This window comes from Argentina silus, assembly GCF_951799395.1.
Source record: "Argentina silus genome assembly, chromosome: 6".
NCBI classification, from domain to species: domain Eukaryota; kingdom Metazoa; phylum Chordata; class Actinopteri; order Argentiniformes; family Argentinidae; genus Argentina; species Argentina silus.
The window spans coordinates 11,470,891-11,533,014 of NC_139660.1; the positions used below are offsets into that span (position 1 = coordinate 11,470,891).

The 62,124-nt window shown below is 41.0% G+C and overlaps 4 protein-coding genes across 4 annotated transcripts; 1 reads left to right on the plus strand and 3 right to left on the minus strand.

Moving 5' to 3' along the window:
- Positions 1-2,499: 2,499 nt before the first annotated feature.
- LOC310805444 (protein shisa-like-2A) lies at positions 2,500-6,913 on the minus strand (the record flags this gene model as incomplete). The annotated part of the gene is made up of 3 exons (XM_083671141.1): positions 2,500-2,684; positions 4,846-4,982; positions 6,732-6,913. 3 exons carry the CDS (start codon positions 6,911-6,913, stop codon positions 2,500-2,502), a joined length of 504 nt encoding a protein of 167 aa, XP_083527267.1.
- Positions 6,914-15,158: 8,245 nt separating this feature from the next.
- slc1a7b (solute carrier family 1 member 7b) lies at positions 15,159-36,367 on the plus strand (the record flags this gene model as incomplete). Its single annotated transcript, XM_083671732.1, has 11 exons — positions 15,159-15,299; positions 25,040-25,119; positions 29,368-29,583; positions 31,972-32,014; positions 32,148-32,373; positions 32,533-32,632; positions 32,866-33,099; positions 33,656-33,850; positions 35,072-35,206; positions 35,749-35,848; positions 36,101-36,367. The coding sequence occupies 11 exons, from the start codon at positions 15,159-15,161 to the stop codon at positions 36,365-36,367; spliced, it is 1,737 nt and encodes a 578-aa protein (XP_083527858.1).
- Positions 36,368-39,129: 2,762 nt separating this feature from the next.
- On the minus strand, positions 39,130-46,559 carry podn (podocan; the record flags this gene model as incomplete). Its single annotated transcript, XM_083672275.1, has 10 exons — positions 39,130-40,108; positions 41,851-41,999; positions 42,162-42,605; positions 42,749-42,962; positions 43,282-43,397; positions 43,996-44,152; positions 44,365-44,474; positions 45,533-45,597; positions 46,029-46,122; positions 46,275-46,559. The coding sequence occupies 10 exons, from the start codon at positions 46,557-46,559 to the stop codon at positions 39,958-39,960; spliced, it is 1,785 nt and encodes a 594-aa protein (XP_083528401.1). The 3' UTR covers positions 39,130-39,957.
- A 6,140-nt stretch (positions 46,560-52,699) lies between these two features.
- Positions 52,700-59,129, minus strand: scp2b (sterol carrier protein 2b). The gene is made up of 5 exons (XM_083671062.1): positions 59,018-59,129; positions 58,248-58,347; positions 56,842-56,971; positions 56,460-56,539; positions 52,700-53,578 (listed from the first exon to the last, which is right to left on the minus strand). The coding sequence occupies exons 1-5, from the start codon at positions 59,059-59,061 to the stop codon at positions 53,483-53,485; spliced, it is 450 nt and encodes a 149-aa protein (XP_083527188.1). The 5' UTR covers positions 59,062-59,129; the 3' UTR covers positions 52,700-53,482.
- Positions 59,130-62,124: the final 2,995 nt, after the last annotated feature.

Below are 62,124 nucleotides of genomic sequence, written 5' to 3' on the forward strand. Positions count from 1 at the left end.
GAGTTGAGTAGATTCTGCGATAACAACAGATTAATAATGAGTTATTTGATTAGGATAGCAGTCTGTTGTATTGTAGCATACAAGTACCGTACGTGTACTGTGCGTAGTCCTACTTTGAAGTCCCCGAACTCCGTGCGTAAAAATATATCCAAATTACCAGTAGCCTAGGCCAGCGTTTCCCAACCGCTGTGCCGCGGCACACTAGTGTGAGAGATCGTTGGGTGTGCCGTGAGAAATTATCCAATTTCACTTTTTTTTAATTAACATTTATTAATTATTATCTGCAAATAATATGCCATTGTCGAGTGTCTGTGCTGTAATATAGTGACTGGCAGAGTAATGTAATATTCGTCCGGGTGGCAGCAGGTAGCTAATTGCCTCTTTCCTGCATAGAGACAAGAGAATTAGTGACGCATGCGACAGGTCGTGGTTGACAGTGATGGAGAAGTTTTTAAAATGGAAAAATGCAAACTCCGAACTAGGCCCTGGACAAGATTCTGACCCAGGTGAAGGCCCTAGTATGAGTGGTGGTAAAAAGAAAGCAAAGACGGTGAGCTCGAGGCAATACAGCGAAAGCTGTCTTTCGTTCGGATTTACTTTCACCGGGGATGAGACGACCCCGACTCCATTATGCTTGGTGTGTGGCGAGAAGCTGTCCAACAGCGCCATGGTGCCAAGCAAGCTTAAACGCCATCTCCAAACGAAACACCCGTCGCTTCAAAACAAGCCGATGGACTATTTTGTTCGCCTGCGTGAAATCACAGAGAAACAGGCAACTTTTATGAGAAAAACCACAAAGGTAAATGAGAAAGCCCTCAAAGCTAGTTACCTAGTTGCTGAACTCGTAGCTAAATCAAAAAAGTCCCACTCTGTGGCAGAGACATTAATACTACCTGCCTGTAAAGCCATTGTCAACGAGATGCTCGGCCCTGACGCGGTTAAAGACATAGCTAAAGTCCAGCTCTCAGATAACACAATTGCCAGGCGTATTGATGACATGTCTACAGACATCGAAAGTCATGTTTTGGGAAAGATACGCATCAGTAGGAAATTTGCGTTGCAACTTGATGAGTCTACGGATATTAGTGGACATTCTCAGCTCTTGGCCAATGTGCGTTTTGTGGATGGAGATGCCATTAGAGACTAATATTGTAATTATATATACTGTATCAGGCTACAGAGTGTCATTTTGTAAAATTTTTGGTTGGTGGTGTGCCGCAAGATTCTTCCAATGTGAAAAATGTGCCGTGGCTCAAAAAAGGTTGAAAAACACTGGTCTAATGGTTAGACGGAGACCTGGAGAGGCCTACAAGCCACAGTGTCTCGCACCTACTGTGAAATTTGGTGGAGGATCAGTGATGATTTGGGGGTGCTTCAGCAAGGCTGGAATCGGGCAGATTTGTCTTTGTGAAGGACGCATGAATCAAGCCACGTACAAAGTTGTCCTGGAAGAACAATCTCCGGACCTGAACCCCATTGATCACATTCCAGAGGTTTTCAAGAGGAAGATGGATGGTCACAAGCCATCAAACAAAGCTGAGCTGCTTGAATTTTTGCACCAGGAGTGGCATAAAGTCACCCAACAGCAATGTGAAAGACTGGTGGAGAGCATGCCAAGACGCATGAAAGCTGTGATTGTAAATCAGGGTTATTCCACCAAATATTGATTTCTGAACTCTTCCTAAGTTAAAACATTAGTATTGTGTTGTTTAAAAATGAATATGAACTTGTTTTCTTTGCATTATTCGAGATCTGAAAACACTGCATCTTTTGGGATAAATGTTGTCAGTAGTTTATAGAATAAAACAAAAATGTTCATTTAATCAAACACATACCTATAAATAGTAAAACCAGAGAAACTGATGATTTTGCAGTGGTCTCTTAATTTTTTCCAGAGCTGTATATATACTGTATATATACTGTGTGTGTGTGTGTGTATATATATATTACACTATATATAGAGAAATATAGATATATTGATTGATTCATTGTCTTACTAGACAAAAGCACACAACCATACTGTACAAATCCATGAGACATAGAGACATTTTACACATCACCCTCAAAGACCAACCTGCAATAACAGCCCTACTTCTTGTCCCCAAAACAGCTTGAGAATGTGATACCCAACCACAGTACTTGCTAATTTTTCTGGCCCTGCAGTATGACATTAAAGTGTTCGACTATTTACTTTGAAAATAAAGAACTGTCCTTATGCAGCTATGATTGATGGGTCAATTGTGGGGTGAAAAAAAGCAGCTATAAAGGGAACACAACAGTCCGATAAAATACGTGGCATTTGTAGCCAATCGTAGCATGTAAACATTCCTTGATAAAGAATACATTTAAAGTTAAACTTGCACAGTGACCTCTCCTGTAATTACCCCCTGCCAAGAGAGAGAGAGAGAGAGAGAGATAATGAATAAGAGAGCTGGGCATGAGGAAAGAGAGTCCTAGTAGATGCGGGTTGAGGGTTTGAGGGGTCTGTGCTGTGTCAGTCTATGACGGCCCGTCCACGTTGATGGTGGTGACGGTGGCCATGAAGCACTTCTGGAAGAGGCGGTCTGGGTCTGGGGGCTGGTTGTCACAGTCCAGTCTGCCCCTCAGGAAGTGCTTCCTGAGCCCTTGAGGTCCAGGGGGGGCACTCTGTTGACTCGGGCCCTCTTGAGGACAGGGTTCAGGACCTGGAGCACAGGACACTCTGAATTAGCTACACCACTTCCACAAAAACAAATTCTCTGGACGATCAAACAATTTTCACTTAATTTTACCAAACCACTAATGAGAGATGTGATGTGTGAGATTTTTGTTTACTTCACCGTGCTGATATAGGGGATGACACAATAAATTACCATGGCCCACTGAGCTTGGTGCATTCAAGTATTTTGTGAAAGGGTTGTACCAAAGCTTCTTTAAAGGACGTCGGTTCACTCCGCCTCTTTGGGTGCTTATTTTCAATAAGGAGACCAAACACTTTTTTTTTTGTGCCTATGGTCCTTTCAGTCTTTCATATCAAAACGTTTTCATGGCTTAAAAAGTCTGACACACAGCACGAAAAAGACATGATACTAGCAACGCAAACCTAGCAACGACAACTGTCAGTAACGCTAATCTATAACTGCATCGTAATTGGTCAGAAATGTATCCCCACATGGTACTCGCGCCATCATCCCCATCTCTTGCAAAGCCAATAGTAAATCAAGGGAGTGGCATATGTCTAGTTTTCTAAGGCAGTCATTTCAGTCAGACGACTTCAATGTGTGTGAATGATCTAAACCAATACGCTGGTAAAGTGGAACGTCACTGGAGACACCTAAACAAGGACACAGTGCTGTAACGCTAACATGATAATGCAGATATTTGGCTGCCAAACTTGACTCCACCGTAATAAAATTGACTAGTGTTAATTTTTTTTGCTTTCAACAACATCCCAGAAATTGAGATAGTGTGAAAAACTGTGCAGGTTAGAAGATTTATTTAAAAAAAATAGTTTTTCAGCTATATTAGGAACTGGTCACGTTAGCCACATTACTTTTTTGTTTACCTTTTTGTTTTTATAGGGTCTCTGATTTGCATATTAACAAATTACACACTGTGTGGATTAGGCTGTCACTACCAACTCAGAAAGTAAGTCTCCACAGGCCTCAGGGTAGCATTCCTGACCAGTTTTGTCCCTCTCCATTTGCTTAGTTTGTAATGACATCTTGATCCACACAGTGTGTAATTGATTGCAAATCGCAGACCCTATAAAAATCAATATATTCATTCCGAAATCACATGAACTATTATCCTTGCACTCAGATGGACTCAATTCAACTTACTGAGTGACTTGTATAAGACATTTCAGCTAAGTTTAGGAGTGTCATAGCGAAGGGGGTGACTACTTATTGACTCAAGACCTTTCAGATCTTCATTTTGAATTAATTCGTAAAATATATATACACTCACTCAACACTTTATTAGGAACACTATAGTAATACTAGGTATGGCCTCCCTTTGCTCTCAAAACAGCCTCAATTATTCGTGGCATTGATTCCATAAGATGTTGGAAACATTCCTTTGAGATTCTGGTCCATGATGACATGATTGCATCACACAATTCTTACAGATTTTTCAGGTGCACTTTCAAGCTGTGAATCTCCCGTTCTACCACATCCCAAAGGTGTTCTATTGGATTCAGATCCGGTGACTGGGAAGGCCACTGAAGAACACTGAACTCATTGTCATGTTCATGAAACCAGTTTGAGACGGCTTTTGGTTTGTGACATGGTGCATTATCATGCTGGAAGTAGCCATTAGATGATGGGTAAATTGTGGCCTTGAAGGGATGCACATGGTCAGCAACAATACTCAAATAGGCTGTGGCATTCAAGCGATGATTGGTATTATCAGGCCCAAGGTGTGGCAAGAAAACATTCCCCACACCATTATACCACCTCCACCATGACAAGGTGTACAGGTGTTCTTAATAAAAATATAAATATTTTCACTTTGACATTATGGGGTTATTATTTTGTTTAGATAAGTGACACATAAATCTATTAAATCTATTTTAAACTCAGGTTGTAATGCAACAAAATGAGGAAGTCCAGGGGGTGAATAATACCTCTCTCTTTCTCTCTCTATTACAATCATTTACTATATGTTAATGAGTACAGTAACTATATGTTAATGGTAGCTAAGATAACTGAGTCTATACAATGATGGTGAGATATCCAACACTGACTAGCCGATACTATGACAGCCATACTGTACCTTGTGCTGTGAGGGGAAGTCATACTGTACCTGCTGCTCTGAGGGGAAGTCATACTGTACCTGGTGCTCTGAGGGGAAGTCATACTGTACCTGGTGCTCTGAGGGGCAGCCCATTGTCCAAGCCTCTGGGTTTGGTGGCGATGAACAGATAGCAGAGGACACAGATAGTTATAATGAAGGCCAGGAGAACAACTGCTGCTATGGATAGGCCCACCAGTGCTCCCAAACTGTCAAACAGAGAGACAAGAGCATACAGTAAGTGTGGAGTAGAGAGAGAGAGAGAGAGAGAGAGAGAGAGAGAGAGAGAGGTCAAGTGTGAGAGAAGGCCATGGTATAATAATAGAAAGAGAAACAAATGAAAAGAGAGAAACAAATGAAAAGAGAGAGTATAAGAATGAATCATTGCAAAAGTGGACTGAAGTGGAATGCTGACATGCATTCCACTGCAATGAGAAATGCTTTCATAATGAAACCTTTTAAGTCATATCTACAATCACTGCCTCAAAGTATTTCCAATTCCATTAGAAATTATACTGGCTATTTTCCATTACTTTGAGTTCCTACTTTTACTACAAAGAGCCAAAATAACTTAATTCAAACAATTTGACTGTTATATAAATCAATTAATTACCAAAAGGATATAAGAGAGGTCAGAATTGATATCATCTGTATCAGTGTCTGGTAGGGAATCCCAAACATTACAAATGTAATTTATATAAGCGTACATTTAGAAAATATCACAGCAGCTTACATTTTATATCTAGGGAGGATAATTGCATTTCTCAGGTAAATTAAAATTAAAGAGTGAGGACCTGATTAAACATACTTTTACTGAGGCTTTATAGTGAAACTTTCTCCATTCAAGAGGCAGGAAACTGTTATTACTTGTAAATACTGTTGTCTGAGGGCTAAATAGACTTCAGTATAGAAAGACTACAATAAGGGAATTTACTTTGAGATCTTCAAACATGCACCGTAGTGACGTGTCACTTGTGTAATCAGATACAGTATGTTTTCCAGATATATTCTCAACATCATTTCAAATCTGAGTCCCTCTCTCCCATGGGATTAAAATATATTTAAAAAAACCTGGGTCTGTAATGATTACTCTCATTACTCCCTGAAAGTTAACCTAATACTTGACCTATCTAATCTGTGCTGGAAATCTTTCAGTGAACAACAATAAAAGATGTTTGGTCTCAGTTGAGAGTCAGCCTGCAGTTAGGAGTGTTCCAAGGTCACATAACATCTCTGATATGAGAGAAGGAGCAGTCGGTTTTGGTTATTCCTCAGTCACATAATGGAACTCACTAACTCCATTGGAAATCACTAACATGTTGAGCCTGTAATCACTTCAAACAGGAGCCCCCTCACTCAACATAAGTTGAAAGCTTTTTAGATCTCCAACCCTTAAGAGCCTCTTCACTAAGTGAATTTATAAAGCAATTCATCACTGAAAGCATGTTCCCATTTCCCTACATTAATATTGAAATGACTTATCATGAGATTGGAGATAGTCTAGATGCAAACTAAAATGATGTAATAGGCTACATCAGGTTCCCCCTCAATCAACAGGTATTTTTCTTTGTATCATTTCTTCTGCCCAACAGACAGGGCTAGCTTCATCTTCAGTGTGCAAATAAGATAAGGTGATTCTCTGATAAGTTTAGATATTTCCCTGCATATTTCTGAAGACTCTTGGGTTAACCCAAGACAACCCATCTTATTGGTGCATTGACCTGCTTACCTGAAATTGACAAATACTGTACATACACTATGCCTACACTTTACGATGTGACTTTGTTACCGCGGTGGTGACATTGTGAGGACAATTCTCAGGTGTCGTGGGAACGCTACACTACGTTTCTTGGATACACTATGTTGACTTTTGTGTGTTCTTCAAATTCAGTAGAACTTAAAAGCATACGAAAATAAATCATTCGAGGCGATAAAAAGGTCATGCATTTTGCTCTTACCTCAGCCACCACATGTATCCATACTCATAGGGGAAAAAACTATTGGGGTCATCACAGCAGTACTTCATGTCGTTGAAGCCACAGCAAAACATCGCTCTAGCGCCGTTGTCCGGTCTAGGGCACGTGAACCCTTCCACAAACACTCTTTCTGCCTTGTAGTAGCTCTTGCATTCCGCGCTCATACTTACTTCAAAACGCACGCGTGTACACAGACACTACATATACCACAATCAGGTACTAGGCGAAAAATCGCTATGATCAGGTTAACTTTTAATCAATATTTAATTTGTCAAAGCAGGTGGTTGCTACAGTGTCTTCCCGGTTGACCGGTATATTTAAGATCCTATAGCCCACCTCTTATTTAACCCCCCCCCGTCCAGCTTTCCTCTCTTTATGTATGTGCGTGCGTGCGTGCGTGTGTGTGTGTGTGTGTGTGTGTGTGTGTGTGTGTGTGTGCCTGCGTGTGTGCCTGCGTGTGTGCGTGTATGTGCTGATTATACGTCACCAGTGCAGAGTGGCATTGGTGCTGTCTAAGGTATTCATGTGAGCCATACTATTGCAATACTATTGCAAATGCAATTATGAACAAAACTAAATTATGTCACAATGCAGTGAATTGTGATATGTTGGACACATACTGTACAGTAACTGTTGTTACAACTTCAATTATTTTTGTAAGGGTTATCTTGTGAATGCACATGACTACAAATGTCATGGGTGTGATTAGTCAGATGTTTGTTCTCTCTTCCTCCTCTCTCTCGTAATTTGGAAATCCTGATTGCAATCATCATACCTTTTCCTCTTGAACAAGGGACTGTCAATGCGGCCCCCTCATCTTCAACTGACCCCCGATGGGACAAATGGCTGTGATGTCATCAGTATAGAATTGACTAGGATGAAGGTCTGATTGGTTCCCTTGAAAAAGCTCTCTATCTCTCTGTCTCTCTGTCTCTTTATCTATCATTTATTATTGACGGTAGAATGTATCATTTTTCGAAAAGGATTTGCCTTGTAATAGTTGTATACGTTTACAGTATTATTAAAGTATCCTATTTGACCATTCTTGCACTAAATCAGCACAAACTCAATGATTATTTGCATATAGTGTTAATTAAATTAAATGGAGTCAGGTTAATTAATATTATTAATATTATTAATAATCTGATATGCTTTGCTATTAACAGAATATAGCCACATTTCCTTGCCAAACCTTCGCATTGTAACTGCTCCTAATAAGGCGTACAGTTTCAATACATTTTTCAAGAATAAAGTCAACAGTGCTGTCAAATTCTAATGCAATGCTCTAATTCTAATACAATGCTCTAATTCTAATGCAATGCTCTAATTCTAATGCAAAGTCAAATGCTAATTATGGCTTTGTCCCTCCATCCTCTCCATCTACTCTCAAACTATCTTGTCTTTGTGGGTAAGATACAATATTTTGTACAGTTTGCAATCCCAAATTTGAATTGAACCGCATAGCTGTATCACAAAACAAAACAAACAAAATCTAAATTAATAGCTCATAGCTAAATATTTAGAGCCACATGTTGTGTAACATGTTATTCTGAGTCAGTATTGTGCCCCCAAAGACAATGAGGTCACTGGAACCTTGGAGTATTTGGATGCTGTTAGTCACTAGACTGTGGATTGATGAGAGCTCTCTCTCTGCTTAAACTAGACAGTAAGGCTGCTTAAACTAGACAGTAGGGTTATAACCTAGGTTCTCTGAAGGAGATGAGGGAGATCCCTCACTATGGGACTGCACTCATGCACTTTCCAATTTGCTGAAGCACCTTTCAATAACCTTGTGTGCTTTAAAGGCTATCGACTGTGTAGATAGGATCTCGCCATCTCTGATCATATTGCCATCACTTTCAATGTTCAATGTTCAGGTGACCTTGGGTGACCTGAAAGGCGCCTCCAAATAAAATGCATTATAATGTCCCCATCGCCCTTCCCAAGCTCCGTAAATGGCGTGACATTACTTTTAAGAATATAAATAGGTTAACATAGCTGCCCTAGGAGACCTGCTTCATATTCACTTTTTTGGAATGCTCTTCCTGACAATCTAAGGGCTGTTCAGACTGTTGGGGCTTTTAAAGCAGGCCTTAAGATGCATCTTTATCTGCTGGCCTACCCATCCTCCTAGACTTTGATTGCTGCGTTTATGATATAGTCATGTATATTAAAATATACTGTATGTACTTTCATTTTTTCCACTCTTGAAAACCTTATTCGTCAATTGCCCATAAACAGTGGGCAAGGCAACTGTTCTCCACCATCCACAAACTCCACCATCCACAACTTCTGCAGCCCTTGGATACCTCCCTCCAATATGTTCTTGGACTTCTATCAATCAAAAATGTACTCCATTTACCAGAAGCTTCAGCTATCCTGTACTACTCCCTTAGCCCAGAAACAGATGGATTATGGCATGGACTATCGCACCCATGCCTGGTTGCTGCTTCTGCGCTTTCTCACCTGCTGCTTACATCACTGAACTTGTCACAAAATCCAAAAGCTCTCTTTACTCTGCTCCCTCCTGGTTGACCTTGTCAATGCCTCCATCAGGTGCCCTCTGAGCTGAAAATGGCTGCTGTCATGTCCATCCTCATGAAACAGGGACTGGATCTAGATTAACTTAAAAAATACTGGCCCATCTGAAACCTCCCTTTCCTAGCCAAAATCCTGGAGCGAGCAGCTGCTTCCCAACTTCGGTCTCACAATGACCAACTATGACCTCTATGAACCTCTACAATCTGGATTCAGAGCCAAGCACAGCACAGAGACAGCCCTGGTCAAAATCATAAATGACCTTCTTATTGCTGCTTACTCTGGCAATGTGAACATACTGTCATGCCCTCCACTTCCATCTAGCATGTGCCAGCCTCTCTCTCTCCCTTGTCTTTCTCTGTCTGTCTGTCTGTGTGTGTGTGTGTGTGTGTGTGTGTGTGTGTGTGTGTGTGTGTGTGTGTGTGTGTGTGTGTGTGTGTGTGTGTGTGTGTGTGTGTGTGTGTGTGTGTGGGCATGGCCTCAGACTCTAACGATCCAGTTTCGTCATCATCTCCACCTGCTCGGTCTTCATACCTGTGGTTCATCTTCTCATCAACCTGCAGTCTTTAAACCCCGGCTTCCCATCCACTCATCGCCAGAGCGTTTGTTGTTCTCACATATCAGTCTCGCCCTCGGCTTTTGTAGCAATTGTCTATCAGAAGTTTCTTGTGTCTAGTCTTTGTCTAACTGTGCTCTCTCTGTGCTTTAGTATCACTGCTCGGTTTCTGCTTGCCTGCCTACCTGCCCTGTCTGCCTGCCTATCTGTTCTGCCTGCCCTGCCTATCACTCTGGTACATCATCATATTCATCTTATCTGTCCACAAGACCTTTTTACAGACCTCTGGAGGCTTTTTAGGTACTTTTTAGGTACCTGACCATCCTTTTTGAGCTCACCCCTTCTTTTTAATGATGTTCCAAACTGTCTTTAGGTAAGCCTAAGCCTAATGTGTTGACCATGTTTCTGATTTTTCAGCCTAACAATGGCTTCCTTGACTTTCAGTGACACCTCTTTGGTCCTCATGTTGACAGACACCCATAGCAGACTCCAAAGGCAATAATATATGCCATTTAGCTGACGCTTTTATCCAAAGCGACTTACATTACAGTGAGTGCATACACTTTTCAGTACATTAATACAAAACAAGAGCATACAGCAAGTGTGGAGTAGAGAGAGAGAGAGAGTGGAAGAAGGCCATGTTATAATAATAATAATAATAATAATAATGAGAAACAAATGAAAAGAGAGAGTATAAGAATTAATCATTGCAAAAGTGGCTGAAAAAATGCTGACATGCATTCCACTGTAATGAGAAGTGCTTTGATAATAAAACAGTTTAAATCGTATCTACAATCACTGCCTCAAAGTATTTCCATTTCCATTTGAAATTATATAGGCTATTTGCCATTACTTTGAATTCCTGCTTTTGCTTTTTTTCATCCACAATCAGTAAGAGAGTTACTTTAATAATGCCAAAATAACTTAAATCAAACAATTTGACTGTTATATAAAACAATTAATTACCCAAAGAAATGAGAGGAGTCAGAATTGATATCCTCTGTATCAGTGTCTGGTAGGGATCCCTAAAATTAAAATTAAAGAGTGAGGACCTGATTAAACATACTATTACTGAGGCTTTATAGTGAAACTTTCTCCCTTCAAAAGGCAGGAAACTGTTACTACTTGTAAATACTGTTGTATAGGAAGACGAGGATAGGTGAATTTACCTTTTCCCAGACCTCTGGAGGCTTTTTAGGTACTTTTTTTAGCAAACTGTAACCTGACTATCCTTTTTGAGCTCACCAGTGCTTTTTTCTTTTTAATGATGTGATTCCTTGACTTTCAGTGAAGTGACTTTCCTCATGTTGACAGACACCCATAGCAGACTCCAAATGCATACACAAAGCCTACAATTAATACTAAACAGCTCTCCACAAATTATGTGACAGAACACACCTGACGTACCAGAAACACCTGTCAATCCCAATTTCCAATACTACTGGTTCCCTGAAATAGGGGGACTATGTATAAAAATTATACATAGGTTGTAATTTCTAAATGGTGAAACCAATATAAATAAATAAAATAAAACATTCAATTAATCAGTAATTGTTTGATTTCAAATGCAAACTATTGGAGTATAGAGCTAAAAGAAGAAACAATATTAAGTATTGAACTGTATATCTCTATCCTATTCTCTAACTTTAACTCTCCAACACCAATAAACCATTATTCTATTACCACGCTTATCTCCAAGACCTATTCAAAGCTATGGAAGGTGCTGTGGCTTTGTGCACAGCATTGGGAATCTTTAGATTCAGCACCTTTTCCTAATCAATCACAAAGTTTACCAGCAGGTGATAGAAAAGGAAATGTGCCTTGTGTTTAATTCTGTGAGAGCGGATCTACAGTATCTGTGCCAATGATGTGAGTAGGCCTACCAATCCGGATCAGATCAGTGCTAACTCTCTCTTTCACTGTCGTGGAGTATATAGAAGCACAGCACCAATATCGTTGAGTGAAGGTAGTGGATTATCTTTCCATTGTTATTCTGTCTTTCCCCCTCCCTTCCCCTCCCCTCCCTTCCCCACCCTTCACCTTGTGAATTCATTTGGAAACTGGAGCCAGACTTCTCCAAATGAGTCACTGCAAGTCTCAGGCCAGAGAAGCTACATTAATTTAAAATGTTGAAAACATAATTTAGATGTAGTCCTCAGGGAGTAGATAATGAGTCCAAGCTTACCTTGCCCCTTGTGTATGGGGAGAAAAATACATAGTTAAAGAGGTAACTCCCTACTACATCCTCACATTGCATTTGTTTTCCAAACGTGCTTGAGTTATTTGGCCAATTGAGTCATTTCTTAAAGGAAAAATCCACTCTAACGTGCACTGTACCTATCTATCTATCCATCTATCTATCTATCTATCTATCTATCTATCTATCTATCTATCTATCTATCTATCTATCTATCTATCTATCTATCTATATGTATGTATTATGGACATGAACAAGGGATGTCATTATTTCAATTATATGTTTATTAAAAATTCACTAAAGTGAACAAAATAACTGGAAATAATGCAGGGATGACAGAAAGTGATGGATTATTTCAGTGCATCATTTACCGTCATCCCTCCGTGATTTCCAGAGTTATTTTGTTTACTTTAGCGAATGTTGTGCAACGATTTGCCTATTTCACTGACTGACGTCTTAGATGTTAGATTACAGTTCAAAAACACTTTTTTTCTCAACAAACCACATGAATTCACCACGTGTGTGTTTGATACCGTTCTTCATTCAATTCCATGCATTACAATGAGCCCCTCCTCCGATTTCTACCTTCACCAACCTCTCTCCTGGTAGATACTGTATGTGTTATTGGTGTAATTGATACATTGTGAGTGAAGGGTGTATGAAGCAGCCATTCATGTTTTTAATGAATGAATGCATGTCAGCCTCTGGAAGGTTGTCTAATCCAGTGTAATCCCAGCCTGATGAAACCAGATAGAGTGGAAATATTGGCAAAAGAGAGGGATTAGCGTCCATAAAGTCTGGGGATCCATGTGATCTCAGCACGAGCACATCACACACATGTAAACATGCGCTGGCATGCACAGAACACACAGAGGTTCATTCATGATTTGTTTGCATGAAACACAAAAGATTGCCAGGAGAATGCATTTGTTGTCCATAGCTTTGTGTGGTTTCCTATGAGGTTGACATGGATTACTCGGCTGCTGTAAAGTTCTACAACAGTGGCATGCTCATAGGATTATTATTCCACAAGGCACATGACTCCATGCGCAATACATCGTTCCACTATTTTCATTTCATTTTTTTTTCTTCTTTTCACAGGAAACACTTATATCCCAGACTGTAATCTCTCTCCCTCTCTTTCCCTCTAGATTCATCCCAAATGAAATGTTTCCACTGTCACTCCCCTCTCTGACGTACAAAAAAGACACCCCAGGCTAGGTCAATCCCTTATTTACATATTTGGAGTGATATGAAAACATATGCGTGATCATTTAGGTTTTTCTCTCTCCCCAATTGCTTGATATTTCATCATCTAATTTAGCCTAAGACATCCTCCAACCCCTGGTTTTCCCCTAAAAATGTCCTTGGGTTGAAAGCATGGGCCAGGATATACAGCTTACACATCCATTGCCAAGCTAGAATGAGGATGAGAAGAATGAAAACAAGAAGGAAAAAGAAAGGAGAGGCAATGTGAGTCACCTCCCCCAGAATGGCACAGTCATGGTGACAGACTTTGGAGGACAATGCGACCTGAATCATACAAGTTTTGGGTCAGTGAAAGATTAAAGCTCCTAGCTCTCTGTGTAAAAAACAAATACATGCAGACACAACTGTTACGAAGCTTAACTTGAATTAATACACTGCACTGACTATCTTTGACCTGACTGTGCCAGTGCATGGACGGTGGCGTGGTAAACATTTGATCTTAAAGCTCCCTTAGAGACAGGCTGACATGGGAAGTGACTAAATAAAGCATAAAAGGAAGTGTAGAGGGGGATTTTTTAGTACAAAGAAAAGGTCTCACAACACGTACTGGCCAAGAACAGGGGTGCGTTTCACAATTAGTTAAAACCACTGAGCCTGTACTGAGCGCTACTGGGAACTATTGTAGGAGAGCACTGCTCAATGACAAAACTGAAACTAGCTCTGACTTGTTTTTTTTATTTATCTGTTGACAGTTCTGATTGTCCAACCAACTGTATTTCTGCTAATCACCCTGTGTATTCTCATGAGCTGTCAAGGAAATTTAAGCATACATTACTGGGAATGGTTATGAACTGTGAAGCCCAAACTCACACTACAAGCATGTCATATCAGAGTGGCAGGAAATCTCTGATTTTTAGATTATTTTTTTACATGTTACATAGCTGTACATAATGTGTTGTTTTGGATATGTTGCATTTCTCATCTATGGCATTCAAGCACTTGTATCCCTTTACTCCAGTACTAGTATGAGATTATGTGTAACTTTGGGATAAATGTCAAGTCTCATCATAAATCATCTGCAGTGAAAAAAAGTATATTCTGCTCATCTTCAAACTGATTGGATGATGACAGAATTACACAAGGTACAAGACATGCGTTGAAATGAATTACTTCTCGAGAGAAATGTAATCGTCTACATGTGATTTTAGATTCGGGATGATTTTCTAAATGAGCAGAGAGTAAAAATTTTGCGATTTAGCCATAGAGCGAAACCTCATATTATGCTATACATACGTAGATGGGTGCATTAGACGCTCTGTAACCCATACAGCAAATATGAATGAAACATGTAATCTCTGAAATGATAGCATCATGTCACATGAAAGGTTTGTAAACAAAGCAAATTTATGCCATTATGGGTTTTCATCTCAATTAGCCCAATTCAACAGGCTGGACTGCTGCAAGCCCTCTCTGTAAACTTGCTGGTTACCCATGTCCAATTGTTCATGGCTCCTTAATCCAGCCTCAGCCCCCTGTAATACAGTGCCACTCTAACAGGATTGGTGATGTTAACCGTAAGGACCCCACTGCCAGCTGTCACAGCCCCCTGGCGGCTGGGCTGGGTACGGTGGTGATGGAGGGGAGGGTTTGGGCTCTGATGCGTGGAGCAGGGAGGGAGGGGATGCCTGGAAAGTGTGATGATCTTCTTAGTCCAGTGCAGATCGCCACGCAGAGAGAGCCAGTCCACACTCAGTCCAAAAGAGTGTGAAAGGATCTCACATCGCCTCTCATCCATTCCTATTCTTTTCTATTCTCTCTCTTTCTTACTCCCTCTCTTCTCATCCTCCCTCCTGGATTTGAGCTGGACACATTTATGGGTTGCTGATACCACACAGACAGTGGATTCGTGATGGCAGTGGCTTTGGATGCAGTGTGGGTGAGGGTGAAGAATGTGTGCAAACAGAACGGACTCCTCATTCTGTCGGTGCTGGCTGTCGTCATAGGGTGCCTGCTGGGGTTCTTCCTACGGACAAAACGCCTCACAGAGCAGGTCAGTTACCACCCTCCCTGTGATGATGTTGTCTACAACCCCCACCCTACCCTCCCCAAACACCTGTGACCTACCATGGTTTCCCTGATCTAAATAACAGTTTTAAATACTGTACTGTAGGTCCCCATCTCCTAAAACGTTGTGGTCACAAATGTGATCTCTGTCCCAATACATAGTTGTATCTACAACACATGTCTTCTCACCCTGGCCCTCTATGACCAACCATCCATACTGGACAAGGTTGCGCACCACTGATAGTGAGAGTGGCACAATCAACTAAAAATGGAAATCAACCTATCTATCTCTTGACTCTGCTATGTTGGGCTTAAGTTGTTTCTTTTCATCTGTGCACATTTTCATTTCACATATAGGAGTTGCAAGGAGAAAGATTCACTGTAATTTTGTGTTAGTTTTGTTTTTTTAAATTAGATTTTTATCATTTATCCACGTAACGTTTTATGTATAGTATAGGTGTGTTCCGTCACATCATTTGTGTAGGCATATGAGAGCTGTCAATGTCTAGTATTGATTCTAGACTTTGCAACAATTACTATGACATTAAAGTAGATATTCTCAGCTTTTATTTGAGTATTTGTGTACATTGGTTTCAGCATTCAGAAATTACTTTTTTTAAATTACTTTTTATGCATAGTCTCCCTATTTTAGGGTACCCAAACGTAATGGGACAAATGTCCAATGTCCAATGATCAAATGTCCAAATTAAGCACTCATATTTAGTATTTGGTTGACAATCCTTTGCATGCAATAACTGCCTGAAGTCTGCAACCCATTGACCCCACCAGATGCTGGGTATCTTCTCTAGTGATGCTCTGCCAGGTCTGGACTGCAGCCATCTTCAGTTGTTGTTTGTTTTGAGGTCCTTTTGTCTAAAATCATATTATCAGGAAATGAAATGCATGTTCAAGTGGATTTAAATCAGATTGACTTGGCCAGTCAAGACCTTTCCACTTGTTGGCCCTGAAAAACTCCCTAGTTCCTATGGTAGTATGTTTTGGGTCATTGTCTTACTGTATGATGAAGCGCCATCCAATGAATTTGGAGGCATTTGCTTGCACTCGAGCAGACAAGATGTTTCTGTACACTTCAGAATACATTCTGCTGCTGCCGTCAGCACTGTTACAATCATCAATTAAGGCAAGTTAGCTAGTTCTGGTAGCAGCTATACATGCCCAAACCTAACACCCCCTGCACCATGTTTCGCAGATGTAAATCTGTAAATCTTTGGCAGATCCTTTTTTCTCCAAACTTTCCTCTTGCTATCATTCTGGTACATGATAATATTATAATATTAATCTTATCTGTCCACAATACCTTTTTCCAGATCTTTTTCCAGACCTACTTTTTCCTTTTAGGTACTTTTTAGCAAACTGTAACCTGACCATCCTTTTTGAGGATAACTAGTGGTTTGCACCTTACAGTGAAGCATCGGAAGTTTGGCTGGTGACGTATTCTGCTGATAGTGGTAGTCTCTGGCACATTCACACCTACCTCCTGGAGAGTGTTCCTGATCTGTGGGGCAGTTGTTGTTGTTTTTTTTCTTAATTATGCTGAGTATTTTTCGGTCATCCACTGTGGAAGTCTTTCTTGGCCTACCAGCCCGTTTGCGATTGTTGTTGCTGATTTTTCAGCCTTATAATGGCTTCCTTGACATCCATTGATACCTCTTTGGTCCTCATGTTGACACTAAAGGCAGACTCCAAAAGCAAATACAAAGCCTATTCTAATCAATACTAGACATTGACAGCTCTCTTATGCCTGCACAAATGATGTGACGGAACACACCTGACTTACCAGAAACACTTGTTAAGCCAATTGTCCCATTACTTGTGGGTACCATAAAATAGGGGGACTATGCATACAACTTGTTGTAATTTGTGAATGGTGAAACCAATATGTATGTATGGGGTAATTGTTTAATTTAAAATCCAAAACGTTTGAAGAAAAAATCCTTCACTGTCCCATTACTTACGCAGGGCACTGTATATCCTTCAATATTGCTTGCAACCCCCAGTCATAACCATAACTGCCACTTTGGTTTAATCTTACTTCAGTTGCCTTCATTTTGTTTTCCTTCCTGAATGGTTATTAGAACTGTAGGCCTACTTCTAGTCCCTGGCAATAGTGGACAATATTTAACGTAAAAAGAAATGCATAGGAAAGTCAGGACGCGGGATCATTGTTGAGCGTATGAACCTGTTGAGACTGCGATGCGCACAGTTCCAATGATCAGTGGAAGTTATCATGCGTGGGGGTAGCTTTACATAGGCCTATTGTATGCTCGTTTATATTATCTCCCCTCCCAATATTACCATGGATTGAAGAAGTGGAATTTGACAACTTTCAGGATGTCCATTTCTTAGTTTGTGCGTAAAGGCTCTCCAAACATATTTACTATTAAGTAGGTATGCATATTTCTTTTTTTGATTTGATACCTTATCAAAGACATGCACGGTTGCATTATTAATTACTATTATTATTACAGTAATTGGCACAGAGCGTGGAGTCTACGATTTATGTCACATTGGTCATTCGATGTTTTAGGGAATATAGCCTACATAATTTCATAATGTAAGGATATACACTAGGCATACTTCCATATATTTTGTAGAGGATGTATTGGTGGTACGAGGGATTATCCCCAACAACTGCTGTGCCCGTTATGATCAAATAAGTGTCTAATTTCGCCTATTGGTAATTATTGAACATGGAATGGATAATTGTCATACTCCCATTGCCAACCCTCTGAACATTGCCATTTACTGCCCCGCTGTGGCAGACGCAATTTGCAGTGACACCAAATTACGAAAACGGTCTTTGCACATGGTTTTAATGGTGCCCAGCACTCTTTTTGCGGAAGCAAAAGGCAACATATACAAAGTTATACAGACACAAAAGACACAATACAGCATATAACATAAGAGTATATCGATTGATTGGTCAAAACAGTGCAAAGCGCATATAATAGTTGCTCCTAGACTGGGTTGGTTTTGCATTTTTCCATGCAATGGTTAATGCTGGGATTAAAAGGGGGTATACTATCATGGATCCTTGCCTAGAGGCAACTTCACAAATCAGGATGTTGGAGACAGCACAATAGGTCTTCGTAGTTGGAGGGAGATGACATTCAAATCTTCCCCCTCCAAAGGCAGGCTTATAGGGTGAAGAATGGGTTGCCAAATCCTAGTTTTAGAGATGTAGACATGCAGCTTTATTTATTCTTCCCAGATTTAGGAAGCTGCTCTGACACTGGTTAACTAACTGGATCACTGAAACAATCCCTCCCCTAATTTTAGTTGGATTTGGAAAATCTGGTCCAAAGGTTGCAAGAATGTGTCTCCCAAAAGCAAGCAGCAGAATTCAGATACCAGTGTGGCATTTAGCCTCACCATTGTATATTCTCTATGGAGAAGGTCCCATGAGCCTGTTCTTTTACATCATTTCTCTTTGACTAAATCTCTGTCATATTCTCAAATAGGCCTAAAAATAGCCAGCAGGCCTTTACTCTGGCAATGAAGGATTACCATCCATCCAATCAAACAAATGCTCTCAGTAATTGTACATTAACCAAGAGTGCCTCTTAGCCCTCCATATTAAAAGAAACATTGGAGATGGAAGCCTCTGTGTTTTCAAACCAAATTGGAGTGGGCTTTAGGTATTTTAGTTGAGTTGGGGGCTGGAGAGGTAGAGGAAGGATACTGACAGTAACATGACAATGTGAAGGGGTTAAGTAAAAATAAAAAGTATTTATTTTTCAAGGGCGACCTGGCCAAGAGAGCAGCTCATAGTCAGTTGCAGACTGTCCTTAACTCAGACAACACAACAATATAACAAAGGATAGAAGGGAGACAGGTCCCTTCATGTGTCAATCAGCATACAACTCATAAGATAATCAGCATGATTAAAATAAGACATATACATTATTCAATTTTAAGCATTGTCATTTGCTTTGATTTATAAGTGACTTATTTTCATGTGCAACCATTGTATTTTATTACAACAGTGCCTTGTGAATGGTTTATGGCCTGTGGCATTCAGTGAAGATGAAACAGTACACTTCAAATCAAAAATAGAATGTGTGAGGCAGACCTTTGCGGTTATTCTGACTGAGTAAAATTCAGTGCATTCCAGGCTCCCTAAACAGACACAAACTCTTAGGTAAAAAGCAAGATAAGGAAGCTATATGAATATAATTACTAAATTCAGTTCAAGAAAATACACTAGGGATGGTCATACACTGGGGATCTAAGTAATCATTGCTGCCTCATCATAACACCACCTATTCATCCACTTGGCTAATTCACTTGTTAGTACTGAAATTGCACACATCTGTCTCATAAAACTAATGTTCAGGTGAGGGTGGGGGGCAATGGTTGTCACATACAACAAATTCAACTCAAGTCTGAATAAAAGCACATCCAGACTTCTCCTTACTCTGCAGTAAGGACACACTGTGTCTGAACATCATCGAAACTAAGGGAATGTAGAATGGAGGATGGGGTAGGAGATGGATGACAACAGATTTGACCCAACCTCAGTTTGTCTGGAATCTAGATCAGAGAAACCAAGAGGACTGTAGCCTCTCTATCCTATCAGCCAGGCTGGATTGAGGTAGAGTGCAAATAACGAGTGAGTGGAGAAGTGTTCAAGGAAGTTTCTGTGTTGCCTTCTTGTATTAAAGGCACTTTAGAAATGAAAGAGAATTAGAGCTTCCATACTCACTGACAGTTTGCATTAATCTAATTATTATCAGAGTATATCACCACCTGCTTGGACTGCAGTGTGAGGAAAAAAACTGCTTGTGTAACCTACAGTGATGATCAGTCACAACAACTGTTCTGTATTTGCATCCAACAAGCAGTTTAAAATAAACACTCATGCTAAAGTACAGTATGTGGAGATTGCTATACGCTACAGGATGTGGCATGGGAAATGGAAAAATTGTTGGGGAGCCAACATCTGACTTTGGGGATTGTTTAGGAATGGGTTTTAGTTTCTATTTTCAAGTTTGTCCCTATACAGAAGCCACTCTGATTTAAAAGCTGCAATGGGGCCAACCACAACACAATATTTTGTCCTTGAGCATCCACAGCATCCACAGCATCCAGCCCCTCCACTACCACCACCAACACACACTCTTACCCTTGGAGCTGTCTCTGTGGGTTGTTGTTTCCCCTTGAAATATAATTGCTGGAACATGGTTATGTACTGTTGAGGCTAGCAAACTCTCTCACCTTGGTTCAATCGGTTACCAAATTCAACGTTGCACTGATTTAAAACTGACTGAGATGATTTTCCATGAAGTCCATTTATATCAGAAAATAATCTACTTCGGCACATGGGACACATCATTGTTTTGAAGAGTTGAATGCTCTTTCTGAGTAAAAAGACAGGCCCAGATAGTTGATTACTGATTGTATTCAATGTGCACAGCACTGATGTGCCCGTTCGAGATTTGCAGTACAGATTATGTATCCCTTGTCTGGGTGCCAAGAATTCTGCTTTAACCAACTTGTCAATGTCTTGCCAAAAAATATGTAGCATTGTTAAGACAGTCAGGTTCCTAGCTAATGCTGTACATCCTAAATTAAGGCATTTAACACCGTGGACCATATTGTGTTGGTGCAAAGGTTGAAATGTTGTGGAATTACTGGTCATGCTCTTGATTGGTTTATAAATTACCTATCAAATCGTACAATCGTACAGTGTGTAATGGCGGACAAGTCTATAGAGTTGTGCTCAGGTGTGCCGCAAGGTTCTATTTTAGGCCCATTGTTGTTCATTTTGTATGTCAACAACATTGGGAGACATATTGTCTCAGCAGATGTTAATTTTTTGCAGATGATACTATTCTTTATTCAAGTGGTAGCAGCTTGGCTTCAGCTTTTGAAAAAGCACAAAGAGCTTTTAACACCATTCAACAGAATTTGTATGATTTGAAGCTTTGAATTTGGTTAAAACAAAATGCATGGTATTTTCAAATGCCAAACATTTTGATAATCATGTCATTGCTACATTGGACGGACATACAATAGAGCAAGTCAAAGTGTACAAATATCTGGGAGCTTGGGTGGAGGACAAGCTGAGCTTCACTGTGAGAACTTAATAAGGAATCTCAAGCTGAGAATAGGTTTTCATTACCGGCATAAGGCTTGTTGGTAAGGAGCTGGTACGGTGTACATTCCTGTCAGTCTTGGATTTTAGTGATATTGTATATATGCAGGCCTCAACCACTACCCTGAGGGCACTTGATTCAGTATATCATGCGGTCCTCAGGTTCATTACTAACCACAAACGTCTGACACATCATTGTGATATCTATAGTGCTGTTGGCTGGTCGTCATTGACTCTGCGTTGGCTCAAACATTGGTATACTCTTGATTTATAAGGCCATACTGGGTAAAATGCCATTTTAACTCTGTTCCTTTTTGATTAGGTCAGAAAATAAATCAGTTACGGTCTCACTCACACTTGCTTTTAACGGTCCCAAAAATAAGAATAGGTCATGGTAGAAATAATTTTAGCTACTCGGCTCCATGGTCCTGTAATTCTCTCCAGAACAACTTGATCATCTAGTCATTTTGGTGAGTTTAAACACTTGGTCGATGCAAATATCACAGATGTGTGACAGCTGTTTTTAGTTACGTTTGTGTTTTTATATGTAACTGTTGTACTGTATATGTGTCCATAGTTTGTTCAATGTTGTGTCTGTGCATGTAAATTGTTTTGTCTGAAACTTTGTTCCCCCTGCTGCTGTTGAAACAAGTCTCTTAATGATACTAACCTGTATAAATAAAGATTAATTAACTAATTAATTAATTTACATTTATTTAAAAAAAAACATATTTAATGCATCTTGAAACATGGTCCAGTTTGTTTGAGTTGTTGTCCTATTTCTTCTTCTCATTCACATCTTGAAAAAATACACTTTATTCCACACATTACAATGAGAGAGGAGGAGGATGCTTGGTGTGGTAGGACCTGTGCTCCTTCACACTGAGGACTTGTAATGCTACAGTATATTAGTGGCCAGAGATGTTGTTCAGTGTGACTCTGGCTCTCCTTGTTGTGTCACACTTGGCTAAAAACGAGTCCTGTCAAACGCTGGCTGCCAACTTAACTGGTCCTTTTGCAATAGCTGCAGTTGTTCCTCATGCCATAGACACAGACACAGACACAGTCACACATACATGCACACACATGCACGCACACAAACACATCACACATAAACATCCTTCCAAACACACATACGCCGGCCGTACGCAAGTGCTGATCCTGCTCTTAAACTGCGAACTAAGCTCTCTCTGCTTAATGCCATACAGAAAAGCTCTTTAGCTGTCATTATCATGTACCAGCCTCTCTCTTCCCCTCTATGCATTTCTCTCTTACACTCCCCTTTCTCTGTCTCTTTCATTCACTTTCATCCTTTCCGTTTATACACTCTCTTATTATTCCCGTCTTTTATCCCTGCCATTTTTCTTTTGCACAACAGTACCTCTATAATTTCTGTTTATATCACCCTCTTATTCTCCTTTTCCCTCTGTTACACATCCCATCACACCTTTCTGTCTTCAATCATTCACCCTCACCTCAGTTTTAGAATGGGGCTCCAGCAAGCATGTCACACATCAGGCCACGCTTACCTGTTTCCTTGCTTTAGTTTTCTAGTTTGCTGTCTCTGTCTCTCTCTCTCTCACTCTCTCTCTCTCTCACTCACTCTCTCTCTTTTTTGTGCTCAGAAGATAGCTAGCTATAGCTCTGAGCTCTAAAATGGATTACCGCCCATCGACTCCCGTAGCAAACTCCCTTTGCCGTGCCACCAAAGTGATAGCTTAAGGGAAAGAAGCTTTTTCAAAGTTTTTGACAAACTGCCAACTCTGACTGGTAACATGGAGGGGGGAGGGCAGGGGGACAGGAGGAGAGGCACTGGGGTGTTGGGAGTTTTAGGATGTGTGGATACGGTTTTATGTGTTGCGTGTTGCAATTACTCTAGAGTATAGTTAATTAGTTTAGCTTAGTCCACTCTACTAGCCCTCACTGTCAGATCTCTTCTTCAATGTTAATTGCCGGCCTGAATTATCCCTCTGTGGTATCAGCAGTGGAATAATGCTCTGTCTGGCACTTACAGTGTAGCAACTGTTTCATCAGTTAGAAGAAAAACATTAGACAGCTCTGGATGTTAAACAAAATACAACCAGCACATGTACTCCATGTACATGTACTCCACATGTACACACATCCATATATAGTATACATCCATGTAAACCTGACGTAATAGCTGTTGATTATTGACTAGACTGACTCTTTCCATAGTAGGGTATTTCCATAGTCACTGCTAGAAATCATCTACAGTAGGTTATATATTTCCCTGGGATAAAAGAGACGTGGGGGAGGTGGGTTTCGGTTGGTCTTCTAATGAACCCTTCTCACAGAAGGTCAAAAAGGTGCTCTTGGGCAGAATAATCTGAGCTGTGTTTATCTTAAACAAAATGTGACTCCCTACTCACACATAAATTCAAGAATGCTTCATTATCTAAACCTAAAGATTTTCCTCAAACCTTCTTGTTGCTCAATATGCAAATATATGTTTTAAAATGTAGTGCTTGTGTTTTATGATCTAAATGTGTCGGAAACTTTGTGTGCTGCTATTGTCTTGCAAAATAGATTGTTAATCTTAATGAGACTAACCTGGTAAAATAAAAAAATATGTCAGAATGATAAACTCCTACAACGTCCATAGTGCTTTGCGCACGTAGTACTAAGATGCTTACACTCGCTGACATCAGTGAACACAAGTGATAGATGAATGAGCTAGTGCGGTGCTAATGGATGAAAACAAACCAGACAGTAGCTAATTCGGGAACGATAACCTCACTCCTCCCGAAAGCTCCTTGTAGTTTTCAAAAAAACATGTGATTACCCCCAAATACATCACTCAGGGTAAAATCCTCTAACTAGTGCTACGTAATCTTTGATCTACAGAACACATAAGGAAGCTGTTTTCACATGCCCATACGTTCTTATGGTGATGTAGACAACGATTTTGAGGTCAAAAATCGGTGAAATGTCCCTTTAACCACTTGAAGTTAAAGCCTTATACTGTCCAACCGCCGTGCAAGTCATTGCTAACATGCTTCGTGGAAACGGTGAAGATTAACCTGTTACTGTTATCTTCACACAGAGGTAACGCGTAAACATCTGTATGTTTTCTCGGTATGTTATTATACGTAAACATCTTTACGTATACTGATTGCCCACACGTAAATATATTTACGTTTTCTAGGCTCATGACTTTACGTAAAATATCATACGAATGATTGATGAGATCACGCTGGAATAGAGGACAACTGTGTCTTATTTAGCAGTGGAGCTTGCAGTAATAATTGCAGAATTTGTTATTTCATTATTTCACAGTATGTGGCATTAGCATGCTAACAGTTTGGAACAGTCCATATGTAACTGGGTTAAATTTAACTCACTCCTCAAGGTTAACATCGGGTGTTTCAAATGCGGTGTTTGCAATACAGAGGATTCGCGATTGGGACTCAGTGCCCGCAAGTGATTTTATTGAGAAATCCATTTTCCAGTCTCCATTTGGAGTTGTTCCTTCCTGATGACACGATCAAAATGTTGCTCTTCTTCCCTAGCCGTGTGTACACCCAGTTACACATATCCCCCTGTCTCCTGTCAGCGTCAGTAATGCTTGTTTGTTTCCTACACAGGAGGTTAAATATTTCCAGTTCCCTGGAGAGCTGTTGATGAGGATGTTGAAGATGCTCATCCTTCCTCTCGTCGTGTCCAGGTACAGTCAGCTCTCTTTTTGTGTTGTAGAAATGATACTCGTCTTCAAAGGCCATTTATAGAAACCCTAGCATAACCCTAACAATTCTAATGAGTCTCTCCACATCAAAGGCAGGAAAATCAGAGCTGATCCTTACTCTTTGTTGGCCTTCAAGAATTTGAATAAAAACACTGAAAAATAAAGAAAGGACTGGACGGTTTAAGAATAAAGACACACATTTATTCCCAAGTACATCATGAGGAAGTGGACTCTACACAAGTGGTCACATGACCAACTAACACAACATTATGTTATATCTGACTCCAAAATGTATTTTATGGTTAATAATGATTGATAATGATTTTCTCATCCCTGTGTGATAGACACTCGATCATATTGGATCCTAGATTCAACTCTGTGATAATCTGGTCATGATTATGTTGTGCTGTTTTAACAGAACCTTTATCTACTGCACAACATCACATTAATACTCCTAGGAAGAATGAGAATAGAGTATGAACAAATTAAACCAATTTAACAGTTTCAAAGTAACATATAACTGCAGTAAACAAATGGAAGTTTAACCATACATTTAACGCTATGTGTGTCAAGGACCCAAAGGATACCCTGAGAAACAGAAAATCTTGCTGTACTTTTCCTTAAATACCATCCCAACAATAGGAGATTGATCAGAGACATTGATGGGAGAGGCCTGTTGACCTATACTATATACATTACAATAGCAAAGGAATTGACGACAGGCAAGGCGCGATTTCTTCAGGATGTCCACCAGGCATGCTCATTCAACTGTAAATAGGTGTTCCGCGCTGAGAGTGAGGGGGAATTGATCACCATTCACAATGGGAGATCAGCCACATTTAAACACATGTAAATCATATAGTTGGAGCCACCAAATCCATCTACACTTCTCTATGTGCAGGATGACTTGATTTGACTTAAGTTACCTTTTTGGTTGTCTCGACCTGTGGAATGGAGGTGTGACGTTGCCTGATTAGGAAGAAGAGTGTCCTTTGATGTGCTTTGGCACAGGATTTGATTACTTTGTCTTATGATGACTGTTGGATAGATGATTCACTTACTTGAACAAGTCGCTTTGGATAAAAGCATCTGCTAAATGCCATAAATGTAAATGGATTGAGTGTGATAAATGAGCTATGAGCTATGCATATATCTTATTCATGTCTGTAGAGCTCTAGAGACAGAGATAATGAAATAGGGCAAATAGGACAAAATACAGTACAGTACAATATAATACAATACAACACAATACAATACACGACACAGACAGAAGCATAACTGAAGCTGGTCAATCCATTAAGCCTTGGCATGAAATATATGTAATCATTTTCTCAGCTGTATGTCGTCTTGTGTGAATGGGATTATGCTCCCTCCCCCAGATGTCCTCTTTCTCTTTTCTTCCTAATACATTCCTAACACCATTCATATTTCCACAACTTTCATCAAGGTAAGGACAATGCCGGTGAACTCGGTTCTAAACAGGCCAACTTTGTATTTCTTGACATTTGTAATGCTCGCAACACAGCTCTTGCCCTTGGCCTCTTGCCAACAACATACCTCCCCACAACCCTCTTCTTTTTCCACTCTGTTTAGGGAGAATTGTTGTATTTACTCTTAGAAAAAAACACTCTTTCTTTTATCGGAGAGCACTCATGCATGTTGTATCTGCTAGTGCTGTGTAGAAAGCACAATAATAGGAGAGAATGGTAAGGATTTGTCAACCACACAGTAGTGCTTAAAGCATGTTCAATGTTCAATGCCATTTCAGGCTTTTATTGGCTTAGCTCTCTACCTTTGTGTCAATGTTCTCATCAACCATAACAGCTGTTCATTACCTGTTAATCCTGTCATTATGACTGACACCTGAGAGGTGGGACATTTGACAAAGCAGGAGATACTATAGTGTAAATCAACCCAACCACCTATTAATGCGCTTTATTTTACTGGCAGGAAGGAGACAGGATCAGCAACTGCCATTCCCTGTTCATATTTGCTTCTCTTGTGTTGTTTTGCAAACATGGGCTAAGGGTTTAAAATAATTCTGTATTCAGACGTCTTCTTGTGCATAATCTGAAATACTTCCCTTCCTCCTGGAGAAGGATGTCAAAGCAATACTACACCAAAATCAAATGGCAAGGCATACATTTTTGTGAGCATAGTGCAGCCTATCATTATTAGATATAGGCAATATTATTACAAATGACTGACCATTTATTCAGGAAATATTGCGCTGGGATGAAAATGGTGAATTGGAGCAACTATACATCATCTATACAGATCACAGATTTTCATGCATTACAATCATGATAATAAATCAAAAGTGAATTATGATATACTCAGTTTCAATTATTTTCCAGCAATTATTGAGTGTTCTGAAACTTTATTTAGAGCAATTATGATGGAGGCTACTGGGTCTATAAATGAGAAAATGGTAGAAGCTTGAGTACAACAGCCTTTTTCTCTCCTGGCTTAAACCATCATACAATCTTAATTGTGTGACCTCCAAATACTGTGAGTTGCTGAGATACACACAGTGACGCACTTTATCTCAGCATATTTTATGTAGATGGTTCAGCCTGTGACCTTTATCAAAATATCTGTCCTTTCTACAAACATGTTTTAGAAAGTCTTTTCAGAATATAACAAAGAAGGTCTTTTCAGAAGGTCTTTAGAGTCGTTTTTTTTGAGAGAGTCCTTGGGAATTGTGGCTTCCAGTAAACAACTATTCTATTTTCAGCTGGGGTATGTTGTTGCTCTCTCAAGTTTTTATTTCTGTTGATTATTAATGTTGTATTTGATTCTTACTAGAACAATAATTGAGCATTGAATGAAGGATAATAAATTATCCATTTGATTCATCCCAATTGATGAGACACTGGTGTCACATTCTTTATTTCAAGTGAAAAAGTGGATTCCTACACTATGATCGGGGGAGAAACTCTTATCCACATTTGAGGCACCAAACAGGATGGCCATATGACTGTTTTTAAAGCTATGTTTTCAGAGGTACATAGTACAGTAATATTACTGAGCCAGATTGTCTCTGTGGTTCAATGTGAGCAGCATTGGTAATAAATAGGAGCTTAGACTTTTCTGTGGCTCCATAGAGAGAAGAGCAGTGCATGGTGTTTCTTTCAATTTGGAGGTAGCCAATGTACAGCCAATGTAACCGTAGATAATGAGTACTCTTGTTGTACTCTTGCATAGTATAGCGTCATCAACTCCCAGTATCCTGTCCCTATTATAATAGATGGAAGTGACCTCTTGTGGCCCCACCACTGGTTGGCATAGCCTCACATTCATTTAACTTTAAAACCGAACTCCACTATAAGTAAAATAACATTTCCAGCACTGAAAAGATATTCATGCCATATTATCTGGTCTACCAGCTGCTGCATCTATATAAGCTATTGGTGGATTGACAACCAGGTCACCATGCATCAGTCAATGTAGATTAATTGCCAAAATGGAATACTAGATCAATCCCTTCTGTTCTGACATTTTGTCGTAATAAATTGTCCGTAATAAACTACACACTTCACTATGTGTAAAACTACTGGGCCTAACGCAACATTTGTCCTACCTGTGTCTTCAGCTGCTGGCACAAACTAGAGCATGCCTTGCACCTGCACTGACTGAGAGCGGAATTTATCATTGTGAGGAAAAATGTCATTGTCAAGGGTGATTGGATTTTAATATAAGTACACTCATACACTTTGAATGTCAGCTGCCACAAGGGTGGGATCCATCTGCAGAGGATTGCTGTCGTCGCTTAATCCCTCTGCAATAATACTACCCATATCTATACCATACTGTGATGCACTGTGAGGGTGGGTGTGGGTGTATGTTTGTGCCCCACCCCATCACTGGGATACTAGAGGTTACTGTGTTCCTGCTGTCCCTGAATGAGAGCAGTGGGGGATTAGAGTCTTAACTTTACATTCACATGCATATTACAGACACGCATGCACGCACGCACGCACGCAAGAAGTGGGCAACATTTATTTAATTTAACTGAATCTTTTGGGAAACCATACAAGCTTTTATAGGCCTACTTGTGGCTTTATTTTGACTCACATGTTACCATTCCCCATTTCATTCCATGCATAATAATGAGCCCGTCCTACGATTTCTATGTCCACCAGCCTATCCTGATAGAAATAATTCTGTAAACCTTTTGACAGTGTCAGGTAAAATCCATCCTAATTATTGTGTCCCCCTGCCTTTCAGTTTGATGTCAGGACTAGCAGCCCTAGATGCCAAGTGCTCCAGTCGGCTTGGTCTGATCACTGTGTCCTACTATCTGTGGACAACCTTTGTTGCTGTGGTGGTGGGAATCATCATGGTGTCCATCATCCATCCAGGGGGAGCAGCACAGAAGGAGGACTCTGAAGACAGCGGCAAACCCATCATGAGCTCTGCTGATGCCCTCCTAGACCTCATTCGGTAAGATGATCCTCCCACCAGTGAGCTGTTATTCATTCTCACCTCAATCTCTTCTCAATCTCTTCATAGCTGTGTAGCTTCCAATCCTCCCGTCAATGAGATGACATTCTGTCGCCATATGTTGGAGAAATACCACTTGATAGTTTATCCATGAGTTTATAGGCTATTGAATTACTCATGGCTAGACCATGGATACAGTACAGTATGTCGATAAGTCAATATTATGCTTATTTGCTACTGTAGCTCCTTGTTACAACAAAGAAAACATTTCATAAAGGTTAACAGAGCTGCATTAAGCAGTAGAGTATAGTATGCTGTCATGTAAATAATGTATGCTAGCAAGGTGTGGTGAGTGGGATCTGGAGCTGGGTGGTTTAGGGTGCACTTTGTTGTTCAAACGATTGACTGGCTGCATCTAAGAGTCCAAAATACGATTTGAATAAAAGCTAACATTGTTGTTAGGCTAACCAGTGCTACTGTGGTGTTAACAGTTAGCTTATAATATCACAAACCCAGTTTGAAACAGACTTCCATCGGAGTGCCACAGTGCATTTTAACGCATGCGGTACAGGATTTTTCCTGCATGTGCGGAATCTGTAACACAACACAGACTTGTGTAGCTGCCACGTGGCGTAATGAGTACATTTTACATTTGAGTCATTTAGCAGACTCTCTTATCCAGAGCGACTTACAATAAGTACATTTGTCTAAAGTAAGTGAATCAAATATATATATCAGTCATCATAAGCAAAAAATATTCCATAACAATAAGTGCCACAGGCAGTCACAGTGCTAGAGAAAGGAAGACAACAAATGAAAGAGTGATGATTGGGTTGTTACCAGCGCCCTCTCTCTCTAGAAGAAACATACAGTAGGACTAAGAGGGAGCGAGATACTGTCTGTAGGGGGAATCCTTGTGGAGTGGTTAATGGTGAGGTGTGTACATTTGGTATGGGAGAGAATGAAAGAGAGCGAGACAATGATTGATGAAGAGATCAAGAGCCAGATCCCCACATGGCCTGTCGTGTCTCTCGCCTGCCTGTCATTCTGCAAGAGATTATTAGAGGATAATGAACATGACTGTTAATATGCAACAGTGGCATCTCTGCAGTAGAGGTACATGCTTATGCATGTGCATGCACTGCTCCCAATTAATCCTGTAGGGTCTCCTGAGGGGCCATTGGAGAAACACTATACTTTTTGTCCTCTAAATGTACATTTGCATATCTATGTTGTGATCTTGATATGAAGTGAGGTTCCTGAGTGCTCATCTTCAGCTGTGTAATTAGAAGATCACTGCATTGAAAAATGTCACCCTAGGTTTTTACCAACAGAGTAGATGGAGCTCTGACCAAAACCACAAAAACAGCTTATTTGAATTTCTGGGTGAGGGGTGGAACATGGACACATCCCCTCCAGCAGTAACAAAGGATTCTATTAATTTAAAAGTGAGGAGATTTCATCAAAAGCATAACCAAACAATACATAAACTAAAACAAAATGCCAGGGCTGGTGCAGGGAGCGAGGGAAGCACTAAAGCTACCAGTATTTATACTTAGTGCTTCCCTCGCTCCCTGCACCAGCCCTGGCATTTTGTTTTAGTTTTTTTTTACCATCTCTGCAGCACTCCACCAATCAGGCCTTTATGGTAGAGTGGCCAAGCATCTTTCATGCAAAATAATTACATGGAACATACGGTCCAACTTACCATGTAATAACAAGATTGTCTTGTTGATAGTAACTACAGGTAATTACTGGTAGTTACCATGGTTATTACCATGTTATTACAGACTATTCCAAGCTGTTATCTAAAATGCTACCCAAAGCAAAATGTTCCATCAATGAATGCAAGTTGATAGCGCTGAATAGTGCTATTGCAACATGTTTTGTATAGTATTTAATCATGCATTGATGTTTTCTGAAAGCTTACTGTTTGATGCAGTTTCTCCACTCAACAATCAAAAGTGCAACGTTCTGAACAGCTGAACAGTTCTTCAAATACCGTATTCCTGAAATAACATGTTGACATTTGAGAATTTAGCTGATAACTCAGTAATACAACAATGCTGTACAATGCTGTACATTTTTTAAGGTTACATTACATCATTTATTTTCATTGGGTGTTTGTTAATCCAACACAATGAAGTCATTAAATAAACAATCTTGTTGGATCAGTAAAAGTCTTGCAATGGCCCACTTTTTCTTTGTACAGAACTATAATGGAGAATTTTGAGTGAAAAGCCATTTCTGAACCATTTTCTGAACCACTACCGCAGCGTAAGAATCACAATGCTTGTTTTCAACCACCCGTTGTATAAATAGTGAACAATATACACATTATCATGCATTATTATCATTTTTTTATCATATTTTTTCTTTGCCCTCTAGCAACATGTTTCCATCCAACTTGGTTCAAGCTACATTTCAACAGGTGAGCCCCTCCACATAATACACTTTGCTGTATGCCTCTACTGTATGAGATCAAGTTGTAATCTGCTCTCAGTGTCCAAATGTTCTTTTGGTCACTGAATGTCACTGTTCCCTTCTCCATTCCTTGTGAATAGTACCGGACGAGTAGCGTTTCCATTATGAAGCCCAAGCCAACTGTGAGCCTAGCAGAGTCCACCACACGCAGAGCACTCATCTACGGTATCCAGGACGACAACGGAACAGACATCCAGAACTTCTCCCTGGACCTGACCCCACCCCCAGACGTACTCATACGCACAAGGCCGGGAACCAGCGATGGAATGAATGTCCTTGGCATTGTCATCTTCTCAGCCACCATGGGTAAAACTCACACACGCTTCCATGTACTCTCTCTCTTTTTCAAAACACTTTTGCTCAATATGTTCTTTTGGTCCAATTTTAAATATTAAACAGGCCTGAAACACTGTTGAAAAAAATGAACAGCATCATGAGTCTCACACATGGTGTATATGTGTACAGGAATTATGCTTGGAAGGATGGGTCCGAATGGCAGCGCCTTGGTCAACTTCTGCCAGAGCCTGAATGAAGCTGTCCTGAAGATCGTTGCCATCGTCATCTGGTAATGTTTTGAATACACTCTAGATTAGATTAGATTAGATTCAACTTTATTGTCATTGTGCAGAGTACAAGTACAGAGACAACGAAATGCAGTTGATGTGAACATATGGAATAGACTTAACGTTTGATTTGCATCACAGAAATATGAATAACCATATACATCACACCTCATCACCACATCACACATCCTGCATTGCTGTGTGCTTGACCTCTGACCCTGCTGGTCCCGTCTAGGTACTTTCCATTTGGCATTGTATTCCTTGTGGCTGGTAAGATCCTGGAGATGAGCGATCCATCTGCCATGGGGAAGAAGCTGGGGTTCTACGCTATTACTGTGGTATTTGGGCTGATACTGCATGGCCTCTTCATCCTGCCCGCCATGTACTTCTTCATCACCAAGAAGAGTCCCATCGTCTATATCAGGGGCATTCTGCAGGCCCTGCTCATTGCCCTGGCAACTTCCTCTAGGTAAGTTTCAGTGCTGCTACTCTACATAAACAACCCTGTGTTGAAAGAACTACAGCCTTCATGTAGCCTCACACAGAGGTACCAATTTAAGGAATAGTGTGATCGCACTTGAGGGGGAAGCTGGGATTCAAGAGCCAAGGACATTCTGTGTAATTCACTTCCAAGGTTAGGCACATGTTCACAATAATGAGAGTGAGGAGGCATGCTCATTGTTAGCTCTGGTCCAGGGTGTATGTACAATATATGGTGTGTGTGTGCGCGTGTGCGTGCGTACATGCGTTAAGTTAGTTTTGTGAGAATCAGTACACAAGAAAGATACCAAGTTTCATACAGACAGATTGATATATCTGTAGGTGTAGGTTTTATTTTATGGGTTACTACTAATGCAACTTTACAGTTTGTACTGCTGTAATGTACTGTCTTTTTTTCCAGAAGCAGAATATAAGTAAATACAGTAGCAAATGTTTGCTCTATTATGCTGTGATTACTGAATCAGGCCCTAAGTATACTCAGTAATACAATTTCATTGTTTTGTTGTCCTCTGCCCCTACCACAGCTCTGCCACACTGCCTATCACCTTTAAGTGCCTCTTGGAGAACAACCATATCGATCGGCGGATCATCCGCTTTGTGCTTCCTGTCGGTGCCACCATTAACATGGACGGCACTGCCTTGTATGAGGCTGTGGCAGCCATATTTATCGCCCAGGTTAATAACTATGAGCTGGACTTTGGCCAGATCATCACCATCAGGTAAACAGAATTCACTGATTTCACATTATGTAGCCACCAAAAACTGAATAGAATACATGATGTATTTCTATCCAACAGCAGTCTAAAATTCCCTGTTTCTCTCTCATAGTGCTACATGTCCTTTATAATGCCATTAAGGATGGAAATTGCACGCTAATCTCTCTGTTAAAGCCACGTGACTGTGATAAAATGCCATCTCCCAGTCATGTCACAACTCTGCCCCCCACCCCCCACACTCAATGGTGTGGTTAGTAGGGATACTCCATCTGTGTGGCTTTCACACCCTTTCCCCTGTCAAACCCTCAATCCCCCTTCACCCACCTCTCGCCTGCCTGTCATTCTGCAAGAGATTATTAGAGGATAATGAACATGACTGTTAATATGCAACAGTGGCATCTCTGCAGTAGAGGTACATGCATATGCATGTGCATGCACTGCTCCCAATTGATCCTGTAGGGTCTCCTGAGGGGCCATTGGAGAAACAGGCATGAGACAGTGTTACAGAGCACCATGAAATTCTACATTGGATTTGAATGGTTATTTCCTCTACTCTTGCAACCATCCCTTAATAATAGTATCTGCCAGAATTCCTACATCTGTAGAACACCAGCACAGCTCTTTACCTGACACATGGAAGAAGGGGTATGGACAGGAGTGGCAGGGAGGCACGTGTCCCTGGTAGAAGTGGATTTTGCCTGCAGTTTATAAAGCAGTTCTGAACAGATGGGCTATGCATACAGTGGCTGCGAGAGAGCGCTGGAGGGTGCTACACAGGTAGGGTGAGGAAGTACTGGTCCAATGCTCTGATGGTACAGAGAGACGGCCAGAGAAAGTGGTCAGTGATTGGAGAGGCAGGGAAGTGCAACATAATTGAGGATAAAAATAGAATGTCCTTGTGTCTTTCTGTAGAGTTTTTGCTTCCAATCACAGTACATTTCACAAAGCTTTGAGGACTTAAACTACACAACAGATGCATTGGTCTTTGTGTGTGATTTGACTGATTTGCTGTTTTACCATCAAAGCAGGGTAGATGGGTTAGATAAGCTCAAATAGACTCAATGCCTGTTTTCTATGTGTGTTCATGTCAGCCAATGGACCATTTTGATCATTTCCCTATGTAAGTAGCTATGACCATATGGATAAGATGAATCTGTGCATGTTCTCTATGTTCTCCTCCATCTCTCCCTCAATAATGGTGTTTACTCCCTCCATCTTCTCCAGTATCACAGCCACCGCAGCCAGTATTGGTGCAGCAGGGATTCCACAGGCCGGACTGGTTACTATGGTGATAGTGCTAACATCGGTTGGTTTGCCAACAGATGACATCACTCTCATCATTGCCGTGGATTGGGCGTTGTAAGTAACAGGCAGACCCACTTCTTTTATGTCTATTGAATACCTTTTTTTTTTTATGATTATATATGACATAATGCATATTCATTTTGCATTGATCAGGGCTTTTCAACTTCCCTCCTGGGGATATAAAGGGTTGTGTTTTTGTCCAACCCAGCACACTTGTGTGTTTAATCATGTTTCAATCCAGTGCCATACAGTATATCTTTTTGTTTAACCAAGAGCCCATCTGTTGCTCTGAACTAAACGTTTTGTAATGGTTTCCTCAGTCGTACACTCTTTAATTATACTACATCCATCTAGCAGGTGTCATAACACCAAGGTTGACGCGCTGGGTTGTTTTGTGTGGCACGCCGATTGATCATATAGCGAAGAAAAAAACTATTGAATCATTGAACAATCCAAGTTTAATAGAGCTTTATCCCAGTGATGTGGTAATTCACCTATCCACACCTTCTACCTCTTGCCTACATGGCTGTTGACCTATCAATATTGATGTCACAAATGTTGGCACTCTCCTCAACTGCCACTCTTCCTGTTTCCAGGGACAGATTCCGGACCATGGTGAATGTGATGGGGGATGCCTTGGCCACAGGTATTATGGCACATATCTGCAGGAAAGACTTCATAAAGGAAGGAGATGGGGTGAGTTGCCTTACTGGAGCTTCTACCATGATCAAACCTGGTTCCCAAACAATCCATACATTATTTCCCCGGGGATAAAAACCTGTGGCACACACTGATTAAAGTGGCTTCATCTCTGCCTCCCTGTCTCTCCATATTTGTTCTACGCTCTCTCTTTTGCCCTCTCCCTCCCTCTTTCTTCTATTCTCTCAAACCCAATATTTCTCACTTTTTTTCACTTTCTCTCCCTATCTCCCCTCCTCTACTTACCAGGTGCCTCTGATCTGTGAGACCAAGCCCATGATAAACATCCAGCAGCTGATGAACTGTCAAAACAACAACGGTAGTTTCCAGCCTCCTCCTCCAGGGATCAAACCCGAGCACATCCCTCCTGACGTGGCCCGCCTCATGCAGCTGGAGGAGGGGGTCCGGCCTCCACCCCCTCCAGAGAGGAAAAAGCCCCCAGTGCCCCCCAGGCACCTAAAGAAGGACAAGGAACACTGCGCCATTGATATGAATGGCCTGGAGACCAACGTATAGCACCCCCACCCCTCATCTCAGCAGGCCTGAGTCTCACGGTTCACCACAAAGGAAAGCCAACGCCTCACTGGGGACGGATGAACAGAGAAGGATGGGTCATCTTTCCTGTTGTTTGTCAAAAAACATTTTTTTTTAAATTGTATTATTAATTGTGAGAAATGTGACATCTGTGATAGGACTCCTGTGCTCTCATGGATGGTGGCCATAGGGAGAGAGAGCATAATGTATGGCTGGTGGATTGTGGTCTTCTCTTTCACCTGACAGTAACATGCTGGAGAGGATTTCAGTTGACATAGTCTTGCATAGCCATACCTCCAAATCGCATTGTCCTCACATCTCTTTTGTAGAATTTTAGATTAGCCATTCCGGCTTGGATTGAACTGGACAGAGCGATGGGAGAATGTGCTCGCAATTTCATTGGATGTTACATTCCAAGAACCCTCCCTCCACATACCCATAGAATGGTTGCTTGTTATGTGTCCTTTTTTTCCAACTGGGTAGGACTATTTTGCAGAGAGTTCTTGCCTATGCTAGCTTGCAACATTGACGAAAATGGAGAAAAACCTGAAGAAAAACTGAATTCTGTTCCACTCAAGCAAGGTATTTGATTGGTTTAACATGCTGCGAGGCATTACACATTTTAAACAGGTTTCCACCCCTTTGTATCTACTTTCTGCAAAGGATTTCCCCAGGCTTTCTGAACTAGGAAAACCTGGTCTCAACAAGGTTAAAATGGACACAACGCTCAATGGGACAATAAGTGCTGTGACAGTGGATTTTCTTTGGCCAAAAGGAGGCACAATGACTGATTTGTTGGCACACTTTGCTTCTGCAGTGCTTGTGGTCTACAGAACACAAACAGCCACCTATATGCCCTCGTAGGAGAGTTTGTGTGGACCCATGAGCACATGCTGTGGCAGATGGTCCCTCTTGAACTAGGGCTGTGAAAAAAGAAAAAAGTGTACATACCTGTGAATATTTGCATTCTTTGAGGTTGATTTGTCTTTGATATTTTAATTTTATATTATTTATAAATTATGTTTTTTGCCCTCCTGTACAACATATCTGTTTAAGAGAAAATTGTCCATGTAAATAAGGCTTGTGGTTCTTACTACTGCAATCAGGCTATTATACAGATTGTGTCATAAAACAGAGCAGAAAATAGAGAGGAAGTAACTAGAGGTCTGACTTGAGGCCCATTGATCTGTAAGCAAACCCGCCTCCTCTCATTTCTTCTTTTTTTTGCCTTAACAAAGCTGGTGGTGCTGGGCTGATACAATGAGGGCAGGGAGAGGCAACCTTCACAGCAAAACAGTCAAATACTGTATTTCTACTGATCATGCAAGACCACGCTGCACTCTCTGCAGGGCAAGCTTCTCTTTCTATACTGACATTGTGGGGTCATAGTATTTTACGGTTTGTCCCGTTTAAGATGATTATTGTTTAAAGGTGAATATACAATGTAATGTTAAAAAGAAAGGACGAAATGAATACAATATTGATTGGTTGGTTGGTTGGTTGGTTGGTTGGTTGGTTTGTTTGTTTTATGGTTTACTTGTTATTCATTTTGTCTTGGTAGACATGAACACTGACACACTCTGTCCAAAATGATTGGTCACTTTTGTGGTATTTTTACTCTTCTTTACTCTCTTTTTGTCAAAGCTTTTATCTTTTCCAATGTGTATTTTTCGTACTGGCCATATTACCAGTCATAATTGCCAGGAATAGGCATTTAATTGGACAGGAAGCACCGGGTTTGTGCGCGCTCTGCTCTCACGTCTCTCTCACAGAGCTTGGTGATTTACAGGTCATTAGAATGTGGCTGCTCTTTAGTGAGTAATTCACCCCTGTTTGCAGCATGACGCAGAGCGCCTTTGCATAACAACCTGGGCATTCATGCTCCTTGGGAGATGGTTGGGGTGTAGTAATTGTTCTGCCTCAAAGCACCCTCTCATACATGGAACAAATTGCCCAATGTGAAAGAGACTTGTTGACCAGATACAATTGGATGTAATTGGTTTGTCCTATATACTTATGGTATTTCTCCGTAACGCCCGCATTGTATTAATTATAGTTGACTTGAAATGGTGAAGGATGAATATAACACACATTACATTATCTGTTCTCTAGATTTTCCTGGAGGATATTGAATTGTCTAGTGGTTCTCTTCCAGGGCACACTACAGTACTATACCAATGTCTTCCAGCCATCTTCATATCAATAGATGGATTACTTGAAGAAAATAAAACTGCCCCTTGAAAATGATTGTGAAAGGAACATTACAGTATCTTCACATCTGTTGGGGCGGCAGGAATCTTAGAGGTTAGAGAGGCCGGCCAGCAATCGGTAGGGTGGTTCGATCCCCACCCTCCATCCCAGGATGGAGCCGGACGTGAGCTGGTGACTGGAGGGTTGCTGGCATCATATTTAAGGTGCCTACACTGCCGTTGTGCCCTTGAGCAAGGCACTTAATCCCTATCTGCTCCAGAGGCACCTGACAATGGCTGACCCCAGAGCTCTGATCTCCCTGGGGGTGTGCACGTGTTATCTTGGGGGGGGGGTTAGCCTGCCATGATTTCCTTTTGCGCAATGTTTTTGAAACTCAAATATAAAAACTTTTATTTATAAATTATAATAAAAAACATTTTATATATATTAGATGCTTGATACTGGTTTACGTTTTCTAAATGAAATATGTCAATGGTTTAATGAGACAAGAGACCATCTTCAAATACTTTTCAAAATAATTTATTACTGTGAAAAGGCCTTGCCTATGAATGCTATGGCAAAACACATACAAGTACATTGCATTCATGGCAATGATATGAATCTATATTTGCAATCTTTATCTTTGTAAAACAAGACTGGATTAAAACAAGGCATTAGCAGCATGGATCAAGCTCTTGGTAGGCTGAAAGAGGAAAGACTGACGCTTAACTTGTGACATGTCATTATACATATACTGTAGTACAGTTGACATAGGATGACATAATGGCTGTTATATCAGCAGCGCATATGAGATGATGACACTTCATCACAACTAAGGTGTCTCTCACGAGAACTGACATAAACAGTACAATTTGTCGTCAACAGTCTGTTAAGAAAGCGTCACACCTCAACTGGTGTCACAAAGTGACACAGCATGCAGTAAACTTCAGACAGATAATGGACCCTTACAGTATGATCAACATATTAGAGGTCTCAGTTTCTTATCCTTCCTGGTTCCACTATAGTGAAAGTCTGGGCCCAAGGGCCATCCACACTGATCAGAGCCCTTCCCATGGTCAAGCAGAAATGTCCACTGCTTTAGACCTGATGGTCAGATGGTTCAGAAAAGGGTCAGAGACAAAGACTCAAGCTCCCATATGCAACTGCATCTGTCGCACAGAAAAGCAAAGCCCCCCACCCCCTATAATAGAAACAAGTAAACTGGTATCCTGCACCAGAAATATGTGCATCCGCCATTCACCACTATGCAACTGGGTAAATAACACTTTCTTCCATTCATAGTTTAATTTACATTTTACAATTGAGCCATTACATCCTTTGCCCAAATAATGTCCAGTACAATCTAATACAGCAAATCCCTCCTAAATATCATCCTCCATCTCCTCTTCCTCCACCTCCTCTTCCTGTCCTAAAGGGTGGCCAGTGCTGGCTGGCCCGAGGTCCAGCACCTGCAGGTTGGTCAGGTGGGAGAAGGAGCTCTCCTTCACAGAGTTGACAGACAGACGGTTGAACCTTAGAGGGTCATAGGGACAGGGATCAAAGGTTACAAGTTAGCTTCTAGACAGGAATGTATATGAACAGTACAGGCTCTCTGAACATAACAAATGGTGCAAAGTATTCAGAGGCTGAAATTCAGAATGTGATGAATCTGAACCAGCATTTGAAGAGATCAAGAACACGTAGAGGGCTATAAGGAGCATAACAACAGGTAGTGTACACAAAACAGATGTTGAGATTGGGTAACTAAATCAGCACGGTGTGCAGTCCAAGCCAATCAGAACTTGCGATTACCGCTCTCTATGCTGGGATAAGTGTGACACATCTGTTGGTATCCCTTTAACATTCAACAGAGCTGGTAAACACACTGATGTCCCTGTACTGTAGCCCATCAAGAGGGTAGAGGGTAAGTGAAGTCGGCCCTTTTTAAATTAAAACGTTCTCATTCACTTCATGTGTTACACACAACCACATGCATAATCATTATCTCACTCACTCACTCTCACACACACTCACACAAATCCCCCTCCCCCATTGAGGAAAACATTCCAGCAGTTCTAAATTGGCTCAGAGCAGATGCTCCCAGCTGTGGGAGGATTTGGTGAAAAAACAACATCCAAACTGATGTGGCGGCAGCTGCTAAGCACAGCATGAAGAGCACAACAGCCTGGATGGGATCAGGGCCCGTAAATATGACCAATGAAACAGCCAGCATGGGTTCTAAGTCCTAAACCCTTCTGACCATATACCCAAGGCAAAGTCCTCCTAATATTCTTGAATGGTTTACCCTCCAAGCTGACCAATGACTTGATACATCTATAGAGATGGAAGCAATATGGTGACAACAGACTCCAACAGACCTGTGACTATCCAGATCAGTGGCCACTATGCAAAGTTGATGAGGAAAATCGGTGAAGAGTATTGGGAAAGAAGCCAGAGGGGACAGAAGACAGTCAGTCATTGATCAATAGTAAAAAGCAGGAGGGCATAAGTCAACAAACAACAGAACTAAACACAGTGGGAGTGTTTCTAAAACTTTACCACCAGGTGTTCCAATCTGCATAGGTTCCCAAAGAGAAGAGAACAGATAAACAACAACCATTGAACCCATACTAAATGGTGACTTTTTGTATGGTCTTATCCTGTGTTGGCTGCATGCATTAATCCAACCTGATTCTGACTGAAACAAAAACAAATCTAATGGTTTAATTAACATGCTGTAGGTGTGTTGGAGATTTTTGATTACAGCAGTCTAATAGTAAAACAACTTCAATGTCACTCCCCTGCAATTGTTACATAACACTGAGAGTGATCTGAATGGAAAATAAACTTATGTAAGGATGAGAGAACCATCAACCCTAACCCATGAAAGCACTGGGGATGCTTAGCCCCTGTCCACTGACTCCTATGTCATACAGCTGGCATGAATCAAAAGGACTTACTCACACACTTAAATGGGGGATGAACTGACTGCTGATTGGAGGCCAGAGATGTATCATTCAAAAACAATGCTAGGGAACAGAACAGTGCTGGGCTTGAAAAAGCAAACGGGTCAGGAGAATTCTGGCTAGCTGTGATCTAATTACCTTGTATGTGTAAATAAGTTGTAAGTGAGTGTGTCTAAATACACTGACAAGGTATTGTTTAACTGTTGTTGGTAAATGTTTAATTGTGTGTGTGTGTGTGTGTGTGTGTGTGTATGTGTATGTTTGTGTGTGCGTGCATGCGTGCGTGCATGTGTGTGTGTTCTGCCTCACCGTAGGAAGATGCCTTTGATGTTAGGTGTGCCCTCGAAGGCTGTGGTGGGGACACTGCTGATACGGTTACTCTGCAGGTACAGGAACTCCAGAGACTCAGGCAGGTCAGAGGGAACATGGGATAGCTGGTTACTTGACAGGTCCAGTGTCTGAAAGAACAGCCAGCATTAACAATTAGAAGAGTGAGCTGTGCTGAAACGATGAGAGCTGTTTAGAGGAACAGATAGGTCTGAGATGTAGCCAGTCACTGCAGCTTCATATTACACAGAGAAGGTGTAAACCCCAACCAACATAACCTCTCTCACTCTCACCGTCAGTGCACTGAGCTCCAGCCAGGCTCCCTGGTAGATGGAGTTGAGCTTCAGCTGGTTGTAGCTCAGGTTGACCTCTCTTAGCTTGGCCATGCTGGACAGCGCCCCCTCTGGTATGGAGTTCAGCTGGTTGTCTTTGACCTTGAGCACCTGCAGGCTGCGGGGCAGACCCAGGGGCAGTGCGTGGAGCTCGTTCCCAGACAGGTCCAGGGTCTCCAGCAGACGCAGTTTCCTGAAGGCCTCACGGTGCACCTTGGGGCTGGTCAGGCGATTGTAGCTGAGGTTGAGCTCAGTCAGGGTGTAGAGCATGACCAGGTCATTGCGTCCGATCTCAGAGATTATGTTGTGGAGCAGCATGAGGGTCTTGGCCCGTCTGGGCAGGCCTCTGGGGACACGCTCCAGCAGGTTGTTGTACATGTGAAGGGTGTGGAGCTTCTTCAGGCCCTGGAGAGAAGTCAAATCATGATTCATCCATGAACACATTCTAATGCAAGGGCTGTTATAGCATGTTTAACAAATACTAAAATACTACAATAGTATTCAGAAACAATGGTATATAGCATTGTAGTTAAAGGCCAGTGGGGTACCTGGAAGGCAGCAGGGTGGATGGAACGTGAGCGGAGCTTGTTGTTGTGTAGCAGCAGGTACTCCAGGTTGCGGATGGGGGTGAGGGCGTCTCCGGGGATGCTGCTGATGGAGTTCTTCTCCAGGTGGAGCAGGACCAGGCTGCGAGGCAGGCCCTTAGGAACCACACTCAGGTTGTTGTTGGACAGGTCCAGGCACTCCAGGCTGCTCAGCTGACTAATGGGGGGAGTGGTGAAGTCATCACTCTTCTAATGGGGGGAGTGGTGAAGTCATCGCATAATCTATGACCACTCACTTCTCTCACTCCCTATGATTTCAAAAGGGCTTACTGGGTCAAACTGGTTTTGTGTGCAGTGAGAGAAGGAAGAGAAGGAAATGGAATACATCTCCTGGAACAACATCTCCTAGAATTTGACACACCTTTTTCTTGAGTACCTTGTAATACACTGGATTGTACTATAAGAGTAAAGGGCTTTGTTTGCACTCAGTGGAGTGTGTTTATGTGCCTGAGTGTCCGCCCTCCACCTCTAGATACCTGAAGGTCTCGTTGTCCATGCCATCGTTGGTCAGAAGGTTGTTCTGGAGGTACAGCTCTCTGAGTTGAGACAGACTGTCAAAGGCTCCAGCTGGGATCTTCTCCAGTTTGTTAGTCTATTCACCCGGAAACACAAGCGTTAATCAGATGTGATTGTCACAATAATGTCACAATCAGACACTTGGTATTGGTTCAAGATTCAATTCAAAGTGTTTATTATCATATGCACAGTAGAAAACATGTTTCCCTGTACAACAAAATTATTGCTTTGCTGTCCGCAGAATGCCAACCAATGTAAAATATACAATACTAAAGAATATACAATATATACTAAACAAAATGTACAAGACAGCAACATTTAAGGCATAAAATAAAATAGCAGCAATAATAATAATAAAACAGTGCAAATGTAGCAGTGCAATTATGCATGTGCAAACTGGAAAATTCAGTTATTTGAGGTAGTAAAGTTATATTAATCTCCTATGGGTTGTTTAGGAGCCTGATGGCAGTGGGAAAGAAGGAGTTCTTCAGTCTGGTGGTCCTGCATTTTACACTTCTGTACCTCCGGCCTGAGGGTAGAAGTGTGAACAGTCCGTGCTGGGGGTGGGTGGGGTCCTTGAGGATGGAGGCGGCTCTCCTGTGGACTCTGCAGTGGTACTGTACTAGGGAGGGCACTGCTAGGGCAGGTTTTGACTGGCTGAGGCTGGTGTATACCTTTAGATGGAGGCGGTGGAGGGCAGAGGGCAGGTTCCTAGGGACCAAGCGTAGGAAGTTGCTGGACATGATGAGGATCTCCAGGTTGTCAGAACCATTAAACATGTGTTCTGGAAGTCCTGCGTCTGTCAGCTTGTTGTTGTGGAGATAGACAGACCTGGTGTGAGGTTAGGACATATAAAGAATAGCCTGATATTAGGAGTCTGAAATAGGGCAAAGGATAAATGTATTGCTCTGCAAACGAAGCAAGTTTGTTATCAGACAAAATCAGACTACTGTATATCTACTCACGCACACACACACAAACACAAACACAAACACAAACACACACACACACACACACACACACACACACACGTATGTTCTTACTTCAGTCCTGGCTTTTGGCCGAATGTGTACGGGTAGATTTTTGTCAGCTGATTAGCAGCAAAATCTGCGCTGACCAGTGAGGGTGGCAGGTGTTTTGGTGCTGAGGTGAGCTAGGGGTAAAAACAACATTACTATTCTCCCTGCCTCTGTCCACTCCTCTTACACCAGTCATACATGCCTTAGAGTGGTGGGACATTTACACTGACACAGCCAATCATTCTTAATTGACCTTGGAACACTGACGATTGTACCAATACAAATGAACACTTCAGTGCATTTCATAAATGCTCCATCTGCCAAGAGAGAGTAACACTGTTGACATATGGCAGACTGCACTACTCTCAACACAAAATGGGTAATTAATTTTAGTCACTGCTCTGAATAAAAAGTGTATTGTACAAAGTGATATACAGAGACATAAGGGAAACTGCTAGCAGCAAGCTTAATTGTTTGTGTTCATTTGGGTTTAGAGCTTCTCTTTGCAACATGGTTCATGGATTAAAGCAACATGGGTGTCTTTGAGGCTTAGCAAGCACTTAAAAATCCCCCATTCTTTCTGCATCCCCCTTGCCTATTCATCCCTTTTAAGTCAAAGACAAATCTGTCCATTCTCTGTCTCCCCCCCCCTACTGCTCCCTTCATATCTCTCATTCTCTCTTTATCTCTCTCTATCTATCTCAAAAAGGCGTGGATGCCAGCGCCATTTTAGATCTGACCAGATGGCACAGACACACTGGAAGTGATTACAAGCATAAGCTGGCACACACTGTGTGAGAGGCGAATGGATATTGCTGAGTTCACTGGCAACAGCAGTAGCTGGCGCATATTTAGCACATCAAAATAGAATAGAATAGAACAGAACAGAAAAATAATAGAACAGTTAGTTTGTGCACAGAATATAACAAACAATCACTTTGATGGTTCCAATGGGAATAGAATATATATACACTAGAGGTGTGAATATGGTGTCAGAGGACTGCACTATAACCCTACCAGCGCAGTCTATGTAACTCTGGGAGTCATGGATGTATAAATAATACAGGAGTCTCAATAATGACAGTGAGTGAAAACATGTACCTAAAGAATGTTTGCATCGACAGTTATGCCAAGTTAAAATTGTATAACTTAAAAATATAAATTAACTCTTCAAACTCTGAGTATGACTCACCTTGTTATTTGCCAAGTATAAGTAAGTAAGCTGTTCAAGCACTTCAAACCCTTCATCTTCAAGGCCTGAAAACATACACACACACACACACACACACACACACACACACACAAAAGTATACAAATGTGATTCAGCTTAAATTAAGACATCTTTTATCATCATAAGACAAACTAGACCACTTTGGTTTTAATTAAGAAAACTAATATTTTTTTAAATTAAATCATTAAAAGGAGCAGTTTCAAACAACGACATCCTCCCTTATAATAATATAACCCCCCAAAATGGATTTGCAGTGTCAGACATTAGCTGTTGTGTGGCCACCAGAGACAGAAAGTTGAAAATCGTTGAGTCCACTCCCCTAGAACACCCCTGGCCAGAAACAACATGTTTGTATACAAACCGAGTGTCGGGTATTACACTGCATTTTAGAAAGCACTTTTTGGGACCAAAACAGCGTTTGTAAATGGCATGCATCTTTTATTCCCTCTGGTTTTACCGTGTGTGGTGAGGCGGTTGTTCTGCAGATTGAGTGTCTCCAGCTGGTGCAGACGGTAAAGGTCCTCAGTGGTTACCTCTTCAATCTGGTTATTCTGAGACCAGGAGACAAAGAGAAGATGGAGTAAACAGAAGAAACAGTAGGACTTTATTAGAAGGAGTGTACTTGAGGTCATCATCAGTGTTGGGGTCAATTCCAATTCAGTTCAGTCAAAGCGGGTGAGTCGTGTTGGGTGTGTCTGCCCACCTGTAGGGAGAGCTGACGGGTGTTCTCAGACAGCCCGCTGGGGAAATCAGTGAGATCAACCCCAGCACAGTCCACAGCCCCCTCTGCTGTACAGCTGCAGTCCGTCGGACAGAATATCGTCTCAGTCTCCGCCTCGACCGTGAAGGTCTCTGTCTCCTCCATTAGCTCTTCCTCTTCCTCCTCCTCCTCTTCCTCTGGCTCCAGAGGGGTCTGGCAGTGCACGAGTGCCCAGGCCAGGAGCAGCACACTCAGGGCCTGCAGGAGAGACCCCCTGGGGCAGGCCATGTCCACTGGAACAGTCTGAGCTACCTGAGCTAACCAGTAGCACCAATTCTAAGATTGGTCTGAAAAACAGTATTATCAAATATATATATTGTAACTGTATAAGGCCGTTAGCATCTCCGCCAAGGGAGTTAAATATCTTGGGGCAGTAGCTAGCATAGGCAGTTGGCAAGTGGACGGTTGTGAGTTTGATCCTCACTTGGGTCATGCCATTCACTATAACATATTATGCAACAATTGTATAATCAGTGAGTAGAGATAAAATATATATTAAGGGCAGCTTACATTGTTCGCACAACAGACCTCCTGGCGCTCAGCTGGATCAGCTCTTGCTCCTCTGTTTTGTCTGGAGTTCCACTGCCCAGTGCACTCAATCCTGGAGTTCTGAGCCAGGCGTTCTCCTTACCACCTGCAAGGACTGGTAAGGCCACGAACAAACATAATCCATGAGGGTGACAGTCTCTCAGTGACAGAGAAACCATTCTGTCCTTTTGTTTTTGTTTGTGGATTTTGTCTCCACACACTATTCTCTATCATCCCTAGAACTGATTTTGTATTTTTAGACCTGCAGGACAACACCCATGTTATAGTATGTACTCTCTTATTCAGGGCATGTCCGAAAGTTCAAATCACCTAATGACTACTTCAAGTATATACTGCATACTAACCATATTACATTCTATTTAAAGCCTACTGTTTAGTAAAATGTATTCAGTAAGCAGCACATTTCAACATACTACACACATACTATATTCATACTGAGAAATCATCATCTGTAATTCAACTGTGTTGTTCATGGTTATTGGTTAAATTTCGCAATTGCCCACCTCCCTTATCTGCTCCATTGATGTGGGACTAAAATCAGAAAGGACTGCAGTAAATTCATACTACATGGAAAGGTGAATCTAGTATGCCAACCTGGCATTTTGAGTATACTAAATTTAATAATATTGCATACTGAAAAAAAAAAGTTTAAATAGGTCACAGTATGAAATTTCAGACATGGCCATACTCAATTTCTAGTTCAATTCAGTGTGACACAGGGGGCTGTGCAGAGGGAAAATGGCTGCCACTCCCCATACGATACCTCCCATGACCACGCAGGGTCATAGTCAGCCACTTTGGAAGCACCTGAGCGGTGTTAGTTAATCAGCCCTGCTGCCAACTGATCAAGATGACCCGATGGGACTCTTGTGAACTTAAAAGGCAGCTAAGAAGAGCACCAGAGGAGGAGCGGTGGGAGAGCAGCCAACGGTGCTGATGTGTGCTCCTTGGAATGACTTTGCTTTCGGAACAAATTCCCGTTTTATGTTATTGAGTATCTTTATGTATTATTCAGAACCTTTATCAATGTGTATCTCAAAAGCTTCACCTTTTTAATGCTAATTTCCCAAACCTAGGTCATGTTCCACAATGTAAATATATGCATGAAATAACATGAGTAAATGGGTCCATATGCACTATGAAGTTTATTTCACAATAAAGTCACACACTAAAAGAGTCACATAGCCCGAAGGCCAGGAAAATACTCTCTAGCCATCTCCTCCGGTGCTGATGGACATATTCCAAACAGCACTTAGCTATTATGACTAACCTTTAAAAGCCATCCATCTATCAGAGCAGCTTTTCCTCTCCCTCTCAGGAGCAGAGCCACAACACCAGCCAAGAGCCTGTGATAGACCCATGAGACACACGTACACACACACACAGGCCAAATGTCTCCGATAGCAAAATGAGAAACACACAAGCACAAGATGACTGTGTCATGGAAAGACATTCAAACTTACACAACCTACAACAAAACAGAGTTATGACACCAAAAAAACTCAAAGCAACCTAATGACTCAATAAGGCTCACAAAGACACAGCAATTCTCCTGTCACCTCCAATACACTCTGCAGTCTTTAGAAACACAACCGTACACTGCAAGGGAATGAACTTACAGTCCCATTCGTGCTAGTGCTTCCATGATGTATTTGTGTGTAAAGTTTTCATGAGTTATGATGAGATTTGCTACCACTATTTACTACAACTATAATGCTGGGTTGCACTTTATTACTCAGTCCATATACAGTCCAGAAAACATTAGAATCTGTTCACACATTCCACGTCAGGAATTGACTGATTTTGTATTTCATCCCAACATAATCTAAAAATAGCATAATACATAAGCAGCATGAATGCACACATACTTACATATTCATGTTTTACAGCAAATTTACAGCATGCATTTATTTACCTTCTCTGACGAAGGTTAGCTGGGAGGCTATGAAGTCTGATATCCAGTCCAACTAAAGACAGTCCCATAGCAGGAGAAGAGGAGTGGGGAACCACAGCCACTCCAGATACCCTCCAGATGTGAGAGAAAGTGGGAGTATGACAGGGAAAGTTCAGAGAAAGAAAGGGAAAGAGAGAAGGAGAGAGAGAGGGAGAGGGAGAGAGAGAGAGAGAAGGGAAGGGAATGGAAGAGAGTGTGAGAGAGAAAACTGTGAGCTGAAGGAGTGCCAAAAGCCCAAATTCTTTGCTTTTTTTCCTACTTTTTTTTCATAGTCTGCGACAGGTCTTTTCCAATCCCAATATGGCAACGCGTTAATTTTGTGTTGTGATTAGTTTTTGCTGTAGCAAGAAAGAAAACAGCATTTCTAATGTTCCTTTTGATTCAACTGGAACTTTCAAACTTAAAATCAAAGTGAGCAGCCAGGACCAGAACCACTTGGATGCACTAAAAAGCCATATCACTTCAATAGATATTCTGAATAATACATTCTCTGATTTCTTTGAGTCGTCTACAAAGAAAAAGCCATTACAATCAGGCAGGCATAGCAATAAAACTGTTGGTAGTGCAACGTTTTCTAAACGTACAGCACTCTTGGTTTCAAACAGTATTTATAGTACCTCATGTATACAGCATCACATATGTCATCTCCGTTTGTCTGAAAAGGCAAGATGAGATTTTACAGTTCATAAAGACAGGAAATCAGAGTGTCTGCTAAAATCGGCAACAGGATATGATCTAATAGCTCACACGTTTTGTATGTCTCTCTTTCTATACCTCCCATAAGGCACTATGTTTGTACATCTGCTTTCTGTAAAAATGTCTTTGTATCACTAATTGTGTTAATTCCCCTTGCAGTGTCAATCCACATTCCAAATAGCCAGAGTACATTCTACTTGAGTAATATTGCATTGTGAAGTATAGCTCTCTTGCCTTATCCCCTTCCATTTCAGGTCTAAAAAGCAATCAACGATAGTAGTATCATGACCTTGAAAAGCTTCCAACGTGTGACAATAGACAGCAGTACTCAACATTTCTAGACATTGTGGAGGGTCTCAGTTTCCCCTTTATTTGCCTTACTATTCAGCCCTATCTGATGAGGATTCATACATCAGAGAAGCAGTTTCCTATACACATAAGATAAACATCTCACTCATAACAAGTCATGTGTTATTTTCAAGTCAGCCAAGATGCCAATACTGAAACAGATTACTTGAGTGGTCTCTGATTATGCTCCTACATGAAAAATGGAGTGCCGTTGCAATATGCTGCACTTCATGTTAACTGTACAAGTCTGAGCAATTATGTGTCTTTAATGCTGGCTTGGCACAATCTTATGTTTTAAAACAACATAGTGAGAAATCTGCTTGGGAACTGCAACTTCTGTAAATATAGGAGAGTGATTCATGCTGGAACAAGATGTGAAGTGAGGTCTCCTGTGTATGGTAAAGAGTGTCACCTAGGGTAGAGTAGGGGAATCTGACTCACTATCCACATCTGTCTGCTGAACTGCAGCCTCAGGGTTGAGTTGATCCATAAGTTCTCAAGCCTTGAATCTGGTCTCAGATCTAATACAAGAGCAAATACAGGAATCATCCCTCCACTCTCGTACTTAGGTATAACATTTCATTATGGCTCTGCTCTTGTTCTCTTTGAGTTCTGTTTAGTATTCGTAATAGGAGTATTAGTTGTTTCTAAATGTGTGGACCAATATCAGAGCAGCTTTTCCTGTCCAATCTACATCAGTTGAGTCAGGTCCACCTCTACTAAGGTCAATAAATCTGTTGAGGTACAAGGCAACTCATAGGTGGCAACACAAGGGAAATAACAGAACTCTTTTGTTTAACCCAGGATAACCATACTCACCACAAAACCCCTGGCCTGTTTCACATTTACCGGATCACATGCACTTTAATATTGTATCATAAGAATGTTGTTACAAAGCTCTGAGACAGACAGTAGGGAAAAGCCATGTTGACTGTGAACTTCATAACTTATAAACTACTGCTTGCAAATCCCCCTTTCCTGGAAGGTCCCTGGCAAGATGTGAAATCAGATCCAGAGCCTGAAAAGGAGGCTTTAACAAAAACAACATCTGAGATTGGCTCTCCTCTCTCATTTACACCCACGCTGGAGCTGACCTAGAGAGATGTTCCAAGTCCCGCCCTGGTGTGAGTGTGTGTGTACAGTGTCCAAAGAGGCTTCTCAGCTGCCTTGTTCCCATCTTATCCCTCCATGTTAAACCAAGCTCACAGACAGAAAATACCAGCCTGATTTTTTTCATTTTGGAAAGTTTTTTTTCTTTCTGTTTTAGAGTATGTTTGTTTGCATTTAGCCTTAATAAGGCACCTTGTTGCACACAAAATGGAACTGAGAGAGCTTAATAGCAGGTCAAGGAAGATTACTAAATACCCCATCTACATAGCTGTATCTTTTAGAATCTAATTAAGAGTCTCCTTATCCAGTAATCCACTGAATAGATAACCTTGAATCGTACATACAGGCTGCATACAATAAAAATGGTTAGAATTCGAAATAAGGTAATGAATTAATTACTACTACTTGAAAAGAACAAAATACACTTTTTGGTCTAAAGGGACGTAAACTCCTTCAAAAGTCAGATGCAGAAGTCCAAGCGCTCCACATTCAACTTTTCCTGATAATCACCTTTATGTCATTGCAGATTTTATAGATTTGCACAACATCAAGAATGTATTATGTCCAGGTTTGAGTAAGACAACAGCAATTAGTACATTATTCAAATTGTGAACAGCAATCATTATGATTATTAAATTGTTAGTTATGCAAATTTGCCTCTGGTTGGAGGTTGATAATTGCAATGTTTTTGTTGAGTACTTAAAAACATTAAACTTCAAATGCCTCATTCATTGGTGATGAAAATTTTGCAATATATGACCAAGAACAATCCCCTCAATAACTAGGAACAGTAAAAAAGTAAAACACATGTTTCAAAACTTCCCTCACTCCAAGGCATAAGAACTGTAAACAATTGTTGAAAAGGCAAAGTATCTGAAAAGCAGTCACTGGTGTGGAGAGACTTGAAATGCTTTAGTTTGACTCCAGAGCTGGCCCCGGTGGAGACCTAAGAGAGCCCAGCCAATGCTGCAATGGAATCTGGGTCAGAGCTCGTTAACAGATTTGTGTTTTAGCCACACTCTTGCTCACTCACATTTACAAAGGAAAAACTACAGCGTGGCAGTGTGGAACCAGGCCACTGGGGTATGTTGGAAAGTGCAGAGCCACACCAAGCAAGGGGCCACAAGTACAGTGATCAAGCACTGTCCGCTAGGTGACATGAAGGGAAAAAAAAAAAAGGCCCACAAATATTGAGACCTCAGCAGGGCATCAGGTCATTGGGAAAGGTGAAGAGACACATTTCAACACAAGCCCACCTACAGTGGACAGAGTTCCAACCCAGGAGGAGTGGCAGGATGAACTTCTATTTCCTGTGAATACACCACACCACCATTCACACAAATAAACCTCTGAGGTCATGTTCGGCCATCTGGCCAATGTCTCCCCTTCATCAACATTATCCATAAATCTACCATAAGCATGAGATCAAAAAAGCCATGAAAAGTGTGCCCTAGAAAATGGGTTCAGCACTACAGATAATGTATGTTATTGTAAATCCAGCTCTATGTGTCTTTTAAGAGTTAACCTGAGCCATGGGTTTGAGGTAGCAGCATGAAAGAGAGTATTGTTGAGTGGACAGCAGGTACCAGCATCCCTGACTATCTCTTTGTGTTCAGCCATCCTGTATTTCCTGTCTGAAAAATAGCTAAAGGGAGGAGAGGGACACCATCAGGTCACCAAGTGTTCAGACAATCATTCCAAGAGTCAAAAGGTCTGTTAAAACAGGAAACATGTTTATTTAGTAGAAATCATCAGCCAAAGTCACAAAAGCATGGCTGAAATCCCATTGACAAAGACCATGCTCACATTTAGTGAGCCATTCAGTAACAGAGATTATGGGTTAGGGTTATCCATGATTATAACCTAGTTAATCACCTGAGAGGCACTTGACTGTTCTATCTCTTCTCTCATACAGACTAAACAGGATATGACTCTGCCCAACTTTGAAACAGACACGACTTGATTTACAAAGCCCCAAATTTCCAAAGAGATATTTCCGTTTCCAACACACATTAAACACACTGATGAAGGTTAAACATCACCAGACGGGAGGGCCATGATTAATGACATTATTTTTATACAATGACATCTGACTCATAATAAATCAAACTTATTTTAATATTACATCTGTTGAATGTGCACACCTACAGTATCTCTCTCTAGTGTGTCTGCTCATTAGTATACAAATAAAAGACAAGTCTAGAGAGATTAAGATAGATAAGGAAAACAGTCTCTCCTTCATTGATCATCCTGTCCATCCTCCTCTTCATCCTTACTGATGGGGTTGACTCCCTCACTATGGCATGGAAGCCCCCTCACACTACAAGGATGAATTTGGGAGGCTGGTGTTTGGGAGGCTTCATAGGTGGAAGTTGCCCCTCAGCACTGGTCTAAGACCAGTTTTGTCGTCTAATTCCTAGTGGTTAAGACTGGGATATGAAAAGCTGATCCTAAACCAGGGCTAAGGTAACCCCAGCCTGTAAACCCCTATCTTTCAGAGCTTGGCTTTGCCTGGTTGCAGCTGCAGACTCTGGAGTTTCATGGCCATTCCCATGTTCCCTGTGATCTTCAGCTTGCCCTGGAAAAACGCCTGTGAATCAGAGAAGAGAGTGTCACTAATATCACTAATCACGAACGCACGTCAATCTAAAGATTTCTTTCTGCTCCTCTATTTTCAGGAGTGAAAAGCTGAAAACAAAATGAATGGAAATAATTGCTGCATTGGGCTGCAGTACAAGATTTAAGGGTTAAAGTGAAAAGATTAACTTGACTCTGGAAAGTGGGGCAGCAGCAGCAACAAAGGCTTATGTGAAGGCAGGGGACTGTGCGTGGCACAGAGAGGTAGTGCTAGGAAAACGGAGCGTGTGTGAAAAAAGCACTAGGGAAGGTGAAACCAGATTAACAAAGCCTCTCATAGCCAAATCTTCTCCTGTCAAATGGTGTGGAGATGTTCCCGCTTACATCTGCCAAGATGGAAAATGTGAGTCCTTGCTTTTGTATCAAAAACACAAAGCAAAACTTAACCGAGCCTATGTCTCTTACTAAACATGTAACATTCTAGGCAATGAGAGACATTGGAAAAATCCTTGGAGGTGTCCTCGGAGAACTCATACAGCCATCCACTAGGAAAAGTGGCCTTTAGACAAGAACCGTACAGAATAGTCCCGGATCAAGGGTCAAAAGTTACTGAGTGACCACTGCAACAGACTATATAATGAAACATTGTGGTTACTACAGTATAGCATAGGACAAGAAAGGCCCAAATTATAATCATTGCAGATAATAGGTTTCCTGGATAGCACAGAAATATTATTTTTCTTGTGCAAAAAGAGAGCATATTCAATATAAGATGCAGTAAACATTATTTCACCCTATAAACATGTTTAGTTGAGGACTTCAATTCACACAATAATTATGGCCGCACGAGAAGAACCACGGATATCTTTTAGTCGACTCGTTTCAAACCCTCACTATGGGACACACGCTCTGTGTACCTATTTGCTGAAGACGTTTATTCAGTCATACCTAGTACAGGCCAGTGACGCTTGCAGGCTGACTGCTGAAGCGTACTTAAAAGCTAACTTGTGTGCTTGCAATTCTTTAGAATACTTTGAACTCCTGCTAGCTTGACGAGAATTCCTCAAATTACAGGTTTATAACTTGCTAGGACCGTCGCGTTGGAAAACTGAGTTACTCAATCTAGCACTTGGACGGTCAGCTAGATTGAGTAACTCAGTTTTCATACCCAGCCTTTGGCTAGTTTTGACGAAGCAATCACCTCGTGCGAAAAAATATGCGCACTGTTCGTAACAAGGTTCGACTTAATTCCGCAAACTAGGCGCGTGTGTCAACTTCCTTAATTACCATTGTGTCTCCTACTTTCTCCCACAGAAAACATGGCTCTCATTACAACCAGATCTGGAGACGTCGTCCAAAGAAGGCAACTCCTCAGGGAGACTTCCCTAATAGATATGGTCGTGCGTTGTGGAAGTCGGACTCTCACAAAGTCACACTAGGCTTGGGCGGTATCCATGTTTTCAGTTATACCGTCCTAAAAATTTACCGCGAAAAATAGGGTATTGCCACGAAAAATAAAAAACAAAAATAACGTCGCGGGGGCTGGCGGCTGTCTTTGCTCCATATATTTAATCTACATTGAAAAACGTATTAATATGATAGCTTAATAAGAAGCATCACACACTGCATTCGTAATAATATAACCTTTCTCATGTCATATGGCCTAACCCTATTTTTCTATAACATTTTGATTTAGTTACCGTTATGAAACTATGCTCTGGGAGTCCTAATTCCACTTGCTTCTTTTTGAGCTCTCTTTCGAGGCCAGCTGTGAGAGAAGGCGGCGGTAACGGCACGGCAGACTCCGAGGGCCCGCTCTGCCCTGCACTGTTTGTCACCGCCAGATTGAGGTTGTGGCCAAAACAGTTGAACCATCGCCAATTCACGGCCCCGATGGCGGGTGCAATGTTAGCAGCATTTGTCAGTCGTTATGGCCGAGAGTTTATTCGCATCCAAGTGCCAAGTGCCGCGCCGAGTGCATCAATGTTGTCCGCCGTGTGGTTTTCTGAAAAAAAGCTAGTCTGTAGGCGTTTTGACTGTAGTTTTCATTCTGGTGTGGCAAAATGGACGGTCAACGACATGTATGGTGTCATGTTAACTGACGACCACATATCCGTTGTCAGCGAATAGCTGTCTGAACCCGACAGCAGCACTTGATACAGACAGATATCCATCCGTGCAGCTGTTAATGGGTGTTTCAGTTTGAGGTGCGAGTGTAGATTAGTTCCTATTAGTGTTCCCATCTAGCCGTCATCTTTTTAATGCAAAACTTGCAAATAACCTCCTCCAAATCTGCAGGCTGTCCTTTATCGTCAGATTGGAACACGAAATTCTGCCATATAGCAGCAGTGGCAATTTTTTTAGGGACCAAGTCATTAGCGCTAGTTATCATTTTTTCCTCCATCTCTAACCTTCGGTGGAAGAGGTCATGTGCAACACTCCAAAAATTACACTCCTGAAATTATAGTAATACTTTCTCCGACTATGCTGGCAGAGGCGCTGTTACACATTGTGAATTCACCAACAGCGCTTAATTTTGCAGTTTGATGGATAATAGAGCAGAAATTTGATGAAAAAAACACTAGGCATTTTCAAATTCCACGGGATACCGTATTACCGTTATACCCCCTAACCATACTGCCCACTGTGCCTTGGATTAATCCACGCAGACTGCCGTTTTCGACACCTTGTGGGAGCTATCCGCTCTGCTGGATACTGAGGTTACATTTACAAATAAGGATGTGAATCTAGTCCCAAAGAAAATAATAAATAATTAAAAGGATGTGGACACCATCTCTCAAACAGGCACACATCAGAATAGTGTTAAAGTAGGTAAGATTAAGGACTGTAAAGCTCTGGAGTAATACAACATAGCTTGTTCAATCCCCACTCACTGTCTGGGGGTTCATCTTCCCTGTCATCAAGGCCAGCAGATCTGCATCTGACATTGCAATGGTGCAGTCTGCTTTCTTTTCTGAAAGGGAGTGGGAGATTCAGATTCAGAAAATGTAAGTGGATGTCATGCTAAGTATGTCTCGGGGAAAGTATCTCTATCATCACACACATCTTACTGCAATGTGAAATATGAGAGAGAAAGAAAAAAGAAAGAGAGAGAAACACTTGACAATCACTTATTAAAATGTATAATGGTCAATGAAAAGAATCATAACATATCATGATACATAAAAAAAGTCTGATACATACTGTATTCATGTCCATCCAACCCAACCTTTATATATTTATTTTGACTTGTAACACACCGTTTACAGTTCTCACCTGTGTCATTGTGAACACAACCCTTGCCATTCTTCACATCCACAAACCAGGTTGCCTCCTGGCCATCTGGCCCATCCTTCACCTTGAAAGCAAAAACCCCTCCAATCTTCTTAACAAACTGCTCTCCATCCTGCTCAAAGACACAAGCAGGTAGATGTCATAATTAGGATATGCAATTCTCATGAAACACAGAATTATGTGCAACAACTTTATAGAAAATCACATGTACAATGGCTTCAGAAAGTATTCGGACCCCTTCACTTTTTCCACATTTTGTTGTGTTATAGATTCAATTTAAAATTGATTACATCATTTTTTGCCATCAATCCACACACAATACCCCATAATGACAAAGCGAAAACACGTTTTTAGAAATGTTTGCATGGTAAAATATTGCATTTTGGGTATTCTTAATGGAATCTAGGATCCGATATGATTGATTATCTGTCACACAGGGATGAGCAAAGCATTATCAATCATTATTAACCATGATATATCTGATATAACGTAATGTTAACTTATGTTAATTGGTCATGTGACCACTTGTATTGAGTTCGCTTCATCACTTAGGAACACTTGGGAATCAATATGTATGTCTTCTTCTTAATCCATCCTCTAATCATCAGTGTTTTTCTTTCCAATTCTTCAGCACCACTGGCAAAATTACAAAAGGTACGGAAAATCGAAAGTAGGACAGGAGAATCTCCTAGAATAGAAATGTTGCACATATCCAGAATTTGAATATCATAAGTTCTTATGGAAAATGTTATTCTGTCTGTATACCATCACTAACATAATAATACCAAAGTATTTTCCACTCATTTAGGGATTTACACAAAGCTGAGTCAGTGCAAAAATAGCAGCATCATCCAGCTTGTGATGTTTCTACTATGAGGTCAGGACCAGTTTCTCAAGTGTACCAATCGGATTATATAAAACTAAATAAGGGAACACTTTTTCCAGGAATAGACCCAAATGTGCTGCAGCTGAAGTGAAAAGAGAGTCACTTATGTGATAAGTGACATTAATGTAGTATATCAGTATCAATATGAATACTACCTCCCCAGAGATGTTCAATATGGTTGTGGTTGGTGGGGAAAGGGTTAAACTTTCCTGGAATGAGACACAAATCCACCAAGTCATATCAACAGCTAAAATCAACAGGACATTGGCTATTCCAAAATTCCTGATTTCAGTCATTTGAAACAGCAGTAGAATTGCTACACTTTATTATAACGAATGATTAAATCTAAGAGAGCATCCTGAAAATGGCAGGGGACACAAAAACATTTGGAAGATGGGAACTGCGAAGGGGCCAAGTGACAGTTGAATATTGAGGAATCAATGAGAGGAAATCCCTAAATATATGAAACGGATAACTGACAGATCAACAGTCATTACTCTACCTCTTGAAGCTTTTTGTTTATCTCCTGGAAGACTGCATTTGCCTTAAAACCATCCAGACCATTGGCTGCACTGGTGTTAACTGCTTGGATTCTCTGGGAGCTGAAGACAGAAGGGGAAACACATTAAGACAGCCCAAGAGCCCACATTAAGACAACACATCAAGATCTTCATGAATAAGAAAACAACATTCAGCATTATCAATGTATTCAAAGTGTTACCTACATACATTCTTACTTTTCTCCTGCAATGATGCACACACTGTACAGTGTACTGACTGTGTAGGCCAACTAGTAATATGTTTCTTACCGGTATGCAGTGATAACTACTTGATAGTGTTGCCATGTCATGTGAATATTGGTTGGAATGAGCTGGCATTAATACCCAAAACACAGGACAGCCTCGGACAAGACAGGATTTATGTGAACATGGGAAGATCTCGACTATAGGTAACTGCATGACAATAGCTAGCTATACTACTATAATTAACATTCAGACCAAATGTTGTGATGAGTGCTTGTCAGTGTCAGTTATTCGCATGACATCCATTAGGCCAGCGATAGTTGTCAACCCGATGATGGTAAATCAGGTGTTCACAGCATTGCTAAATGCAAACAGTTATTTCATTGTTTTCAATACGCTAACTAGCTAAGTAGCTAGCTACCCCCTTGAGTTGCAAAAATGAGGGTGACTCCATAATAAATTGTACGAGTGAACGTGTGTGTTAAATGTCTGTCATGTACATAGCTAGCTAATTGGAAGTATTTCTCACCTTACAATCTGTGGTTCGCGCATTTTGTAATGTTCTACAACCATTGTTTCAAAGAGGCTGTGACAGCTCGTCTTATCCTTATTCCTGTTGTTTTACCAGACTGTACTTGTCGAATACAGAGAGGACGATAAGGATTGCTGGCATAAAGTGCAGTCAGAGATTATATAAGAAACTGGTACAGTTTCAACTAATTCTGACCTTTAATGTTAGTGGGTTTATGTTCTTGTGATGAAGATGAGCAATTATTTCAAATCACAAATATCTAATCCGTTGAGGTAAAAGTTCAATCATACTTTATTCTACTCGATAGACTCAATGTATAGTCTACTATGATCAGTTTTCATATGCATTTGTTTCACTATGAAATGTATTGAGTGCACCCTCCACTAAACTACTGATGTGTCAGCCTGTGCTTGTAATTGTGTGTTATTTGATTGATATTTGCTTTGCCATGAATTGCAGTTAAAATTGTTTTGGTTTCTACTCTGGGTTAAGTGCATTTGCACAGCAGGTGTTTCTCGCCTGTTTTGAATTCCTCTACATGTGTTTGGTTAACAAGCTTCCCCATTTAAACCTTTGTATCACTATTGAGCTTGTTTGACTTCCAAATAGAACCCGACTAGAATTAATGTAAGACTAGGCGAGAACGAGCAGGGGCAGTGTATCTGTGTCTAAAATCGGACCATTAAATGCAATTCTGACTGCACTATTGAAATCGTCAATAAAACGTCCTATGAAATATCTTTGAATAATCATCACATAACACAACCAACGCAATCAATATATCTCTCAAATACCACACATCGCGGCATATGAGGCTTTTCCTGATTCAGGTAGGCTACACATTGTGTCAAAAAAACATTCATGATTGGTTATAAAAAGTGCCTCCCACAATTCGCCATTTGCTGCTCCATGAAGGCGCTTGCTGCTCCATGCAGTCTGTGACACCGTATCCTATATAGGCCTACTCCGTCGCGTGCGTCAACGTGCTGCGAGCTAAAGAGGCTGTCCTGATATGATCCGTCAGATGGCACAGCAAAACAACACCACAGGGAATGGAATTACGCGGCACGCGCCTCTGAAATAGAGACCGAGCGCTTGGCCACGAAGAGCCTTTTGACGGACGCGGCTGATAGGACACACAAACTGATTATAATGGGAGAAATCTGTTTTTCACCTCGACGCTAGCGCACACCACATACAAATTGCCCGTGGCGTGCGCGAGCGTCGAGGTGAAAAACAGATCCCGAACATCGTCATAATCTAAATAGATAAAGATAACTGATAATGACAACTACTCTATGAATAAATAAGTTTGTTTTAAGGACTACATAATGAAAAACAAACGAATACTTTACATAATGGAGGGTCATCACCATTACCACTCATTTTAGACTACTTAGTCACATTATTATTTATATTTGGATAGTAAAAGTGAGTCATTCATTCAATGTGAGTAGAAACATTCATTTAAATGGATGAATCACATTTGAAACTGCTAAGTTGACATGACAAAGCGTAGATAAATGAAGATGGAATTTAGACTTGCAGGAGAACTGGGCAAAAAAAAAAAATGGTCATAGAACCCAAATGAACAAATATATAGCAAATATATACAAGAGTGTGTGCAAGGGGGGGATGTTTGCAAATGACACTGCATTTAATGAGCAGACCGCCAGGCAGAATGGAGGCAAACATGAGAAAATCTCATCAGCCTAATGGAGGCAGTGAACTGTCACCCTCTTAACTCCTGTCCCACACTGCATTTGTAGAGCAGGGAGGCTGAGGGAGGGGGAGCTGTAGCTGGTGGCAGGGGTTAGTGGGTGGGGGAGGATTTAAGGCCAAACGTCAAACTTAACCTGGCTTGATTACTCTCTCACCCAACAGATATGATAGGCTGACAGTTTGCCAAGCCAGGGGAAGCCAGCCAATGTGTCAACTGCTAAGAGTGTGAGTCTGGTATTTCCTTGGTCAAAATGGGGGAAGGCTAAACCTTTTTCTTTTCTTTTTTTACTTTGCAAATAGTACAGACATATATGACAGTTGTATCATACATTCAAAATGCATGCTTAGCACTGTTCATATTTAACCACACAAGTTAAGAAAATAAATTAAAATAGAAAGAAAAACATCAGAGAGGTTTTATTCAGCTATATACAGCATTTCATATCAGGTTGTATTCTTATAAATTGATGGATAAATGTAATTTACAATTTAAAAATAATTTTCTTTAGCCTTGGGTTGTATTGGGAAAGACAAATAAATATATTTGGTTACAGATACTGTTCTATCTGTTCTAAATATAATTCCTCTTTAACTGTTTTGGGAACAATTTGTTGGTAAAAACTTGTCTGACTGATTATTGTCTCTTATCTTATCCCACAAACAATACCTATCTATGCGTAAGGATGGTAGACAAGAAGATACATCTGAATATAATAACATTCCTTTCACCAGAAGTACAGTACTAGGGTTAAGGAATACCATTTATGACTTACAATATTGATTAGGGCGACAAGGGTTAGGGTTAGGGTTAGTTTTGTCATACAAAGTGTTAATCTAAAAGATCTGTAACAGACCAAATGTTTGTAGTCATATGAATATGGTCTTGTTACAGTACAGTACAGTATTGTACACCTATTATTCCATATCGGCATGTTATGTGGAGTAAAGTTGTGTTTATATGGCAATTTCCAATATAATAATACTTGTTTATGAAATGCAGATAGTTAAAGATCACAGGTCGTTTGTTTATATTAAAGTCACATCTGAGAAATATATCTATTTCTCAAATATTTTTTAAAGATGGAAGCTGGGACACTGAACCACAGGCAATCCATATTACAGATAAATTACTGTAACCACTTTAGTTTCAGCGTACCATTCATACATTCAAAATCAATAATATTCAGTCGTCCATCCTCATAGGGTCTTAGGGGACGGCTAAACCTCTCTGGCACAGCCTAAGCTTGATGACCCAAAGCTTCCACTGATCAAGCAGATGCTGCCCTCTGCTGCCGAAGGATTGTACTTGGAAACCGGACATGCGCAATTGACCATGAGCCATTTACAGGCCATAGTTCAGAATCAGTCTCAGACCAAGATAT

What these genes read in the sequence shown, in the direction of transcription:
- scp2b (XM_083671062.1), bottom strand. Translation starts at nt 59,061, where the DNA reads ATGGTTGTAGAACATTACAAAATGCGCGAACCACAGATTGTAAG. An exon ending in CGCGAACCACAGATTGTAAG is followed by an intron (nt 58,348 to 59,017) that starts GTGAGAAATACT and finishes TTCTGTCTTCAG; the next exon opens with CTCCCAGAGAATCCAAGCAG. An exon ending in TAAACAAAAAGCTTCAAGAG is followed by an intron (nt 56,972 to 58,247) that starts GTAGAGTAATGA and finishes GTCTTTGAGCAG; the next exon opens with GATGGAGAGCAGTTTGTTAA.